This window comes from Benincasa hispida, chromosome 10 (assembly GCF_027475165.1).
Source record: "Benincasa hispida cultivar pf3 chromosome 10, pf3_genome.v1.1, whole genome shotgun sequence".
Lineage (NCBI taxonomy): Eukaryota > Viridiplantae > Streptophyta > Magnoliopsida > Cucurbitales > Cucurbitaceae > Benincasa > Benincasa hispida.
The window spans coordinates 51,604,194-51,665,141 of NC_143487.1; the positions used below are offsets into that span (position 1 = coordinate 51,604,194).

At 34.0% G+C, this 60,948-nt stretch overlaps 4 protein-coding genes across 7 annotated transcripts; 3 read left to right on the top strand and 1 right to left on the bottom strand.

The window, feature by feature from the left end:
• Window positions 1-32,291: 32,291 nt before the first annotated feature.
• Window positions 32,292-33,420, top strand: LOC120089242 (BURP domain-containing protein BNM2A-like). Its single transcript, XM_039046665.2, has 2 exons — window positions 32,292-32,431; window positions 32,531-33,420. The coding sequence occupies exons 1-2, from the start codon at window positions 32,372-32,374 to the stop codon at window positions 33,266-33,268; spliced, it is 798 nt and encodes a 265-aa protein (XP_038902593.1). The 5' UTR covers window positions 32,292-32,371; the 3' UTR covers window positions 33,269-33,420.
• A 3,234-nt stretch (window positions 33,421-36,654) lies between these two features.
• Window positions 36,655-40,912, bottom strand: CLPP6 (CLP protease proteolytic subunit 6). 2 transcript variants are annotated; one of them, XM_039046908.2, is made up of 9 exons: window positions 40,704-40,912; window positions 40,550-40,611; window positions 40,247-40,316; window positions 39,747-39,948; window positions 39,574-39,639; window positions 39,059-39,199; window positions 38,610-38,663; window positions 37,632-37,724; window positions 36,655-37,099 (listed from the first exon to the last, which is right to left on the bottom strand). In XM_039046908.2, exons 1-9 carry the CDS (start codon window positions 40,790-40,792, stop codon window positions 37,052-37,054), a joined length of 825 nt encoding a protein of 274 aa, XP_038902836.1. In that variant the 5' UTR covers window positions 40,793-40,912; the 3' UTR covers window positions 36,655-37,051. The 2 variants fall into 2 exon arrangements, with proteins under 2 accessions (XP_038902836.1, XP_038902837.1); XM_039046909.2 differs by having other exon boundaries at window positions 36,655-37,177; window positions 40,704-40,886.
• A 6,823-nt stretch (window positions 40,913-47,735) lies between these two features.
• Window positions 47,736-51,074, top strand: MED32 (mediator of RNA polymerase II transcription subunit-like protein). Of its 3 annotated transcripts, XM_039046886.2 has the most exons (3): window positions 47,736-47,981; window positions 48,248-48,355; window positions 50,256-51,074. In XM_039046886.2, the coding sequence occupies exon 3, from the start codon at window positions 50,265-50,267 to the stop codon at window positions 50,703-50,705; it is 441 nt and encodes a 146-aa protein (XP_038902814.1). In that variant the 5' UTR covers window positions 47,736-47,981; window positions 48,248-48,355; window positions 50,256-50,264; the 3' UTR covers window positions 50,706-51,074. The 3 variants fall into 3 exon arrangements, with proteins under 3 accessions (XP_038902814.1, XP_038902813.1, XP_090162579.1); XM_039046885.2 differs by lacking the exon at window positions 48,248-48,355 and having other exon boundaries at window positions 47,745-47,981; XM_090306453.1 differs by lacking the exon at window positions 47,736-47,981 and having other exon boundaries at window positions 48,218-48,355.
• Window positions 51,075-55,943: 4,869 nt separating this feature from the next.
• On the top strand, window positions 55,944-56,660 carry LOC120089133 (uncharacterized). The gene is made up of 2 exons (XM_039046550.2): window positions 55,944-56,441; window positions 56,586-56,660. The coding sequence occupies exons 1-2, from the start codon at window positions 55,944-55,946 to the stop codon at window positions 56,658-56,660; spliced, it is 573 nt and encodes a 190-aa protein (XP_038902478.2).
• Window positions 56,661-60,948: the final 4,288 nt, after the last annotated feature.

A 60,948-nucleotide genomic window follows, 5' to 3' on the forward strand; every position in this document is an offset into this window, starting at 1 on the left:
AGTTTGTATAAGACCGAACCATGAGATGATTCGTCTCATTATATAACGTCGTTGATACTTGAGACTTACATCTCACCTAAACGACCATAGGTGACACGACCTCAATCCTGAGTGTTTTGGGAACTCCTGCCTTTGAGGGTGGTCCTTTGATTAGTATGGTGAGAGTGGCCAGATTGTCAACTCAACATGCCTATCTTTTTGGGGATTTGTCTGATCTGGGAGCTAGGAACTCAATACACAAGATGGAATTCACTCCTTTCCCGAAGCAGGGATAAATAGAGAGATTGCTCCCTCAAGGACTGGTTCCGGAGCTTGAACATAGTGGCCACAACTTCTCTTTGGAAGAGAGAACTCAATCATAGTAGGACTATGACTTATGTTCATTAGAGGGATCAATGGTACTTAAGGAGTTAGATGTAACTACAGAAGCACATCAGTTATTGGTCGAGTTGTACTTACGAGCAATCTGTGAAGGATTGTCACGCTGCTGATTGATTAAGATGGACACATAATATATCAGTGGTAAGAAGAGTTCAACTATTGGTATTTAGTGGAGTGTCTAGCAGTTAATAGATGGTGGATCCCGTGACTAAAGAGTTTAATCAGTTATTCACATACCATTGGAGCTTCAAGCTACAGGTCTATAAGGTCTCCTTGGTAACTCAATGGATTCAGTTGAGGATCAGTTCTTGGTGTTGATTTGAAATATTCAAATTGACAAAAGGTAATTCGATTATACATAATATGATCAGTATGGCATATGAGATACATCTAGTGGAGGATTAATGTAAATGAGATTTACATTAAGTAACATGGAATAGAAAAAAAAAACTATGGTTTATATGTATCATAAGATGAAATATTAAAACTATAGGTTATAAATATAGTATGATAAGTTGGTTATCATTTATATTTATAATAATATTAATTATTGAATAATTAATTCTTTTTCTCTAATAACTAATTGAGTGAGGGGTTATTGGTGGTTTCATGAAAATTGTTTTCCTAATTTTAGTAATGTTGAAAAGTGATTTTAAGATTTTTTTTCTCACAGGAAATAATCTCACGAAAGTTGTCAAGTAAATAGAATTTACTAAGCGACAACTTAGAGCGAGCTAAACGATCGTGTAGTGTTTGTAGGCGACAAACATGCAACTAAGTGATGAGCTAAACGATCGCTTAGCTTTTGCTAGACGATCGTTTAACTTTTGCTAAATGATTGGGCATTGACCTATACAATAGGTTCAGTCTTCTCCTACTTGCTCAATTGTTTACACGATTATTGTTTCTTCCGTCTTTTGCCTCAAACCAAGTCCACACAAAGTCCACCCTCTGGATTCTCACACCGAGAATACCAAGGTAGCCTTCTTGGTAGTGTCATACTCAACTCGACACCGTTGAGGTTCTGTGGAGGTCGTCCATGCTATTGAGGTGCTCATGACCAAGGCGATCACTAAGTTTGAGTGTGTCGTGCTCGTACAGTGTAGCGGTAGTGTTAGAGGAGCGTTCGAGGTTGCTATGTTCAAGCATTCGTGATCAAGGAGCGTGGAGATGAGTCTACAAATGTGTGTAGATTTCTCCTAGATTATTTGTTGTGTCATGCTGTAATTTCTGTAATGAATGCATAACCGTATGTTTTTGTTTATGACTGTAATTGTAAAGTTCATATATGATTGTAATTTGGAATAATCTTTCCACTGCTCATGGAAATCCTCGTGCACGATTTTCTTCAATTACATCGAATAAGGCAGACGAGAATATTTTCTCCAACTTACAAAGTATGACTATAATGTCTACTTGTAGTTGGTTCAAATCACTTAACGTACTATTTTTTCACATAAGTCGTGAAAGAGTGCACAAAATTCAACAATAGCAGTGGACACGTTCTTTAGTAAGTATGCTTGAATACTAATAGGGAGTAGTCTATGAAGCAAAACATGGCATCGTGTGTTTTCAGCCCCAATATTTTTCTGTCTTTATCATTCACACATAATAATATATTAAACACGAATTCATCAGAAAATTTCACTAATTTATAATACTTATAAAATGAAATCCGTTCACTATTAATTAATGTGTACATTGCATATAGCTTTACAAATCTATTATCAACCTGTATCAAGTATAAATCTTTTCTTATCTTCAAATCTTGTAGGTCTAACCAAGCATTTGTTGTATCCTTCATTTTTCCTTCAATATTTAACAATGTGCCTACCAAGTTGTCACATATATTTTTTCAATACGCATTACATACAATTTATTTCGTAACAATAGTCTGGACCAATATGGAAGTTGGAAAAAAATACTTTTCTTAGTTCAGTTTAGAATTTATTTTCTTTTTTTATCTTTCTTCGATGGATGTTTGCTAAGCACAGGAAAATTCAACATATTTATTTGTTGTAAGATCTCTTCTCCATTCATTACGACTGGAGAAGGCCTACATTCAACTTTTTCGTCATGTTGCATGCTTCTACGTCAACTATGATTCTATGAAAGATAACGTCGATGTCCTATGAGTTATATTTTTTCTCTCACCCCGAAAGACGATTTATCTTCTTTGCATATGGGACATGCTTGATAATCTTTTGTACTCCACCCAGATAAGTTATCGTACGCAACCAAGTCATTAATAGTCCACAATAAGGTTGCATATAGTAAAAAAAATGACCGATAACAAAATCATAAGTTCGTACACCAATAGTCTATAATTCTTTCAAATCTTCAATCAACGGTTGCAAGTAAATATCAATTTTCTTTCCAAGAGATTTTGGACCAGTTATGAGCAAAGACATGAAGAAGTTTGTCTCCTTCATGCATTTACAAGGTGGAAAATTATAAGGGATTATCACCACAAGCCACAAACTCATATTTCCAAACAGATTAAACCCATCTGAAGCTAATCCCAAACGAACATTTCAAGGAGCTAAAGCGAAATGAGAAAATTCACGATCACAATGTTTTCACCCATCTGCATCAGCTGGATGTTGTAACACATCCTCCATTTTAACTCATGTATCTTTATGCCATTTCATGTCAGAAGCACCTTCTTTCTATGCAAACAATCACTTTAATCTTAGTATTAATGGGAAATGACATTGTACCTTATGTGGGATTTTTTACTCTTGTCATCATTAACTTTGTACCGATGCTCACCACAAACTGGACATTACTATAAATCTGCAAATTCTTTCCAATACAATACATAATCGTATTTGCATGCATGAATAGATTCATAACCTAGGCCTAAGTCACACATGTTTCGCTTAACTTCATAAAAGGAAGTAGGTATAACGATGTCGGCTAGAACCGCTGCTTTTAACGTTCTAACAACATGTCAAACGATTTTTTACACCAACCATTTAGAAATTTGATATGCATCAACTTCATTAAAAAGTTCAATGACGAAAATTGTGAACCAGAGTGTAGTTCATTACGTGTTTCAGCCATTAAATCCTCAAATAAGTTTGTTGTATCTCTTTCTCGACCATTAGAGAACAATTCATTCTCGATTCTTTCTTCATTTGCATCTTCGTTTTCCATTGGAACTTGTAAATCATTTATAAGATTCAACATATCATTTTCTTCAATATCATTACGATTTATGTTAGTTTCTTCATCATAATGTAACGAATAAGTTTTATGACTTTCAAAACCTCTAGATAAGTTGATTGGCTCTCCATGATATACCCATTCATAGTATTAGGGGGATATTTCATATGTTAATAGATGTCAATCCACGCACTCTAATGACTCCCACATTGAATTCATACAATTATTATATGAGCAACTTGTTCATCCAGAATCATTAACATGAAACTTCGCCACATCTAAAAATTGGGATACTCTTTCTCTGTACCCGATCAACAACTTATTTCTAAGTTTTATCCATTTTTTATTCATCCTTAAAAATAAATATTTTCTAACCAAATTTATAATCCAAAACAAATTATAACCTGTGTTTGATCCAAAAATTAAGAATTTGATCAACAAAAAACTAAACACGAAAACATTATCAAATGAGGTCAAAATAGTTACCAAACGAAATCTAGATTAATTATTAACTATATGAATACTATGTTATTTTCATCAATAAAACTTATCTAATTGATAAAGAGAAAATGACACTATAAAAAGTTGATTATGTTTTATTAGTTTTAATAATGGTGAATAACACTCGAAGATTCAAGAACAGATTCAAAATAGAGAGAAAGTAGCATTCTTCAATTTTTGTATCTTTTTTCTTTTCTTTAGAGTACTACAATTCATGCCATAGCGTATGAAAATTTAAAAAGATTGCTAATATATTAATTAATTTTGATTGTTGTAATTGAAGGAACTCTTATACAAGAGTACATATAAGCGGAAGTGGATCTTTCCAATTCATGTGATAGAATTTCCACATATACATTCACACATACAGATATGCATTAAATAACACTAAATTACTGGCATTCTTAAAGAATAAAATACAAGAGACCGAGAGAACATACCAGTTGAAGACTTTCTTCGCTTGAACTCTTGCTCTCTCCGCGAACGAACTCCTCTCGCTAGAACGTCAGGCAATCGTACAGCAACTCTTCTATCGTCTACCACAAACGGCTTCACACGAACACTAGGAAACGGAGATGACACCACCACTCGGAGCCCTCAGTATTCTCGGAGTGAGAATCCAAAGGGTGGGCTTTGTTCAGATTTGGTAGAGGTGAGGAGGAAAGGCAATCGTGTACTAAAGATCAAGCAAGTGGGAGAATGGAAAGACTATCATATAGTCGGGTGCTTGATCGTTTAGGCGAGATACACGATCGTGTAGGAAAAACTGGGCAATCGTCTATACGATCGTTTAGTTAGGCTCGAGCGTTAAGCGATCGTTTAGGAAATGGTAAGCAATCATTTAGTGAATGCATGTGCGGGTGAATTCGGTCGTTTAGTAAACTTGCTCTATCGTATATGCTCCGCAAATACTAAGCGATGGATGCAAATCACCGTAAGCTAAAACATGCGTCTCTCTTAGATATTTTACAAAATGAAAACAATTTTCATTTTATTCTTCAGTTATAACTGAATTAAACTCCCACTAACGCATGATTTTGGAGAAAACTTCGGGCAATCATCTCATAACTGTCTAATTAATAAAATAATAAATATAATTATATTATATTCATAATCTATAGTTTGATTGATATCTTATATCGACCATAGTATTTTCTCCTCTACTTGATATAAACCATATTTATATATATAATCGAACTCCCTTTTGTCAATTTGAACATTTCAAACTGACAAAAAACTTATTCTCAACTTGTATCCAAGCTACCAAAGGGACCTTATGAACCTATGGCTCGAAGCTCTAACAGTACGTGAATAGCTTACTAAACTCTTTAGCCACAAGATCCACCATTTGTTAACTACCAGGCATTCCACTAAAGACCGATAGCTGAACTCTTCTTACCACAAATATATTTCTGTGTCCATCAGATATAACCAATCATGAGTACGATAACCCTTCACAAATGCTCGTAAGTACAGTTGGGCCAATTTACTGTTTTTCCCCTGTAGTTACATCTCACTCCTTAAGTACCATTGATCCCTCTAATGAATAATACAACATAGTCCTACTATGTGTGAACACCTCTCGGGCCAAGAGAATGTGTGTGGCACCACATCATTCAAGCCCCGAGATGAGCCCTTAAGGGAGTTATCTATCTACTTACCCCTACTTCGGAAAAGAAGTGAATTCCATCTTATGTAGCTGCATTCCCAACTCCCAAATCAGACGAATCCTCAAAGTGGTAGGTTTGAGTCGGCGACCTGGTCACTCGCACCCATGCAAATCAAAGGACCACCCTCAATGGCAGGAGTTACCAACTCACTAAGGATTGAGGTCATGTTACCTATGGTCATCCTAGTAAAGTGAAGTCTCTGTCATGAACGACGTTATATAATGAGATGTTAACACTACATGGTCAGGTCTTATGCAAACTCTTTGTATAGGACGCCCCCACTCGTATGTCCCCTACATGAATGATCAGGATCAGATCATCTGTGATAAGTCACAACATTTGTAACTATTCCACAAAGTGGGCCGCATCCGTAACCTTACCAGGATAAGGTTTCCCTCCTATATCCATATACTACAAACCATTTTGGTTATCACTTAACACACGATCCACTTTTATGTCACCACATACATGCTTATGTAACCAGAGATTTTAGTTTATTAGTTTGTGGTAAAGCAAATAAAATATCCAATATGAGCAAAATCAAGAAGTGAAGTAAATATCATATATTATACACCACAAGCGTTCGTACAAACTGTTTACAAACTACAGGGCACGAGACTTTAGGGCATCATCCCCAATAGTAATAAACTCAGGAGCAAAGATTAGTTATGGACATAAATTTCCATTTGCAAAAGCTCAAGGAAATTATCCTAAACAGAATCCATCAAAAACATCCATGAAAAGAACAAACAAACCATGATTTCACCATAAAAAACCTAAACAAACCCTCATTTCACCATCAAAAACCATAAAGAAACCCTAATTTCATCATCAAAATAACTTAAACATAACCATGAAAAAGAGAGATTACCTGTGTTGATCGACTGCAGCGCGTGTTCGACGACGTTCGACGATACTGATCGACGACGACTTCCAAGACAACGTTCGACGACCCCAACGCTTAAGATTAGCAAATGTTAGATCTAGTAATAACATTGCATACGTAAGGCTGCCAATAATGCATAGAGAATTCGTCTCATTTCCTCAACCTCTCAAGGAGTCTTAGGACACTATTCCTTATACAAGACAAATCCATGCCTGAAAGACGATAAACCCTTCTTGGAATTATGCGTTGAATGTCTGACGAGCATCTTGTCAATATACGATACCTAAGACAAAGTCAATGTTTTATTCTTACAATCTCTGATAATTTGGATCATTAGAACAAACTGTACCTAGCCCAAATCTTTCATTTGGAACTAGGCAGCTAGTTATTTATTTACATATGTCAGTAAACCTACATAATTCCCAATGAGTAGGATATCATCCACATACAATACAGGGAAAGCTACTGAACTATTGATAGTTTTTCTTATAAACACATGGTTCATCAACATTCTGATCAAAGGCATAAGATTTCATCCCAGTATCAAATATTATATTCCAAGCTCGAGATGCTTATTACAATCCATATATGGATTGATTAAGCTTGAAATTTTTTCTCTTAACCTTTCTCAATGAATCCCTCTGGTTGATTTATGTAGATGGTCTTTTCAAGATTACCATTAAAAGAGCAATCTTAAAGTCCATTTTTCGTACCTCATAGTCATAATATGTGGCAATAGACAAGAGAATCTGAATAGACTTTAGCATGATAACATGTGAGAAAGTTTCTTCATAGTCCACTCCCTCAACTTGGGTATAACCTTTTACCACTAGACAACCTAAAGGTCTGTGCCTTTCCATCTACACCTATTTTTCTCTTGTGGGTCCATTTGCAACCTATAGGTTTTACTCCATCAGGTTAATCTACAAGCTCCCAGACATAATTGAAGTACATAGGCTTCATTTCTTGATTCATGGCTTTAATTCATCATCCTCTTCCATTGCTTGTTTGTAAAACAACCGATCCTCAACCTCATCATCAAATATGATGTCTTGGGCTTCTATTAAACCCATGTAGTGAACAGGTGGGTTCATAACCCTCCCATTAGTTGAGACAAACTCAACCCTTGAGATTGATGTGCTTGACTAGATGAACTGACATCAACAACTCTTATTGATGAACTAGCCTCTTCAACAACCCTTGTTGAAGTCTCAGTAGTTTCATTGGAAATTTCATTTAATACTATTTTCCTTCTTGGTTTGTGGTCCCTCATGTTGTCTTCTTCCAAAAAAGTAGCATTTTTCAATACAAACACTTTATTCTTTTTAGGATCAAAGAAGTACCCACCTTTCATTTCCCTGGGTACCCTACAGATAGGCATACTCTTTAAAGCAACTTTTAGGATTGGTCATTAACCTATGTGCCTGACATCCCCAAATTCTGAAGTGGCATAAACTATCTTTACAATCTCTCCAAAGCTTAAAAGGTGTTTCAGAAACACTTTTTGATGGAACGTTGTTCAAAATATAAACTGCAGTCTTTACTACATATCCCCATAACGAGCCAGAAAGTATACCATAGTTCATCATAGACCAAACCATGTTCAACAAGGTTCTATTTCTTATTTTTGATACAGCATTCTGCTGAGGTATACCAGGGGCTAAGAGTTGGGACATTCTTCTCTGTTCTACCATATAGTTTTGGAACCTTAGGTCCATATACTTTCCACCACGATCAAATCGAAGTGTTTTTATCATTTTACTAAACAAGTTTTCAACCTCAATCTTATACTCCTTGAATTTTTTAAGAGCTTCACACTTATGCTGCATTAGGTAAAGATACCCATATCTTGAATAATCTATGAAACAGATGAAATATTAAATACACTTTCTTGCTTTTATATTCATCGGACCGCAAAGATCTGAATGTTGAATGTATAAACTCCAAGGTCTATGGCTCTACAATCTTTTCCAGTAAAAGGTTGTTTTGTCATTTTGCCTTCTAGGCATGACTCATATACAGGTAAAGAGTTTTCTTCTAAACTATTTAGAAACCCATTTTTAACCAAACTCTCAATCCTATTGAGATTAATGTGATCTAACCTTAGATGCCAAAGTAGACATTTTCTTTAGGAGAAATTCTGCGTCTCTTAGTTTTTACTGTTCTGAACATTTTAGTATTTAGGACAATCTTTCTAACTAACAGCTTTAGTACATACAAGTTACTTTCTTATTAAAGCATAGCCTATCTCCATTCCATTCTTAAAAATAAGCACTTTTTTAATAGAAGGAAAGAGAATACCAATCAAACACGAAATGGGAATTAAATTCCTTTTGCTATTAGGAACAAAATATATACATCATTTGTTCAAAATTAACTTGAGTCTGCCTACGACAACAATTGAAACGATCGCTACAATACCAACTCCAAAAGTCATTTCTCCAGCTTCTAATTATCTCTAGGAATTAATTCCCTGAGAGAAAGAACATTCATGGTTAGTGGCCCTTCAATCAATTATCCAAACAAAATCATTATTTTCCACTAAACACGTTTTTAAGACAAGCAAATCAGATTTGCTGTCATTTGATCTCTTCCTTTTATGGAGTGCAATGGGATTAACTTCAAATCTATTACCATAAACCCCAAGTTTTATCTCAGAGGTCGGACCACTTTGATGAACTTCAATAGAGTTGGCAACGTTTGCCTCCTCTAAGTCCCTTGACATTCAATATGGACTAGAATTCATTTAGAGAGCTGACATTACTCGTTTTGTCAAAACCAAACCCATCTTGCTTAAGTTGTGAGAATCTCGCTCAAACTATTCCTACAATGATTTCATGATCTGAAGTGCAGTGACCATGCACTTATATCTTTTGGCTAAGACATCAGGTATGCTCTCCAAAATGTAAACTTAGACCTTAGTATTAGCCTCTGTCTTTCATATGCATCACGAACATTTCGTATTGCATTAGGGGTTGGGACTAAAGAACATTCCTCAGTTAAGACAAAATTTAGTTTTTCAACCACGAAAATTGTTTCAAGATAAATTTTTCCATGTTGAATAATTAGCTGTGGTCAAATTTATAGAGGCTAACATTGAAAAACTGTACTTGACATATTGCTGAAATGAAATAAATTGATCTACATTAGATTTTAGTATAACTTTTATAAATCCAATCAAGTTTAGCAAATTTTTAATGAACCTCATTTACATTTTGCAATGATGCTTCAATAATTTAGGATAAAAGCCATCGAAGGGTGGTTAGTCACCCGTTCATTAAACTGAGACACTGTCAACCAATCATGACACCAGAATAACTCTTATTTCAATAATAATTAGTCAACATTGATTTGGTCAAGAAATTATTAACTTGCTTAACAATTTCCTGTAAGTGTGACCCTCCATTTTAGACCCTAATGTTCCACTCCAATGAGCCAACAAAGAGAAAAACCGATTGGGAAAAAAACTAAAGCAATTTTTTCCATGTTTAGAGTTCGCCCTAGTATTGACCTAATGCACAAACTATCCAAAAGGGGACGCTCTCAGGACGCCTCGAGGTCGTGCAAGAAAATCTCATGATGCAAACCACCGTAGGACATGTTGACACACATCCTTTTCCCATTTACTATAAATAATTTTTCCATTCACCTTGATATAACCCATGCAAACATCATCCGAAGAGGGATACTCCCAAGGCGCCTCAAGGCCAAGCATGAGATTCACTCTGTGAATATTAAGGGAGAACGTGAATGAAAAAGTGACATATCATATACCTCTTTTTCCTCCCACTAAGTATTTACCCAATATAACACTTATATTGGATAGTTTAACAATATATGATTATTGTTTATTAAACCCAATCATATATTGCATGCTTATAAAATATTTGTCTAATTCACCTTCTAGGTTGGTTTTCAAGTAGGGTTGTTCCGTTTCCATCAGCTTAAATACCTCAGCCTGGACAAAACCTACCTTAGGCAAAGGTCCCTTATAGGCAATTATTTTACAAAGTCGATCTTTTATTATTTTCATTTTAATCCTATTAAAAAAATAAAAGATTAACCAATTTCTAATTACATTAGAAATATTTCAACATAGATCTAAATGAAATCAATTTTAAACCATTTAACATTAATTTTAACCTAGTTTGGATGCAACTCTTGATTATAGATTTTAATTCTAATTTCATTATACTTATAATTCCTATAAAAGATAATGAAATGATTAAAACCTATAAACATGTATCGAATGACATACATGAAATATAACAATTATAATTTCTATATAGTGTCATGCTTCATGCATTGCCATTTTTATTATATAACATAACTCTATATAATGTCATGCTTCATGCTTTATGCAGTAATGAAAATAAACATATAACCATCATCAAATCTATAATATAACAACAATAATATGGTATGATGCATGGACATGTTATTAATGCATGTAACCATATAATACAACATTTATATTTAATATGATGCATGAGCATGCTTAATTAATCATGCAACCATATAATATAACACTTATATTAAAAAATGATACATGATCATATGTTTATCCTATGGTGGAATTTTAAACTATGTGACATACATTATGTAATATATTGAAATTAAATCGTACATCATATGTATAATATAATAAATAACAACTTTGGACCAAAAATTGGCATCCTAAGTAATTAATTAAATTAATATAACTCTTATAATAATTTAATTAATTAAAAAATAATAAAATTACATAATAATTGAAATTACATAAAAAAAAAATGCTTAAGGAAACTGCCCAAGCTTCAAACCCACGACCTATTGGTCGTTTGCGTGCACGAGAAAGCCACTCAAAGCATAACAACGATCAGAAGGAACGTAGTTACACTAGTCTAGAGCTTTCCACAGTGTAACACTACACTCCACACTACGTAACTATGCTCCATCTCAGTGTCACAACGCTGAGGCTAAGCGTAGCTACACTGGCCATTCTGCCTTACAACATAATGTGCAGTCTAATTACGTTGCGCCTTACGCTTCAAGGAAGAATGCAACCTCTACTTTAACCCTTTGTCCATTTTGCTTCGTTCTTGCTCCAAATTGAAGCTTGATTCTTGGTAAATTCTTCATACGAGTGACATGGACTTATAGACTTTATAGCAAGGAAATAAATGCCCAAAAAACATCGGTTCCTTACAAATCGAATTGAACTACATCAGTAATCTACATGCCAATTTTTTAGAACATCCAAGTGCAAACCATATATTCACAATGCATAATTAAAACCCACCAAATCTCTGAAATTAAGTTACAAACCCTAGCCTAGACAAATAATATTTATAATTCTCTGAACCACTACTTATAGTACTAGGTAGCACAAATGGCAAGTACGGGATTGAACCACAAGGAGCACAAAAATTAAATCTCTCCTAAGCAAAATTTGACAACGGAAACCAGTAAAAAGGGAGGTTTTGGATTTGGTTGACAGGAAAAACTAAATGAATTTAAAATGCAAAGGGTAAATATAATCTAAGATAGGAGTCTATCTAATGTTTAGAGTAAGAGAGAGAATTCCATACAAATTTCTTTCTTGGAGTCCATCAATTAAATAAACATTCCATTCTATGCATGCCCAACTACTAAATCAATTTGATTTAACTAGTCTCTACAAAGGCCGAGAACTAATTAGAACAAAATCAATCAAGCGTCCTAAGTATTAATTAAGGTTGGAAAGTCATTCGCTAATTAAACTATATCTTTTTAATTCTATTGGGTTCGATAGTGACCACGGAGAAATAAAATTCATACATGAAGATAAAGGATTCAATTGTGTTAACTAATTGTTTAGATAGCCTTATTCAATTAAACAAAGTGTCCTTTGAACCTAGGTTGAACATGTGTTACTAAGATTCTAAATTAGATCGAGATTCAAAGAAAGCATAGAATTGAAGAATATTAAATATAATTAAAGAAATCTCAAGAAATTGAACATAGAAACTCTTACTCAAAGAAATTAGATAGGAATTACTTTAAAGATGCATTGACAAATCCATGAAGGAACTACAATCTATTGAATTACAACCCCAAAAGAAAACAAAAATCTAACTTATTGATGCTGAAAAGATAAAGGAAAAGGAAGAAAACTAAGCCTCTCCTCGACCTCCATAAAAATTTGCATCCCCTCAACCATAAAATCGAAGAGATTATTTACAATTAAAGTGGCAGCGTCGCGACGCTAGCTGGAGCATTGCAATGTCGTTATGCAATTCAAACCTCTAGCGTAATGGTAGAGACGCGACATTGCTGCTATGCTAGCTTGCATGAGGCGCATGTGCACGTTAACGTTCTGTCAATGTACGTAGCGTTGCATCGCTGGTGTGTAGCATCGCAATGCTACCCTGTATACGAGCATACTATCTTCTAGAGTTGCGTTGCAGTGTTGAGTGAAGGTTGCAATGCCGCAATGATATCTAATTCTGCCTTAGAGCATTGATTATGCTTTATATAGGGTTGCAACGCTCAGGATAAGGGCATTTTGATCATTTCTCCTCATTTGAAGCTTGGATGCTCAAATCACCTCCAAATTGCTTCGAATTAACCCCAATTGACATCTTAAGCTTGAATCTACCTCTTTGGTGCTCAATGTCTACAAAATAGCATAATTAACATGTAAAATCCATTAACGAGCCTCAATTAAGCCTAGGAAAATAGTACTTTTATAGCTCTAACAAATACCCCTAACTTAATTTTTGCTCATCCCAAGCAAGGTAGGAATATACATTCAAGCAAAAATATTCATTCTTAAAAAATATATATGCTTGCTCAAATTGCAAAGGTTGTTACTCTAGTCTCAACAGTTAATTGGGATGAAATTTGCAATCAAGAATGAGATTGGATTATAATCAATCAATGAAAAGCATTACTAAAAAATGATTCTAAATTTATTCATGCTTGAGTGAGCCCAGAGTCTTTCTAGTTAAGCTTGCACAACTCGGAAACGTTTTATAAGGTTCTCAATCCATTTTCCCTCGACTCTGGCTCGGTTATTGACACCAAACTTGCAAAACAGAGAGCAACACTAAAATAAGGGTGCCTAACTCATGCACACAAAACGTAAAGGGATTTGTTGTACCTAGAGGGCTAGCTTTCACATTCAACCTTAGGGAATCTATCCACTCTTTTCCCACGGGGCCCTAACCAGACACGGCGAAGGTAACTGTTTTCACCTCTATCCATGCACAACATACACGCTTCTTTTCTCTACTATGTTGGGATTGGTGTCTTAATTCTCCCGAAGTCTCATAGTTTGTAAACTGTACACATTGTTATGAATAAAAAAAAAAGTTATTTTATTTTGCTTTTACTCATATCCTAAACAAAGCTCCATGGTTATTGTATGTAAACTTAAGCATGTATATGAGATATACAAATGGATCATGCTTTAAGTGATAACTTGAAAAGGTCTATAGTATAAGGATTAAGGAGGGATACCTAATCCTTGTGACACTACGGATACGGCCCGTTTTATAGAGATTTACAAGTATTGTGAACTACTAAAGATGGTAGATCCTGACCATTCATGTGGAGACATGCAAGCGGAAGTATCCTATACAAAGAGTTTGTATAAGACCGGACCACGAGATGACTAGTCTCTTTATATAATGTCGTTAATACATGAGACTTACATCTCATCTAAACAACCATAGGTGACATGACCTTAATCGTGAGTGTTTTAGGAACTCCTGCCTTTGAAGGTGGTCCTTTGATTAGTATAGGTGAAAGTGGCCAGATTACCAGCTCAACATGCCTACCTTTTTGGGGATTTGTCTGATTTGGCAGCTGGGAACTCAGTTATACAAGATGAAATTCTCTCATTCCCCAGAGCAGGGGTAAGTAGATAGATTGCTCCCTTAAGGGCTAATTTCGGGTCTTGAACATAGTGGCCACAACTTCTCTTTGGAAGAAAGAACTCGATCATAGTAGGACTGTGACTTATATTCATTAGAGGGATCGGTGATACTTAAGGAGTTAGATGTCACTACAGGGGTAAAACGGTAAGTTGACCTATCTATACTTACAAGCGATCTGTGAAGGGTTATCGCACTGTAGATTGGTTGATAAAAAAATATATTTGTAATGAGCAGAGTGCAGCTGTCGATCTTTAGTGGAGTACCCGACAGTTAACGAATGGTGGATCTCATGACTAAAGATTTTAGTCAGCTATTCGCATACCGTTAGAGCTTCAAACTACAGGTCCATAAGGTCTCCTTGGTAGCTCAATGGATTCAAGTTGAGAATCAGTTCTTGGGGTTGATTTGAAATGTTCAAATTGACAAGAGGAAATTCGATTTTATATGATATAATAGGTGTGATGTATGAGATACATCAAGTGAAGGATTAATGTAAATGTAATTTTGTCACACCCCGCTCCAGACCACCCTCCGAGCCTGGGAGAGGGCGTAATTGACAGCAGTTATCAACCCTTTGGTTGACACTTACTGCCTAATAACTCTTGCAGAAATAACTCTGATACCAATGTACAAATTTAACAACAAACTAATTAAGTAGGCCCATTTTATGTTACAACAATGTTACGTTTATACAACTGAAAGACTTAACAACAAAGTTACAACAACAACTGTAAAACCCTTCGGAATTGTAACTATGGCATGTGGCAGGCCTTGACCATAGCAGCATCCTGGAACTCTTCACCTTTTCGCTATCTAGGGGGGATATAAGAAAATATTTTGAAGAGTGTGAGCTACTAAGCCCAGTGAGTGGTTCTTTTAAGACAGAAATCACTTTGCAAATCATCGTTTTTGGGAAATCAATCTCATGATAATACTCACAGTACAACTTATGCATGGTTGTAGATATAGTCATGCAATTAGTAACCTTTATTCCCATGCTACACGTGGCATTCATATAACATCATCATCAATCATCACAATCACCTATAGAAACCTCCTATGACCCATTTCCCGCCAGTGTGCACACCGACTATTTCTTTATCCCGCTAGTCATGCTTAGGTACTTAACTATATTTTCCGCCGGTCGTCACCGACTATTATTTCCTGCCGACCGAAGCCGACTATTATTTCCCGCCGACTGAGGCCGACTATATTTTTCTGCCAAGCACCTTTTGTTAAGCATGCTAACTATATCCCGGGTAAAATTCTAGTTTCCATAGTCATTACACAAATAATATCATGTAGATCATCATATCATCAAAAGCATGTATTTTGCATTTACATATGCATATATTCATATATCAAAGCATAAAGCTAAGTAAATACTCATATCAAAGCTATAAATACTCACAATATGCATCTATTATCAAAGCTATATAAACACTCATCATATGCTTTAATTATCAAAGCTATATAACACTCACAATATGCTTTAATTATCAAAGCTATATAACACTCACAGTTTGTAAGTTCTCCTATCGTAATTTACTTAATGTCTCCCTGTCATTTTTATTGTTTCAAGGAAAATTCCCAATTAATATCATTTCATAAATATATTTGAAAACACTTTTTAAAGAAACTACCGGCTTACCCTACTCCAACACAAATCGAATGTGAAGCTGTGCAGCACCTCCTTCGAATTCCTTGCCTCCACCACCAACGGCAGCTTTCCCACTAAATGTTCACTCTCTACTTAGGATGTTTACTACTAAAATTGTTTGGAATGAGTTTAACCTTCATGTCGAGGCCTCCTATTTATAGTCGTTCCCAGCCTCTTTCCTCACGACAACTCACCATACAAATGGTTCTTTCTTAGGCTACCACGCTAACTCTGGCTAGCCGAGCTTTGAGTTGTCTAATTCTGGGTTTGCCAACAAAAATTATCTTAATTTGCATGTAATCTCAATCGTACACTACCTACTTAAGTTGATAAAAATCTTCCTACATGTAATCTCCTTTTGCCACTTCATCTGCTTAATTTCTGATTTATTTATCCCAATTACTAATGACCGCATCCAATTCTCTTCAAATTCGTCCATCTATCCCAATCTCGCTGGTTTCGATCTCGTGGCTCTCGCTCTCTCCAACTTTCTCGCTGGTTTTGCTCTCGTGGCTCTCGCTCTCTCCTACGTTCTCGCTCAAACTCTCGCTCTCTCCACTCTCACTCTCTCTCATTCTCTCGCTCTCTCCCATTCTCTCGCTTTCTCCACTCTCGCTCTCTCTCATTCCCTCGCTCTTCTCCAATCTCGCTCTCAACGATCTCGCTAATCTCGCTCTTAGCTATTGCGAGCATCGTTTACCTCCGTGAAATGACTACACGATCGCCCACCTCATCGTGTCGCGCTGCTCATCTACTAGACAATTGTCTACCCACTGCCTTGCACACAACATTTCGCTTTCTCTGCTCTTGCTCACGCATACCCAATGCATGAGCAAATCTTGGCAATGCCTTTTGCCAACACTTCGGCCAATCATGCGTTCATCCCTACGAACACAGGTCGCCTTTCTTCTCATCTTATGCGTTAATGTCTCTTAACGCATGGTTCATTTTTTACTTTACACTTAGGCAAATTTCACTACAATTTCTCCAATTAAAGCTCACCTTAAATTACTCGAGGAAAATCTACTAAACACTTAGAAATTTCCTTCCCTGTAATATAGTATTTAACTTTCACTTAGTTAATTCCTTTTAACACCTACTTAAGTAGGAAAAATGAAAATTCGGGTTTCACAGATTTACATTAAATACCATAAAATAGAAAAAAGAGCTATGATTTATATGTTTCATGAGATGAAATATTAAAATTATACGTTATAAATATAATAAGGTAAGTTGGTTATCATATTTATTTATAATAATATTAATTATTGGATAATTATCTCTTTATCTCTAATAACCAATTGAGTGGGAGGTTATTGGTGGTTTTATGGTAACCGTGAGATAAAAGCAAAAATGTTTTCTTATATTTAGAAGAGTTACTTGATTCGGAAAGAAACTCACGGAATGTTATCAAGTGAACGTGTTTCACTAAACGATGGCTCATAGAGAGAGTAAACGATCGTGGAGTGTCACTATACGATAGTTCGCTCAGCTTGTCATAGCTAAACGATCGCATGGCATTGTCTATACGATAGGCTACCATCTTCTACATGATTGAGCATTCGTCTATACGATAGACACTTATCATCTCCCACTGGCTCAATCGCCTACACGATTATTGTTCCTCCAGTCTCTTCCTCTATTCAAGTCCATACAGAACCCACACTCTTGGATTCTCACACCGAGAATACCAAGGTAACCATTTTGGTGGTGTCCCCACTCAACTCGATTGAGTTCGAGGTTTTGGAGGCCGTTCGTTGTGGTGTTCGTTGCATTCGTGTTCATTGTTGATCGTGCTGTATTGCGGTCATTTTGTTCGAGCGTTTGTGTATTGCAGTCTTGAAGACTGAACGAGCATCCGTGATCGAGGGAGTTTAAAGAATGAGTCTTCAAAGGTATAATACTTTATTCCTTGATCTTATCTTAAAGCATGTTATAATTTCGTATGTTGCATGACCTGTTAGTTTTTGTTTTGTGATTGTAATTGTTTATGTTCAATTTCGAATGGAATTTGGAATGATCATTCCCCTGCTCGGAAATACTTATGTATGATTTCCTTCAATTGGTATCAGAGACATGTTGTTCTAATATTCCAAATTTCACTTCTATTTTGAACTTCTTTTACAGTCATGGTGAGTTTTCTGCATTATGTTTAAATGTTAAATGCGTTTGTGGATGGATGTTGATGAATGTTTATGGGAGAATTGCCTCTGTTTAAAGCTTTCTTTCAATTACAAAGTGTTAATTTGTAAGGCCCTCTGCCTTTTTTGGCATAATTAACATGCAATCGAGTCTGTAATTCAAATTGTTTGAGCTAGTTAAGTCGTTTGTGATGAAGTTTTGAAGCATGGAGATGCGGTTCTCAGGGAAGAAGAAAACCAAGAGTTGGTTATATCGTGTAGCCTCAAGTAAACGATCGTTGGGATTTGGCTGAACGATCGTGTACATTTTTCTACGTGATCGTGTAGTATTTACTAAATGATCGTTTAGCTAATGCTAAATGATGGGTAAAGTGTTTGCTTTATCACTAATGTTGGTTGCCTGATCGCATGGACGTTAGAGGTAGACGATCGAGTAGGAGCATTTGATGCGCATCATTTAATAAAATATGCGAGCACTAAACGATCGTGTAGTTAGTATGCCACATCGCATAGTCACTGACTACACGATCACATGATATACGATATTTTGGTGTTCGCTCAGCAATCGTTTAGACGATTGTGCTTCACCGCGTCATTGTCATTTAGTCAATCGCTTGAGGTTTGGGTTGTACATTGTGTGTTGTATGATCGTGTGCCTCATGCTTCATCGCATAGTAAAGGTACATGATCGTTGCTAAACGATTGTTTAACTCAGGAAGCATTGGTAAACGATTGAGTAAAATGTTTACTCTTTCGTGTAGGCAATCACAAGGATTTTGGTACATGATCAAGGAGACGCGAACTTCGGCCGGACAGTTCAAGACCCGATTCACCTATTTGAACCAGAGACTATTTGCTATTTGTAATAGTTTGCTTTAGTTTTTTGGATTTGAGGCTAATTGTCCCGATTCATCAACTTTTGTTTAATATACATGAGATGTATGTGATTTATATGGCATAGTGTATGAAATATAGATTTGAAACCCACCTTAGGTTGTGCAATTATTCATGCATCATGTATTATAAGTGTTACAATATGGCATGATGAAATTACAAGAAAGCATGCTCATGCATCATGAAATATAAGAGTTATATTTATGTATGCAGTAAGCATATTCATGCATCATCTTTATATTATAAGTGTTATAGTATAAGGGTGAATGGAAATATATTTCCTTGGTTCGTTGATGTGTTATATAAGTATTATATAAAAGTAGCAACAAATGAACAATGCATGGAGCATGACACTTAGGCTATTTGTAATTGTTATGAATGCCTTATATGTGTTTGCTTAGCGTTGTGGATGGTTTTGGTTGTTTCTATTATAAGCGTTATAATGGAAATTAGAACTAAAATCAATTAGAAAGAGTTGCACGCGAACTTAGACAAATTCATGTTTAAAAAGGGTTTTAAAATTGGATTGAGATAGACCTAAATTCAAACTTCTAGTGGGACTAACAACCTAGTTTAATCTTTTTAAATCAGTTTAATAGAATTAAATTGATTGGTATAAAAGATTAAAATTGTATTAAATCTATCTATGAGGGACATTTTGTCTAAGGCGGGTTTTGTCTAAGCTGGGGTACTTAAGCTGACGAAAATGAAACATCCCTACCAAGAAAGGTGAATTAGATAGATTTTCTACAAGCATGCGACAGTTGATCAAAGACTCCGTTAAAGAGTTTAATGGATGATGATCAAAAGTTGTTCAACTTTCCAAGGTAAAAGTTACTCTTCGACAAACCTAAAAAGTCATTTATTTAAAATATTTAGCCATATTTTTCTAAATAAACTAAACCCTAGGATATAAAATACTCAGTGGGAGGAAGAGATGTATATGATATGTCAATGCTTCCACTCACGTTTCTCCTTGAATGATCACGTCGTGAGATTCATGCTTGGCCTCGGGTGCCCTGGGAGCATCCCCCTTTAGGTGGTGTTTGTATGAGTCAATATCAAGTGGACAGAGACAGTGTTTATAGTAAGTGGGTGAAGGGTGCGTGTCAACATGTCCTGCGGTCTCCTTCATTGGTTCACACCGTGAGATCATTATTACACTCCCTATGGCGCCTTGGGAGCGTCCCCCTTCGGATGGGTTTTGTGTGGTTGGTCAATATCAAGGTCAACTCCAGAAATGGATAGGGTCAATTTAGATTTTGCCCCAATCGAATTTTTTACCTTCGGATTGGGTGCTTGGGGCGGAACTCTAGGGCCTAAAATGATGGGTCACATTTACGGAAAATTGCTAAGTAAGTTAATAATTTCTTGACCAAATCAATGATGGCTAGTCGTCATAGAAGCAAGAGTTGTTCTAGTATTAACGACTGGTTGAGAATGTCTCAATTCAGAGTAAGGATAAATTGACCACCCTTCCATAGCTTTTGTCCTAAATATTTGAAGCGTCATTGAGAAACTAGATGTCACACGGGGTTCATGTTAGTTTTGCTAAACCATATTAGATGTTGTATGTTTTTTCAATGAGTATTTGCCTAAAACCTAACGTAGGTCAATGTGTTTTTGTTTTCAGCAATATGTTTGATTTTCTGTTAAATACCTCTGGTTTGACCGATTTCATACAGTGGAAAGAGTCCGTTAAAACATATTTTGTGGTAAACGCCTTGAGTTTTTCATGATTGAGGAGTGTCCTCAAGTCCTAACCCTTGACGCATTGCAAAGTGTTCATAATGCATATGAGGTGTGGATGAAGGCTAATTCATTCGCTCGACTTCACATATTGGCTAGCAAACTTGATGCTTTGGCCAAAAGGGTTGAGAACATGGTCATTGCACGTGAGATCATGGACTCGTTGCAAGATTTATTTGAACATCAGTTCTTACTTTTCGAGCACAAAGGGATGGATGACAAAGACAACAGTAGTGTCAATTCCCAAGTTAACCTCTAGGAAGAGAAAGCAAGTGTTGCTGACTCTGTTAAATTCATCGATGAGAAGTATTCTCTGAAATAGAACTTGGAGCTTATTTAGATTCTGATGTTGATCTCACTACTCTCCAAAAGAGGAGAAAGTCTAAAGACAATAAATATGATTTATTGGTCTTGGAGACGTGTTTGGTAGAGAATGATGATTCTGCCTGGATCCTTGATTCGGGTGCTACTAATCACGTCACTTCCTCTTACCAAGGATTTAGTTCCTGGAAAACGTTGCCACAGGGAGAGATGACCCTTTGAGTCGATACTCGTGAGGTTGTTTCAGTTGTTGCTGTAAGCAAGTTGAAGTTATTTTTGGACAAGAAATGTTATCGGTTACTAGATAATGTTTTTATAGTTCCTCATATTAAAAGGAACTTAATCTCGGTTTCTTGTCTCATTGAACAAGACTATACCGTCTCCTTTTCTGAGAGTAAAGTGTTTATTTTCAAGAATGGTATGGAGATTTGGTTCAATGGAAAGTAATTTATATGTACTAAGGTCGTTAGTCATAAAATCCTTGATTAATACTGAAATGTTCAGTACGGCGACAACAACTAAAAAACCAAAAGTTTCTCCTAAGGAAAATGTCCATCTTTGACATCTAAGGTTAGGTCACATCAACCTCAATAGGATTGAGCAGTTTATGAAATGTGGACTTCTAAAGAATTTAGAAGAAAACTCCTTGTCGGTACGTGAATCATGCCTCGAAGGCAAGATAACCAAACGACCTTTTATTAGAAAAGGTTTTAGAGCTAAGGAAGCCTTGAAGCTTGTACATTCAGATCCTCTATGGTTCGATGAGTGTTAGAGCTCGAGGTGGGTATTAATATTTTATCTTTTTCATAGATGATTATTCAAGGTATGGGTATCTCTACCTAATACAATATAAGTTTGAAGCCCTTAACAAGTTTGAGGAGTATAAGGCTGAAGTTGAAAACTTGTTAGGTAAAAAGATAAAAACACTATGATCTGATCGTGGTGGAAAGTATATGGATCTCCAATTCCAGAACTATATGATAAAACATGGAATTACGTCCCAACTCTCGGTCCTAGGTACACCTCAGCAGAATGGTGAATCAGAAAGGAGAAATAGAACTTTGTTGGATATGGTTCGGTCTATAATGAATTATGCTCATCTTCTAGACTCGTTTTGGGGTTTTACAGTGGAGACTGCATTTTATATTTTGAACAATATTCCCATGAAAAGTGTTTCTGAAACACCTTTTGAGTTGTAGAGAGGCCGTAAAGATAGTTTATGCCACTTTAAGATTTGGGCGATGTCTGAACCACGTGCTTGTGACTAACCCGAAGAAGTTGGAACCACGTTCGAAAGTTTGCCTCTTTTTAGGATACCCTGGAGAAACAAAGGGTGGATACTTCTATGATCCGAGTGAGAACAAAGTGTTTGTTTCTACAAATGTTATCTTCTTGGAAGAAGACCACATCAGGGATCATAAGCCATGAAGTAAGCTTGTTTTACATGAGACTTCTAATGAGACTACTAAGGGTTCAACAAGAGTTGTAGAACAGACTAACAGATCAATAAGAGTTGTTGAGGTCGGTTCATCTAGTCAACCATCTCAAGAGTTGAGACTTTCTCGTCGTATTGGGAGGGTTATGAACCCATCAAAACACTACGTGGGTTTGACTGAAGCTCAGAACATCATTTCTGATGATGGGATCGAGGATCCATTGTCTTTTAAGCAAACGATGGGGGATGTTGACAAAGATGAGTGGATTAAAGCCATGAACCAGGAAATGGAGTCTATGTACTTCAATAATGTCTGGGAACTTGTGGATCAGCCTGATAGGGTAAAACCTATAGGGTGTAAGTGGATCTTCAAGCGAAAACGAGGTGTACATGGAAAGGTGTTAACCTTTAAAGCGAGACTCATGGCAAAGTGTTATACCAAGGTCAAGGGAGTGGACTATGAGGAAACTTTCTCACTTGTTGTCATGCTCAAGTCTATCAGGAAACTCCTGTCCATAGCCACATTTTATGATTATGAGATATGAAAAATGGACGTCAAGACTGCGTTTCTTAATAGTAATCTTGAGGAAACCATATACATGGCTCAATCAGAGGGGTTCATTATTCTAGATCAAGAGCAAATAGTTTACAAGATTAATCGGTCTATTTATGGGCTAAAATAAGCATCTAGATCATGGAACATTAGATTTGACAGTGCGGTCAAATTGTTTGGCTTTGATCAGAATGTTGATGAGCCTTGTGTTTACAAGAAGATCATCAACAGCTCAGTAGCTTTCCTGGTATTGTATGTAGATGATATTCTACTCATTAGAAATGATGTAGGGTTTAAGACAGACATTAAAAAGTGGCTTGCCTCCCAGTTCTAAATGAAAGATTTTGAGAGACACAGTATGTTCTAAGGATCTAGATTATTTGGGATCGTAAGAACAAGAAGTTAGCCTTGTCTCAAGCATCGTACATCGATCATATGTTGATCAGGTACAAGATGCAGGATTCCAAGAGGGATTTGTTACCCTTCAGGCATGGAATCATTTTGTCTAAGGATCAATGTCCTAAGACACCTCAAGAGGTTGAGAAGATGAGACGGATTCCCTATGCTTCAGTTGTTGGAAGCTCAATGTATGCATTGTTGTGTACCAGACCAGACATTTGCTATGTAGTAGGGATTGTCAGTCATTATCAGTCCAATCCAGGATTAGATCACTGGACGGTGGTCAAAACGATCCTTAAGTATCTTTAGAGAACGAGGGACTACATGCTCGTGTATGGAGATAAGGATTTGATCCTTACAGGATTCACAGACTCTGACTTTCAGACTGATCGATCACGTAAATCGACATCAGGGTCAGTGTTCACTCTGAATGGAGGGGTTGTAATGTGGCGAAGCATAGCGCAAGGATGCATTGCAGACTCCACTATGGAAGCCGAATATGTAGCCACTTGTGAAGCTGTTAAGAAGGCTGTTTGGCTGAGGAAATTTCTTATAGATTTGGAAGTTGTTCCAAATATGGATATGGATCACTTTTTATTGTGATAACAGGGGGCTGTGGTAGATTCAAAGGAACCTCGGAGTCATCGTAAAGGCAAGCATACCAAACGAAAATATCACTTGATCAGGGAGATTGTGCATCGCGGTGATGTGGTAGTCACGAAGATCGCGTCGGAGCACAACGATGCTAATCCATTTACAAAGGCTCTCACAGCTAAAGTGTTCGAGGGTAATCTGGAGAGTCTGGGTCTACGGGACATGCTGCTTCTTGTCTAGGGCAAGTGGGAGATGGTACTGGGGTATAGTGTATGTCGTAGTTTATTGTATATTGTACTTGTATTTTTTTCATGTATTGTATATTAGTCTCCTAAGGCATTAAGACAAGAGGAAATTCAGGGATTCAAGTTGAGAATCAGTTATTATGGTTGATTTGAAATGTTCAAACTGATAAGAGAAAATTCGATTATATATGAGATAATCAATGTGATGTATGAGATACATCAAATGGAGGATTAATGTAAATGTGATTTATATTAAGTACCATAAAATAGAAAAAGAATTATGGTTTATATGTTTCATGAGATGAAATATTAAAACTATAGGTTATAAATATAATATGGTAAGTTGGTTATCATATTTATTTATAATAATATTAATTATTGTATAATTATCTCTTTTTCTCTAATAACCAATTGAGTGGGAGGTTATTTGTGGTTTTATGGTAACCATGAGATAAAAGGAAAAATGTTTTCTTAATTTAGAAGAGTTACTTGATTCGGAAAAAAATCATGGAATGCTATCAAGTGAAAGTGTTTCACTAAACGATAGCTCATAGAGAGACTAAACGATTGTGGAGTGTCACTATACGATAGTTCACTCAGATGGTCGTAGCTAAACGATTGCAGTGCATTGTCTATACGATAGGCTGTCATCTTCTACACGATTGAGCATTCGTCTATACGATAAATATTTCTCATCTCCCACTTGCTCAATCGTCTACACGATTGTTGTTCCTCCATTCTCTTCCTCTAACCAAGTCCATAGAGCCCACCCTCCTGAATTCTCATACGAAGAATATCAAGGTAACCATTGTAGTAGTGTCCTCACTTAAATCGACTGAGTTCGAAGTTTTGGAGATCGTTCGTTGTGATGTTCATTGAGTTCGTGTTCATTGTTGATCGTGCTGTGTTGCAATCATTTTGTTTGAGCGTTCATGTATTACTGTCTTGGAGATTGAACAAGAGTTCATGATCGAGGGAGTTTTAAGAATGAGTCTTCAAAGATATGATACTCTATTCCTTGATCTTATTTTAAAGCATGTTGTAATTTCGTATGTTGTATGACCTGTTAGTTCCCGTTTTGTGATTGTAATTGTTTGTGTTCAATTTCGAATGGAATTTGGAATGATTATTCCACTGCTCATGGAAATACTTATGTATGATTTCCTTCATGCTAGCTAGCAATGCTTTTTTTTCACTCTTTTTTCCCCCTTTAACTTACCCTTTTTTCAGCAACTATTTTTTTAATCACACACATTAGGCTTTTTTTATCTACATTTTCTAGTTTTGCTCTAAGACAAGTATGTTACTCTTAAGTCAAAGTTGGGCCTTTCAAGGTGACAACAGAAATCCAAACCAAATAATAGAACTCTAAGTTCGCAAGAATAATGACTTAAAGTGCATGTGATATAAGAAAACTTTTAAAATTGGGCTAAAATTCATGATCATGCTCTCCAACATTATCTCATACAAATTTAATCACAAAAAGAATATGTCATCAACTATTCATCATAACAAATAAGCAACAAAGCAAGCAAACATGTAAGTACACAAACATAGTCCGAGCACATTGCTTAAGGACCCCAAGCTATAAAAAATTACCTAGCATGCACCCCACCCCCAACTTAAATTGATACATCGTCACCAATGTATCTCTACTCTAAGCTCTATGAAATAAAAAGATTCAAGGGAACAGGAAAAACTCCCCAAAAAATGTTCTTGAACATGGGATGGTGGTAAGAGGGCGCGATTTCATTTGATTCTTCTTTTTTTTTTTCCTCTCTCTCTCTTCTTTTTTTTAGGAGCAAGAAGAGGCAACTACAAAAGAAAAACAAAAACTAACTAAGAAAAAAACAATACAAGATTGCAATAAATTTGTTCACCTAACTCCCTCTAAGAATGGCAAATTTTTAACGCCAGTTGCACAACGTGACCTTTCCCCTATCATAGTACAAAGAAATTCTCATATTTCTCTAGTTCTTTCTTAGATAAGTTGATATAGTCCGGCAAGGCTATAAGGCTTCTCATCATTTAAAAGGCACCAGATAGGTCTTTTTGGTTTTTTAGATTTATAAAAGAAATAGGAAATAAAACAAAAGACTGAAGGATTGACTCTGCAAAAAATAAAGACACTGACTTGCAAGGAAAAGATGAGCAATATTAAAAAATGTATGAGATGCCAAAATGAAGAACAGAACGAGGCTTGGTGGCCTCTAATTCTATCACATGAGGCTCCTCGAGATAAAGCGCGAGCATTTATTTAACCTCACTGACTTTTTCTTGACATGAAAGTGGATATGCATCTTCATCATCACTCATGAAAGGATAGAACTTCTCAACGAACTCGACCTCAGTAATATAGACGATGTGTAACTCTAGTCGGCTCTCTAGTGAAGGCATGGAATTTGCAAGCTGAGAAATAGGATCCATCTCAACTAGCACACGGGCCTGGGTCTCCAGGTGAGACTCAATAGACTCTTGTTCACATTCAGAAGAATTATTAGCAAGTTCATACATTAAAGAGCTCAACGTCATACTTTGGCTTGAAGTTCGAGGACTTAGCTACTCAACATAAGGATCGATGCCTGTTACTCCACTACTCAGGTCAGTAAAATCAAAAGATGGTGGCAACAAGGACACTTCAAGCGTCCCAACTGATTCAGTAATCTGAGCAACAATATAAGCAGAAGAGTTGATATTATTATTATTCTTGGCATTTGTGCCAGTACATTTAGTTTGAACATGTCATCACTTAGATAGTTTTTTCCCACAACATACCCCCTTTTGTCAGAATAAATTTATCTAACTCAAATACAAGCTTGAACCCATTTTTATTAAATAGAATTCCTGAAACCAGATTCTTTCGAATCTATGACATATGTCATACATCATTAAAGGTAAGTATCTTTCCAGAAGTCCATTTCAGTAGGATCTTTCCCTTGCCTTCCACAGAGGCAATTGAAGCATTTTCCTTGTACAATTTATCACTCCCATTTTGCTTCTCATATGTAACGAACAATGACTTGTCTTTACAAATGTGCCTAGTAGTACCTATATCAATCCACCAACCTTTAGTATCTTAAGCCATATTTAACTCAAAGATGACGGCAACCAGATCGTCATTCTCCACAACGTTGGTCTGATTGTTGGAACTTTATTCCTTTTTGTATTTGCACATAGTAGCAGTATGGTCACTCTTACCACAAACCCAACAATTTCCTCAAATGCTCTTACTAGCATCATTCATTGACCCATGATTCATATTTTTCTTCTTAAACTCTGCTTCTTGGGTTTATGCTTTGAAGTTTCAGCAATATGAGCTTTGGTTTCAACTTCCAATGGAGTTTTATCTTATTTTCTATTATCATCTTCTATACGGAGTTTCACCGCAAGGTTCTCCATGGATAACCCCTTTCGTTTATGCTTGAGATAACATTTGACGTCCTTACAGAAAAGATGCAACTTCTCGATCACAACAGCAACTTAGAATAGTTCACTGACATCCAATACTTCACTTTGCAATTCTTCCATCTGATTATAGATTTGATATCAATCATCTTGTAATCTAAGAATTTTTCCACGAGGAATTTCTTAGTAATAGCATCTTTTAGCTTGTACTTCTTGTCTAATGCCTCCCACAATAGTTTTGATATATTGTAGGCATTGCAATAGACATTATACAAATTGTGTTCAAGACCGCCAAGTATGTAATTATAGCACAAGAAGTTTAAATGCATCCATGCTTGATTTGCAGCTTCCGTTTCAAGAGTTACAGCTTCTAGTGGATAATTGGCCAATCTTCCTTCAAAATATGAGCAAGATTCGGTATAATGAGATAGAAGATCATCTTCTGTTACCATCTTTTGAAGTTGTCTCCCTTGAACTTCTCTATTTTTTAAGCATGCGGTTTGACAATAGGCAATCCCATCATGGCAGAAGTGGAAACATTGGTGGAGGATTTGCAGCCATCAGTTCAGATATGTAATTGTTTTCAGATTGATGGGAGAAAATAGTATATATAAAACTGAATACTCTAGGAAACTGATTACACCTCAACAATATACTCAATGTATAATATTCAAATTCAAACGAAAATCAAATGTAATAAGGCTTATATATGAAAATAACTAAAGACTTGAAAGAATCTCAAAACCTTTAAAAACTCAAAATGTAGTCGAGACACGGTTCTAATAAGCATTGTCTTGAAGATAATTATTCGCTCTACACGAGCAGCAAGCAGACTACAACGATCATTTCAACATGATACAATAACTAAGTCTGGTAGAACTACAACCTCGGACTACTCGAATCTGGCAGAACTCTTGGATTTTTGTTCTCACCTCAACTCAAGAACAAAAGAGAGGGAAAAAAAATGAGAGAACTCTTCAATTTGGAATGAGATTATATAAATGAATAAACAAGTTGCTATTTATAGGCTACTAACTTAGTAACTCTCCAAAATATAAAATAAACTTAAAAAAAATTGAAACATTTGTCAAATTTAACTCGATTTAGTTGTTACTTGACAAAAATCAAATATAATTTGTTCAAATTGAAGAAACTATAAATTTAACTTTCATACATATGAAATTTGTACATGAAACATCATTTTAATTTGATGTTTCAATCCAATTTGAAAGTTTCTAACTTTGAATTTAATTATTTTAATCTACATAATTAAATTCATTTGTTTATGTTTTAATATTCAAATGTTTCACTTTCTTTCACTACAAAAATTTAACAATATTATATAAAAATCTTAAGTTTGTACTTGTTCTAAATACATTTAACTCACCGTGGGATGCAAAATGAATTGAGATTCTTAGCATAAACGGTAGGAAGCTAATTAGGGAAATACATCAAATTAGAAATAAATAAAATAAGAAATCATTAAATTTGAACTCATAATTAATTATAATATGTAGGAATTAATGATTATTCAAAAAATAAAATCTCTAAATAATCAATACTAAATATGGTTCAATTTTTTTTAATATTTTAATTATAAAATACTACAAAATTGAATATGAGAGAGAATATATCACAAGATTAAAAATGTCAAAAAAATACACAAAAATATAGTTATGATGTATAATTAAAGATTAGGATATTTGTGAAGCAAGTCATTTCTCTAAATCTTTCTATAGAAAAGTCTGTTTTATTTTAAAAAACACTTATTCCATAAACCATCCTTAATACACTTTATTAAAATGATTGGATGTACTCTCTCATTTCTACCACTTTTAGTTAGGAGCGTTTGCGCCTCAAGTTGAGTTGGGTGAGTGGACTATTATGTGAATCTCCTATTATTATAGTTAAAGATTACAATTATTTTAATCCACGATTAGCTTTAGCGAAGACTATTTATTTGGAAACTCTTTTTAGCTATATTTAATATTATTTTGGAGATCATCTTTAATTACAGTGAACACATAATGTATTTTAATTTTTTTCCATAATGGTCGCTTAAATAATTTTTATATGTTCAAGTGCGTAGATATATGTTGACATAATCTTGAGTAGTTTTTCTATTTTCACTTAGATATAAAATAATATAAAACCATCAAATTATAAATAATGTTTTCTTAAATTAAAGTATAAAAAATTTAATTACAAATATATATATATATATATATATATTGAACAAGTTTCAAATCTGACATTCTTTGTAGTTTTAGTATAAAATTCCTGTCTTAAATTAAAGTATAAAAAATGTAATGAAAAAATTTGAAAAAAAAATCAAATTTGACTTTTTTCTTTTTTTAAGTTTTAGTATAGTTATTTAAAAAATGGAGCATAAAAATGTAATGAAATTCCTTTTTAAAATTAAGGTATAAAAATGTAAATACAAAAAAAATGAAAAAAGTTTCGACTTTGACTCTTTTTTCTTTTTCATTTTAATATAGCTTCAAAATTAAAGCAAAAAAAATATAATCAAAATTATTTCTTAAATTAAAGTATAAAAATGTAATTACAAAAGAAATTTGAAAAAGTTTCAACTTTGATTTTTTTTTTTTTTTTTTTAAAGCTTAGTATAGTTATAAAAAATGAAGTATAAAAATGTGTAACTAAATTCCTTTCTCAAATTAAATTATAAAAAAAATGTAATTACAAAAAAAAAAAAAGAAAAAGTTTCAACTTTAACTATTTTTCGGTTTTAGTGTAATTTTAAACAGGTGAAAAAAATTGTAATTGAATTCATTTCTTAAATTAAGTTATAAAAAACATAATTACAAAAAATATATATAATTAAAAATTAAAATGTTCCAACTTTGACCTTTTTTAAATTTAATATAATTATAGAAAATGAAGCAGAAAAATTTTAATCAATTTTCTATCTTAAATTAGTATTAAAAAAATCTATTTCAAATTTAACGTTGTTTTAGTTTCAGTATCGTTATAAAAAATAATAATAATAAAATAAATTTTCATTCTTCAAAATTAAAGCAAAAAGAAAATAAAACAAATAGTAAAAGAATACTTAAATATGGACTAAAATAACTTGCACTCTTTTAAGAATAATAATCAAGTACATAACAACATTTTTAAAGAATTATAAATATAGCAAAATCTATTAGTGATAAACTTTTATTAATAATATGGTCTATCACGGATAGCTTTTGAGAATTAACCTAAATTTTGTTATATTTATAAATTCTTTTACGTTATATTATATTTACTAATATTTTGAGTTTAATGGCTATATTTGCATCTCATTCACGTGATTGACTCATTTCTCTCCATTTTTTTTCTTTTTGAAACAAAATGGACTCACTTAGCCATTTTGAAACAAAATTATGGGGAGAGTTGACAAGCCATAATGGCAACCACTAAATGAAACACAGAGTCCAATCTAATTTGATGCCTCCCATTTTTTTTTATTATTATTAAAGTGGACCAATTAGCTTGCATCATACATCCACGTGTACGTACCTCATTATTGGCTAATTATTATTGTTTTATATATATATATATATAGCGTTTACTTTAATTAGTTCTACTATTTTGTATAAAAAAATTTGAAGAATTTCTTTGGCCTCAATCATTTCGTAGCTTGTAGATAAGATTTATAAATCCTCATCTTTCTTTTCAATTCACTTTTATTTGAAATGCATAACTTCTGATATATATTTTTCAATGTGCTATAAAATTTAAGAAAAACAAAGAAGAGCTTAATGTCAAGGCCTAAAGTAACAAAGTGTGCAAAACCGAAGATAAAACTAAGTTCAAAACTCTAACCTACATAAAACACGAATGATCATGAAAGTACACAACAAGATTTTTATGGTACATATGTCTTAATAAAGGGTCCTTATAGCACGAAGTTCACACAGTGATCTTCTTAAAAAAAATTTCCTATATTACAGTCACATGGACAATTTTTCCATACTACCTACACTAATTGTGTTTCACATCAACGTGTTTTTAAAAATAACGTGGGATCCATAATTTTTATGAAGGCACATCTATAATGTGAACAAGGAAAGTATGGTACTTCCGTAGTACTAGGAGAACTTCCTCTATAACCATCAAACTTAGAGACAACCAAAAGAAACAATATCTTACCAGAGACCGAGACTAGTACATGAGATGAAGGAGCAGGAAAAGACGTATCATTGTGCCCAAAAACCCCTCCACAATTAGAGCATCCCAAGCATAGCCAATTGGGATCTCAGAATCAACCCCACGCACACTCATTTTAACCAAACTGCGCAATGAATCCTCAACACCCAAACAAAAGAACACTTTTTTTATCACTTGTACATTGAGTTTCCAAATATAAATATATTGGTTATCTTCTTGAGAAAACACCCCAACAAAGCTAAAAGCCAGAGAGAGAGATATCTTGACATTCAAGAAGAAACTAAGAGGAAAAATGCAAGAGGGTACTTTTTGTAATTTGACTTTCATTTTCTACTTCCTTCTTGTTCTTGGGGTAAGCTTCCAAACCCATAAAATTGAGCCTCCCCATTTGATTTCATATCTGAAAGAACAAAATTCTTTAACTTTAGTTTGCTTGTTTCTTGCTCTGCAGTCCAGCTATGCCAGGATGTTACAATCAGAAGTTGATGATAAAAAGATGATTGAAACAAACAAAGATCCTTCACTCAATGTTTTCTTCACTCCAAATGATCTACAACTTGGAAAAAGGATGCCAATCTTCTTCCCAATCAAAAACATTTCAGAAATACCAAAACCTCTTCCCAAAAAAATGGCTGACAAAATCCCTTTTTCAGTAACAAATCTCTCTTATCTTCTTCACTTCTTCTCCATCTCTAAAGATTCTCCTCAAGCCAAGGCTATGGAATACACTCTCACACAGTGTGAGCTTGAGCCTATGGAAGGAGAGACCAAGTTTTGTGCTACCTCTTTCGAATCCTTGTACCGTTCGACACGTGGATTTTTCGGGTCCGGCTCGGTGAAGGCTGAGGCTACTGTGTATCCAAAGAACTTCAAAACAGAATTGCAAAACTACACAATCTTGGAAGAACCCATCAAAATTTGGGCTCCAAGAATACTGTCTTGCCATTTGATGCCATATCCTTATTTGGTTTTGTATTGTCACAGCCAAGTGAGTGATAACATATTGTATAAGGTGATTCTTGAAGGTGAAAATGGAGATAGAGTTAAAAGTGTGGCTATTTGTCATATTGATACTTCTGAGTGGGATAGTGACCATGTGGTTTTTAGAGTGTTGAATGTTGAGCCTGGTGCTTCCTCTGTTTGCCATTTCTACCCTCGAGATAACATTGTTTTTGTTTCTGATGTTTGAGTATTAGGATAGAACATGTATGAATTGTAGGTCTCAAGTGTTTTGTGTTTTCAAAATGATGTAAACTCTTCGTTTGTTCATGTAAAATATCTTTGACTTTCATTGAATTACTTCACGAAATGAGTTGAATTTATATCTATGACTTGTGATCGATTTAGAAATGGTTAGAACATAAATGGCTTGAATCCACTGAACTATGATGGATCATCTCTATCCACAAGCAGCAATATAACAATCACAACGATTGGTCTGCGCGATTGCAAACGATCACAACGATTGGTCAGCAACAGTCGCCAACCAATGATAAGAGGTTGGAGATGATGAGAGAATTTTTACAAATTCGTGACATTTTAAAACTATTCTCTTTATTAATCCTCTAGAGTTCCTTTAATACACGTCTCCTATCGTGCTACATCACCCATTGCAATGGATCAATCAATTTGATACTATACTATACTAGAACACGACATATGAAAAAAGATATTACTCAATTGTGACCTTAAATTAATGGATAGGTGATTTAGTTCAAATAGAATAGTTTATACGAATATGTTTGTTAATGGTATAATCTCATATGATTGGACACTTTATCTCAATGATAAATTGTGTCTAGAATTGCTTTTGAAAGCGTTAAAAGTGATGACTTAAAAAATTTAGCCACCTCTAACTGTTTCGTAAGATTGATTTGTGAATAAATTTGTCAAAATCATTTTTTTAACCACACGTTTATTCTCACCGTTTTTAAAAATAAATTCTTATAGAATTAACAGCCACTTCCCAACAAAATTTCAATTTTCAATTTTATTTTTAATAAATTAAAATTTATTTTGTATATTTAATATATTCCTCATATAATCCATTTCTATATCCTAAATTTTCAAATTGATAGTTCAATGCCACTAATTTTTTCTTTATACAATATTATTTTTAAAAAAACAAAATATATATTCAAATGGAAAGCATATATAATATAATATCTTAAATAATTATTTATAAATATTGTTAAAATATATATTTGTGCAAGCGTTGGTAGCAAGTCTATTTAGTAATGATTATTAATCACAAAAATTTCACTTTTTTTTTAATATCGATTTACTTCATTTTACAGCTGATTTTTCTAAAATTACAATTACCGAAAACTATTTTCAAAGTTATAGAAACTCCAAACTAAGTCAGAGCGGGTGAAATCTCATTTAATATCTATAAATCTATAAAAGATACAATTGAGTCATTTTTGTAGATGTCCTCCCTTGCAAGCAACAGGTACTTCTTTATGCAGATTACATGTCAATTTTCAGTTACATATTTCCAATCCATATTTTCAAAGAAAACTTGTAGTTCATCATTATGCTAAGAATTTTTTAATTAAAAAAAAAAAAAAAAAAAAAAAAAAAAAAGTTAAAAATCACTTTTAGGCCCTAAACTTTTATAGACGTAACAATTTAGTCTTTGAATTTTTGTTTGTAACTATTTAATCCATGTACTTATAATTTTATAATAATTTAGTCCTTAAACTTTAATATGTAACAATTTAATCCTCGTGGTTTTGTAACAATTTAGTCCATATGATAGAAATTAGTGTTAAGATTTAATGAGATCTCTCACATAAATAAAGTGATAAATTAAACCGATAAATTAATTAGAGACTCAATATTTTGTTAAAATACAAAGTCCTCATAATAAAATAATAAAAATTGACATCTAATTATGTTGAATTTTTTACTTTAAGGATCAAATTGTTATAAATTTGAAAGTTTAAAATTAAATTGTTACAGATTAATGTTCAGAGACTAAATTATTACAAAATTGAAAATACGGGGACTAAATCATCAAAAACTAAAATTCATGGACTAAACTGTTACTTTCATAAAAGTTTAAGAACCAAAACGTTGTTTAACAAGATGAAAAATAAATAATAACCCTTATAACTTTCACCCCCTTCAAATGGTTTTGATTTCTCATTTAGTCAGATTTACATGAAAACATACACCTTTGTACCTTATAAAGTTCATTATCGAAGACTTCAAATGTTTGGAATATATCTCAAAATGGTGTCAAACGATGAGTTTACTTGAAACAAACTCCTTAATTTTTATTTATAAAAAAACATTAGTTAAAAATCACTTTTAGTCTTTACAAATATTGACAGATGTAATAATTTAGTCCATGTACTTTTATTTGTACTAATTTGATCTTTGTACTCTCAATTTTGTAATAATTTAATCCATGAATTTTACTATATAATAATTTAATCAATAAATTTTACTATATAACAATTTAATCCTTGTACTTTAGAATTTGCAACGGTTTAAACCCTATTGTAAAAATTAGTGTAAAGATTTAATGAAATCTTTGCATAAATAAATCGATAAACTAATTAGAGATTCAATATTTTTATAAAATACAAAAGCTTCCCTTGGGATTGCTTTAACTTTTAAAATAATTGCTAATTGTGTTTTCAGAAAAATATAATTGCTAATTGTGTTTTCAGAAAAATGAGCTGTGAAATGAAGTAAAATAATGTTCAATAAATTTTAATTTAAAAAAAATAGTTACGATGTCTGATAAACTAATACTAAATTGATGTAATTTAGTTATATAAACCAAACTAAGCTTATTGTTTCAATTATTCTCACCTAGATAATTAATTTATAATTTATTTAAAATGGTATATGATTTAACTTTTAACTAATTTTATTTAATATAAATTATTTGATAATTCAAAAAAAATTGTTAAAAAATGAATAAATTAGAATTTGAAAATGTACCTAAAAATTTTATTAATTTGAAATAATATTATTAAAATATATTCATTTAAAAAGCAAAGAAGTAGCAAATTTTTAAAAAGCCAAATCTAAAAGCTAGTATCTATTAACTTTTACAAAAATTAAGAAGTGATTTTGATAGATTATTAAATAATTCATTTTACAAAACAAGGATGGTAGTTAAGATTTTCCTATAATAGCTTTATACAATTTCAAACACAATCCCAAACAAAGTCAAAGTCTACATCATAAAATAATAAAAATTAACATCTAGTTTTAATAAATTTTTTCGCATTGTGAACTATATTTTTACAAATTTGAAAGTACAAGAACTAAGTTGTTACATACTAAAGTTCAATGACTAAATTGTTACAAAACTGAAAATACACGACCTAAATCGTTACAAACAAAAATTCAATGACTAAATTATTACTTTCATGAAAGTTAAGGGACTAAAAGTGTTTTTTTAACCCAAAAAACATACAAAAGAAGTTATTGTGCAGTTCAATTAATTTTAAAAAGTTTCTTAGACATAAATTCAAATTATATTAAATAGTTCAATTAAATTTAAAAGTTGCAAATTTGTGAAGAACATGTTAGAAAATTAAAAGTTCTTAAAAGTTAAGGGACCAAACCAGCTTTCGGTGTATTCTATTTTTCAAGATTGCTATCAAGATCCATTCTTAATGTTCAAGCCCTGGACAAGGTGAGAGTTCAAGGATACAGTTTGTTCAAGAAAAAGAATTTTGACATGAATGAGATAAATATCTACTTGGCTGCAAATAATAGGAATCATATCATCGTGTTCTCGATTGCTAGCTCATAAGCATTGATCCAGAGAATTTGGGAGTTTACCAATGAAACGATGCACGGCGCTGGAAATTTTGATGTTCTGTACCAAAGCTTGGAGAAGACGATTCCGTAGACTGAAATAAAATTTCCCCATTCAGAAGTCAAATTCTGCATAATCAGATCACATATGGCTGATGAACATTTGATCTTTTCCCCAACTACAACCTCAGTATTCTGTTTCCAGCACACCGTCAATGAGTCCAAACTCTAAAGCCTGCAAGAGAGGAGAGTTTTTTTTTTTGGAGTTTCAATCATCTGTATCCCAAGGCTCCCTCTACTAACCATCTGGTTTCTGGATTATGAAAATTAAGTTTATAAATACCTATTTCATCGCTAAATTTCTTGTTTTATTATCTACTTACTACTAATATTTTCAAAAAACTAAGGTAAATTTTGAAAACTAAAAAAAGTAGTTTCAAAAAACTTGTTTTTGTTTTTGAAATTTAGCTAAGAATTCAACTCTTTTATGTAAGGAAGATATTGTAAGAAATTAAGAGAAAATATGCTTACCTTTCAAAAATCAAATAGTTACCAAACGAGACCTAATTAGTTCACAAGAGTTCCAGTCAAGTAGCCGACATTACAACATTGTGGAAAAGATTTTACCATAAAGTAAGAAACTAGAAAAATTTGTCTACTTGACTCTACTTCCTCCGTCTTTATCCCTTTTTTTCTATTTTGGACAAAGATGGACTGCAAGTTTTTTTTTAATGTCAAAACATGCACTACACATTGCACGATGTTACCTCGGAAACAGACAAAAATCGATCCCTCTCCGTGTACTGTTGTACTTTCTCTATAGGTTGGCCAGTAAATGCAGCATACATCTTGTCAATTTTCTGCAACGATAAATCCAGATAACAATTAAAGTGATCAGATGATTAATAATGGAACCAAATACCGGAACAAATTTGACTGCAAAGTGCAAAGATAACAATGGGAGGAAACTCAAAAACACAGCAATGCAGTGGTTCAAATGATAAGAACGTATGCTGTATGCGTGGACTGCAGTGTTTTTCCCTTTTCTTCACATCTATGAGAGTCTAAACCCACTTATGTAAACCTTGAATAATGTCGAGAGACAACCATCAAAACCTACAATTTTTGGTTTCAAAACAACGCGAAAAATCTTAGGACATATCTTAATTACGTGGCCACCATAAAATTTAAACTCATTCTCCCAAGATCTCTCTTCTTCTGGGTCAGCCAAAGAATGCAACTTTCCAATCAACTTCTGTAGGCAAGGAGGATTTAATACTTCCAATTTGCTTAATATAAATCAAATAGTCCCTCCTAATTTCATGAATTATATTTCCATCTACAATGGTTTCAGCTTTCTAAAGACGATGAAGATAACTACATTTCTAATGGCGACATCCTTCCCAAAAACCATGCCAGATATACCTATATATTGCATCTGTAAATTTTATGACATATAGCAATTAGATACCAATCATGACAATCTATACTCGTTCACCACCTACTTGCACAATAGTGGTTCAGGTCAGAATGTCACCTGATAGAAATCTTCTGCTTATGGTCAGTTAAAAGCTATATACATGGTAAAACTATTTCTCATTAGCTCTAATATTTAATAATTTTTTGTTTTGGTTTTTGGTTGCAAATGGCATGAACATATTGAACAAAAGGCACAAACACATTATCCAAAGCATTGACAAAATTATGGTAAGTGCTTATTTCCGAATTAAGAAAGAGATACTGACATGGCGTGATTGAACTGCTTCATTGACTTGACGTCTGACATCCTCCACGTGACCCTGCACTCAACAAAAACATCACATTATCGCAGAATGTTGGTAGCATCATTTTCTGCTACTTCTTACTTGTCACAATTTCAAAATTAGGGCATCCTATATATTGGACCATTTCAAAACTAAACAAAAAGCATAATATTTGCTTAAACTTGAAGATGGTAAAGCACTTCGTATGGAGAATGTTATATATAACACAATAGTTCAAGCAGTCTTAAAGTATTGGTTATTAGAGCAAAAGAACAAAGGTAGCATAAGGAAGAGCTTAAATCAAGACTCACAACAGAACTAAATATTACTTTTGCAATTTAATACAAAGGCTACATATATTCTTCTCCATCCCTTTTCCTCTCAATCATAATCATGTTCTTTAAATAGATGAGCTAAGATCGTTGGCATACCCCACATCCACTTTGTGGCTGATGTATCATAATTCGAGAATTGGGCATAGCATAACGCATTCCCTTTTCTCCACCTGCAAGGAGAAGAGCCCCTTGGCTTGCAGCAACTCCAAAGCACACTGTTCCAACCTTAGGCTTTATCTGAGGGCACGAGTCAATTATCTCATATAAGAAAAGTATCTCTTCCTTTCATATTCGAAATAGGGATAGATTAATAGAAGGTGATGGCTGGATGCTCTAAACAGAAAACCAAAACATAACAAGGCATCATACATTTGAATTATATGTTATATGTAGCTAATGATTGTTACTATTATCTTGTGCAAGAATAAAGAATGTAGCATAATAGATATTGCTTCCCATAACAGTTCATTGATTTTGAACCTTAGAAGTGTCGGAAAAACCATTGAAATCAAAATAAATAACTGAAAAAGTGGATGCGGAAGTAATATAAAAGAATAATAGGGCATAAAAGACAGGGAGGGAGATAGAGAGAGAGAGGTTTGCAACCTTACCCAAGACATACAATCATAAATTGCTAATACCGAGTATGTACTTCCACCAGGGCAATTCAAATATACCTGATAAGGTCAAAAGCTATGCTTACAAACAAATTAAAAATAAAGAATCACAATCTAGTTAACAGAATGAGGATAAGAAAAAAGAGCTAATTTTCTCTATTTCACACCAGGATATCTGCATCCTCATCAATTGTTGCTAGAGTCACAAGCTGTGATATGACTCGCTGTGCCACGATTGAGTTGACAGGTTGACCAATAAATATTATACGATTCCTAAATAACACAGAAGAGAGATCCAAAGGCCCTCCTGGTGTCATCACTGCAGGCATAATGGGTGGATTACCTTTCCTAGCCTCTATCGGCCCATAACTACAGAAGAGAGAAAATGCCCATCAGATTAATTGTTTCATCATGTTAAAGACATAAACTTAGAGGGGAGCATATCATGTAACGGGAAAAGAAAGCTAAAATATAAAGGAATACTACACAAAAAAATGTTGTCGCATAGAAACAATTTCCAATATTTAAATTTCATCCCAATTTTAAAGAATGCAATTTATCCCAGTCAAGTCAATTTTTATGCCGATAAATCAACATTCAGTAAATGCTAAATTAGAACAACAAAAGATATTATAAACCAAAAATGCCAATGGGGAACAGTGCAAACCTTGTACTGGTGTGAAGAAAGTCTTTATCGTCAACGTGTAGAGGTTCCCCCATTGTTTTACTCGATAATCCTTCAAAAAAAGGGGTGAAAATCCAGTCATTCACATATATATAGCTGCCATTTCGATCATGAAATATCAATAAATGCAACATGAACAAAAGATAGTAGTTTTATGAAATTATCAGAGAATTGACACCGAGACGTAAACGCTATGCAAAGATGAAGTCCTCTGCTACAAAATTAGGGCATTTATAACATCATATACAAAAATTAAAAAACACCCAATTGCACAGAACAAATTACCAATTGTCGAGGAGTCGCCGTACGGCCTCGGCAAGGCAGACACAATGGACCTGTGTGAATTTCTACAGAAAAGACCCGGAGAAGACAAAGGAAGAAGAATTTAGAGTTTCGTGGTAGGGGATTAGGCAAATAGTTGAGGAAAACAAAAGATTACCTTCGAGAAAGTTGAGAAATGGATGACGTTCGATTGTGCGAAGAGACAGAGAAACTGAGAGATGCAGTAAAGGCTGAAGCTACTGCCATTTTGAGCGAAGCTTGTGGAAATGGCGTTGTGTTCTCGAGCTTCACTATGAAACCAAATGAAAGAGACTATGGAAATTACAACAATATTGATGAGGTTTCAAAAGTAGCCCCCAATTTGTACTACTCTTACATATTTGCCTAAGGCCCAACGGGCCGGCCCACCTCCCTCGGCCCATGTTTCATATAATTGTTTCTGATTTTTTAATGGTGTTAAAAAAACTCGGGATATGAAAAACCAATCAACCCAACTCAACCCATACCATTTGGGTTGGATTCAAATAAATAAAAATTTTATGGGTGAGTTGGTTCACGGTTTCACCAAAATAACTCAAACCAACTCAAACTTATTATTAACTTTAAAATATTTTTTTAACTTGTGATACAATTATGTATACATATATTTATTTTAGTTATATTTAATTCCATTATTTTTAGATAATTTATTTTCCAATAGTTACTAAAAATAGTTTTTTAATACTTTATAAACAAAAATTCCATTATATAAACTGAAATTAAGTTGTTATCTTAATTTAATATATAAAAATAATTAAATCAAATCTTTACATATTAACATTTTACTTCTTTTTAAAATAAAATTTTGAATATATGACTCGAATAACCCGAACCAATCTAACTAAATATTTCATGGGTGGATCGGGTTGGGTTCTTTTTTTAACGAGGGTCATTTGGGTTGAAGAAACTTACAACTTGAAAACTGGATTGGGTCTAAAATGTTCTTCAACCCAACCTAACTCTATCCATGAAAATGCTAGCTTTTTTAGTACTATTTAAAGGGTTGTTTGAAGGGCTGGAATGTAGTTATGATTATTAAGAATATGAGGAGTGTTGGAATGGGTGCATGATCGAAGGTGGAACGAAAATGAGATTGTGAAAAGTGAAAATAGTGGAAAATAGGGTTGGATTGAAAACTGTGGAACGAAATTAGTTTAGCATTCACAATCTGGGCCCAAAACGCTCAATTCAAACATGAATTTTGGATTACATTATACTACATTTCAATTTCATCATGGTCCAACAAACGGCCCCTAATGGTTATTTGTTGTGTGAGTCTATCACGTACACGCACGCAGACACATATATATAAAAGCATATTTGAAAGTAATTTTAAAATAGTTAAAATCATTTTTGTCATTTTTAATCACTTTGAAAATGCTTTTAATCATTAAAAATCAATTTTAATAGTACAAAAAATGTCTAAGAGTATACAATTATATGTCAAAATAATTTTAAATGATTAAAGGTGTATTTCAAAGTAATATGAACATTGAACAAATAATTTTAGTCATTTCAAAATCACTCTCAAACATATATTAAGTCTATCACGTCTACTTATTACGTATAAACGTATTCATGGTTTATTAACAACAGAAACAAAAACATAAAATTTTTCTATTAGTGATAATGGTCAAGAGGCATATATTAAACTTTTTAGACAAGCCCTTAAAAAGAACAAGAAATTGTCATATTTACAAATTATTTAGTTAGGTCACATGTTTACAGATATGACTACGAATTTTTCCACTCAGTATAATTGTCTCACATTTAATTTTGAAAAGTCAATTTTAAGAAAAATATTCCATTTTAGCTTACACTGGTTGAGGAATATTAATTTTTACTCTTAAATTTTCAATTTTAACAAAGTTTACCTTCAACTTTGAAAATGGTTTTAATAATTACCTTCAATTTGGATAAATGTTGTAAATTTCACCCTCAATGGACTTTCATTTAAATATTTGTTAATTATTATAAATATATAAATCTAGATATAATATAAATGCCCATAATTAGTGTCCTAAAAGACTATGTGTAATTCTTTCTATCACTACCATGTATCATTCTATATGAAGTCAAAGTGCTCTATGAATACACATTCTTAGTGTGCAATTCATTTCACTTTCTATTTGCCAAATTGTGTATGAATAGTGGCATTTGGTAGATATTGGAATTGCACATTGGTGAAAAATCTAAAAAGAACTGCGTAGAAAAATCAATTTCATTACCATGGTGCATCGTTTTGCGTCTCAAATTTACAACACGTTATCAACACGAGTTCCTATCATTTCCTCCCTAAAGGTAGTCATTTCTTCTTTTCGTTGATTAATAAATTAAATATAATTTTATATGTTAAATTTCTAATATAAATAAAATATTTTGTAATAGTGATACCATGACAAATCTTACAAAACTAGAATTTGCAACTATTGACATTAATGATAACAATTATTTGTCGTGGTATTTGATGCTGAAATACACATGGATGCTATGAACCTTGGAGAAATAATTAAATAAGGGAATTCGACATCCCGTCAGGAAAAGGCTAAAGCTATGGTTTTCCTTAGTGATTATCTTCACGAGGGATTCAAGATGGAATATCTAAGAGTAAAAGATCCCTGCATCTTGTGAAAGAATTTGAGAGAGAAGTATGATCGCCATAAAACGATTATTCTTCCCAATGATTGTTATGAATGGATGCATTTGAGGCTCAAGAATTTAAATTAGTAAGTGATTACTACTCCGCATTATTTAAAATTAGTTCAAAATTGTTATTGTGCGGAGAGAAAATTACTGATACATATATATTTGATAAGACATTTTTTTACATATATTTCACATCTCGAATATGCTCATGTCGCAACAATATTGAGATAAAGGGTTTAAACAATATTTTGAATTAATTTTATGTCTTCTCGTGGTTGAACAAACTAACGAGTTATAGATGAAAAATCATGAATCTGGACCAACTGGAACAATACCATTTACTGAAATGAATGTTGTGAATCTTAACAATAATCGTGGTTCTGGTCGAGGTCGTGACCATGGAACAGGAAGAAATAATTATTGTGGTGGCCGTTATAATCTTCCAAATTTCAAAAGATCGAGCCGCATGAAATAATGATCATAAAAAAAATCCACAAGATACAAGTTTAAGAAATATTGAACAAAAATGCTTATGATGCGGTATTACTGGGCATTGGACACGTATATGTCATACATCAAAATATTTAGTGGATCTTTATCAAGCTTCCTTGAAGAAAAAGGAAAAAAAACGTAGAAGCAAATTTTGCTTACCATGATAATGATATATTTGATCCATTTAGTATAACAAATTTGGATGTAACACTTATTTAAATCTCTTGAAGAGAAAATTGGCATAACAAGTGGTTCTTTTGATTTTGCGAATATTCAGAATTAATATTGTTTTTTTTGTTTACCTATCTTTCATGTTTTTTCTTTTTAAAGTTAAACTTTTTTATTTTAAATTGTGTCTCTCTTGTTGTAATTATCTTGTTTAATAAAGAAGCATGAACAATTTTCATAGATTGAGTGACTAAAAAATGAGGAATAAGATCTATGTTTGACAGACTGTGCAACTAAGCATACAATACTTACAAGTAGAAAATATTTTTCCAATACAATGTTGGAAGCAAAAGTATATTATACTCATATACGAGTAATTGAAACATAGTCAATAAAATATTATTTTTTCTAGAGAAACAAAATTTACAACTGACAATACATTATTTTCTAGTCAATCCAAGAGAAATTTACTAAGTTTTAAAGATATATGTTGCAGTGGTTATCATATTGAGACTCATATAAAGAATGAGATAGAGTATCTTAATATCATATCTACTGTCTCACATGAAAAATGTATACTATAAAAGTTATATGCTTTATCTTTTGGATTATATTATACTCATATACGAGTAATTGAAACATATGCAACAATTAACATGATTCCAGATATATTTCCTATTTAGCATGACAAATTGGGTCATCTAGGATCTATGATGATGAGAATAATTATTGAGAATTCAAATAGATACCTATTGAAGAGTTAGAAGATTCTTCAATCTAATGCATTATTATGTAATGCTTGCTCTCAAGGTAAATTAATAAATAGACCATCACCAACTAAAGTGGGAACTGAATCACTTGTATTTTTTTGAACGAATTTAAGGTTATATATGTGGACCTATTACCCACTAAATAGATCATTTAAATGTTATATGGTATTAATAAAGGCATCAAGTAGATGGTCACACGTGTACTTTTTATCAAATCGAAATTTTGTTACTTGCTCGAATAATTAAATTATTATACAATTAAGATCATTTGCCTTGATAATGTTGGTGAATTTACATCTCATACTTTTGATAATTATTGTATGTCAATTAGGATAAGTGTCGAACATCATGGTTTAGCAGAATCATTTATAAAACATTTGTAATTAATTATTAGATCATTGCTTATGAGAGCTAAGCTTCCTAATATGTATGAGATCATGCTATTTTACATGTTGTGTCCCTTGCATGTGTTAGCCTGGTAGTTTATCATAAGAACTCGCCATTACAATTAGCTTATGGCCATTAGTCAAATATTTTCTATTTGAGAATTTTTTAACGTGTAGTATATGTTCCAATTGCTCCACACAACGTACTAAGATGAATCCTAAAATGAGGTTAGAAATATATGTTGGATATGATTCCCCATCAATTATTAAATATTCTGAACCCTTGACGGATGATGTATTTACTGCACGATTTGTTGACTGTCGTTTTAATGAGACAAAATTTTCAACATTAGGAGGAGGAATTAAGAAATTGGAAAAATAAATTACATGGGATGCATCGTTATTGTCTCATTTAGATCCCCGTACAGATCAATGTGAACTTAAAGTTCAAAAAATAATCTATTTGTAAAATATAAGAAATCAATTACCATATGCATTTATAGATGCAAAGAAAGTAAGTCACATATATCAGCTGAAAATGTTCCATAAAAATTGATATCCCAACACAACAAGGTCTTACTAATGAGTCTGGGATACAAGCATGGTAGACCAATAGGTTCCAAAGATAAAAATCTTCGAAAAAGAAAAATAAGTCAAAAAGACTTGATTGAGGATGTAAATATCCATGAAGAAACTCTGGACATGACTGATAGTAGAATTAGTAGAAAAAGTGAAATATTTAAAGATGATAATGAGGTTTGAATAAACTATGTTATGACAGGAAGAAGATAGAATCAAACTAATGTAGTTATTGACAACATTTGTGCATATAATGTTGCTCTTGATTTTATATATGAAAAAGAGGATCACGAACCAAAATCTGTTGAAGAATGTCAACATAGAAAAGATTGGCTTAAGTGGAAAGAAGCTATCAAGGTAGAATTAAACTCACTTTCAAAACATTAAGTTTTTAGACCATTAGTCCAAACACCAGAAGGTGTCAAACTTGTGGGATACAAATGGATATTTATGAGAAAAGGAAATGAAAATGATGAGGTCATAGATATAAAGCAAAACTATTTGCACAAGGTTTTTCACAAACACCTAGTATCGATTATGAAGAGATATATTCTTCAATGGTGGAAGCAATTACACTAAGATTTTTAATTAGTCTGATTGTATATGAAATCTTGACATGCATCTTATGGATGTAGTAGTAGTATTTTTATATGAATTTCTTAATAAATATTTATATGAAAATTCTAGAAGAATTTAAGATATCAAAGCATATGAATCAAGTTCTCGAGAAATGTATTCAATAAAAGTTACAGAGATCACTATATGAATTGCAACAATCAGAACGGATGTGGTATAATCGCTTGAGTGGATATTTGTTGAAAGAAGAATATCAAAATAATCCAATATGTACATGTATTTTTTCATAAAGAAATCACAGTTAGGATTTGTTATTATAACTTTATATGTTGATGATTTAAATATAATTGGAACTCTTGAATAACTTCTAAAGACAATAAAATATCTAAAGAAATAATTTTAGAGGAAGGATCTCGAAAAAAATGAAATTTTGCCTTGACTTGCAAATTTAGCATTTAACAGATATGATATTTGTACATTAGTCAAATTATATAGGAAAAATCTTGAGAATGTTTTATATGGTCAAAGCACATCCATTGAACATTTTAGTGGAAGCTAGTTCACTAATGGGAAGAAAGATATATTTCGACATGGATATGATAACGAAGAACTTTTTTATCTTGAAGTACCATATTTTAGTGCAAATGGTGCACTTATATATCTTGCTAATAATACAATATTGAATATTCCATTTTTAGTAAATTTATTAGTTAGATACAGTTATTCTCCAACGAAAATTGAAAAAATTTAAAAACTGTAGTGACGATCGTCGCCTCCCTTTGATCGTCACTATAGTTGCATGCCGATCCTCTTTCATTTCTTTTTTTCTCTCTCTAAGATCATTTTTCTACATAATTGTATAAAATTTAAGATTGAATGCGATGGAAATTGAAAAAATTACACCGTTGACTCATTTTGGACCTCCAAAATGACAAATGCCCCACTTTTTAAAAACTACTACTGACATCATGCATATGCGAAATTTACTTGTCATTCAAATTCTTTTCTTTTCTTCTTTTCCCTCCTCTTCTTCTATGACTTTTTTCTTTTTTCCTTCTCCCCTTCTTCCTCTTCTTCTCCACAAGCAACATCTTTTTTTTTTTCTCTCTCCTACTTCTTATTCTTATCTAGCAAGCAACTTTGGCAAAATTGTTCCTTTCTTCCCCTCTTTCCTTCTTCTTTTTATATGACATGGCTAAATTTAATGAAAAATCACACGTCAACTCCAACAGTGAAAGAGGAGAGTAATATATGAGTGAGGAAAAAAAGAGAAAGACCAAGAGCTGAGAGCAAGATTGATTTGTGAGCAAGGAAAAGAGGATAGAGCGAGAGCGAAATGACTTTTCTTGGTACATGAGTTTATTTTAGTAATTTCATCCAATCCACGATCAACAAAAGATCATTTATTATATTTTTTTTTTAAAAAAATAGATCATTTACCAGACCCAAATTTTAGATTATATGCAAATTTCCCATGAAAATTGAATTGAAAGAATTTGGAGCTATAAATTTGATTTTTCACCTTACTTTTAAAATTTAAATTTGGTTTCAACTTTCTCCCAAAAGAGTAAACTGCTGACGCTGTTGATCTCTCCCAATTCTCCTCCTCGCTTGATAACCCCTCTCTTTCAGTTTCACGCTTGCCTTCGCTTCGAGCAAGTGACAAGGAGATCGATCGCAGGTTTGCAGTTTGCTGAGACCGTCACTCTCCATTGCTCTCTCCACAGCACCCGACAGGAGAAGATTTGCGGTTTGCTATTCGTCCCACATTCCGTTTCGGTATTGTAATCGTTTCTTTTAAAGATTGAACCGAACCCAAAAGGGAGGAACCTGATATGCTTTTCAAATTTGTTTTTCTTAACTTTGGTGGGTTGAATTCAGAGGATTCGATGGGTTTCACTGCCAATCTTCTTCCTCCTCCGCTGAGATCTTTTCAATTTCCGCCTCGCTTTTCCATTTTCGTAGATTATTGTCTTCTTTGTTGATTCTGGTTTTGTTTTTCTCTTTTTCTGGCTCCGTTTTATCCTCTTCCTCTGCCCCAGCAGTACGAGTTTCTCTTTTCCCCCAATTTGCTACTTCTCCATTCTCTTAAAGAGAGAGACAGATGGCTTGAATAACCCTCTGTGTACAGTACCTTTCTGGAGCTTGAACAGGTTTCTCCTCTCATTAACAGAAGAGTTTCTTCTCTCAGAGTGCCATCACTGTTGTATAGCTGATCTTTCACTTTTTGGGTTCAAACCTTTTAACTCATGAACAAATTATTGATGATCTGCATTGTTTAATTTATTTTCCATTTTTATTTCCTTGAATCTTTGCATATTTTGCTGCTAGAAATCATCTTAAAAAGCATCAGTCCTGTGAGTTTTCCCCCATTGCTGCTCCTTTTTTTTTTTTTCCTTTTAGAAGAGAGACAATTTCATTTCAATGACATGAAGGGAGGACACCCTGAAACATCTGTAGGTGAATTACACGAACGTTCTTCAATGAGAAATTAACGAAGATAGGCTATATGTATTTAAAGGGTGTTTACATTTACACCACTACATAGCATGAAAAAGAATTAAATTCATAATGTTATCAAAGGAAGAGACAATATCCCTGAAAATTCTTTTAAGAGCCAACCATAAAGTCTTCTTCACACCATGGAAAGGGTGACCCGTCAAAATTGAAGTCAGAAAATCAAAGATGGTGTTAGGCTAAGGTATGGAACAATCGAAAGTAGTGAGAATAATATCCCAGTACCTTGAAGTAAAAGGACAGTGAGCAAATAGGTGATCAGGAATCTCTGAAGCTGCATAATACATAACGCACAAAGATGGAGAAAGGTGCAAGGGAACTAATAGGGTTTTATGAGTAGGAGCAAGGGTTATTAGGGTAGTTAGTCGGCGAGTTGGTTAGGGTATTTGGTTATAAATAGAGGGAGGGGGATTGAGAGAAGGAAGCACTTGTTGAGTGATTTAGCACTTGAGTTAGCATACTCAAGAGGGGAGGTTCCAAGTTCCTAATACTTGGTTTATCTTGTTTTTCTTGATCCTTTATATTTCAATATATTTCAGTTCTTGATTCTTGTTAGGCGGTACCCTAACAAAAGGTTGATAAATAGCATTCTCCATTGTAGACAATCTGTTGTGTTAACAACAACTCCAAGACTAAGTTCCTAATGAAAGATTTTAATCTTCTTAAGCATCTTGCCAAATCACTGTCCCTTCCCTTTGTTTTTCTGTCTTGGTATGTATACGGGCAATGATTTTCTGGGAACTAGTTCTTTTTCCTATCATCTTCATAATTGATGATTTATGTTCCCTTTTTGAAATATCATCTTAATCTAAAAGTTGTCATCCTCTACTACATGGGTTCCTTTTGTTTATAACTTTCTACTCTTCTGGACACTTTTATGTTTTGTAGGTTTAATTCGTATTAAAGATTCTTAAACTTTCTTATTTTTTTTTTTCCTTTTGGACCCTGCACCTCCAAATTCCTTATGGTTCAAAGCTACTTTACTACTCATTGTTCATTTTCTATAACCATTTATCTGAAAATTTGAATTTGTTTTGAACTTACCACCCAATTTATTACTAACTGACTTCAAACATGGCTATTATGGATATCATCTATTTTTATAAATGAATTCAAGTCGTGCATATTTTAGTTTTTGTTGTTAGGAAGCAAACATAGTCCCACTTTGGCTAGGGAAAGAAAAGATCCCTGGTATATAAATGGAGAGATTTATCTCCATTCGTATGATGCTTTTTAGGTGAAGTCAAAAGCAAACCATGAGAACTTATGTTCAAAAAAGTATCTTACCATCATATAAGTATTTGGAGGGTCCAAATTGTCCTTTACATTTGCTAAATAATTTATCGAATAAGATAAAACTGGTATAGGTTCTTTTACACAGTTTGTAGGCTAAAGTGGAATATGAAAGTTTCGGAACTAAAAATGCAATTGATATGAAAGTTTAAGATCTTGCTTGTTTTCTCGTGCATTTTAGCATTTCCCAAGAGACGATTCTAGATACTTAGATACTTACTTTTTTGGTTATCATATATTTAGGTATCTGATATGGACAGCCTAGTGGACTCTTTAAATAACGCATATCAGGAGTTTGTTGCTGGAGCAGCTAATGTCCTTGAAGCAAACGAAGCCTCTGGGGCTCAGAAGACAGCAGCAACAGATGCCGCTCTTGAGAATTTTAAACAAAAATGGGAGCTATTCAGGGTTGCTTGTGATCAAGCAGAGGAGTTTGTGGAGTCTGTGAAGCAAAGGATAGGATCAGAGTGCCTTGTTGATGAAGCCACTGGTTCACTAGCTGGCAAGTCTGGGCAGGCCGCCACCACTGGCATTCCTCCGATCAGTGCTGTTCGGTTGGAACAGATGAGCAAAGCTGTGAGATGGCTCGTGATTGAGTTGCAGCATGGCTCAGGTGCTGCTGCTTCTGCTTCAGCACACTCTCATCAGTCTGCTCCTTTTGATGCTAGATTTACTGAGGATGCAACCCAATAGGTACCCTATCATATGAGGCCATACTTAACAAGTATTTTGTGTTTTGCTTGAAATGACTCTTTGAGGGGGCGGGGCATTTACTGTGTAAGATAATCTTCTTGAACTTCGACTGAACATGAAAAAGTGGATCCATTTCTTCTGTATCTACCGTTAACTAATATAGTTTCATGTTCTTTGTACTTTGTTTTTCGTGGAGGTTGGGTGGGGAGAAACTGTTTCTAGTATGTATACGTAATTTTTATGTGGATGTGGGGACTCGAAAACTCTTAACTTAGTCGAGAACGTGTCTTAATCACTGAGCTATGCTCAGGTTGACGAGTTTGGATTCATCATGATGAAAGTTGTCTCAAGTTTGTGGATTTGGTTTCATTAATGTTATTAAAATGCATGGGAAAATCTTTCTATTTAACATTTACACTATGGGTTGAGAACAGAGAAATAATATTCAAAACCACTCGTGATTGTTGAAAATACTCTCCATAATTAGCATTCAACGTTAACGCCGTTTGAGTTTCAAGTTTCATTACGTTTATTCTAGTCACTTTGATCCGTGGTTCAAATTCATTTGAATATGAAATATGATTTTTTTTTTTAATTACTACTGACATTTTTAGGCATAAACTTCAATTTTCCCGTTTAGAAAATTTGAGGCAAGGGTGGAGCATCTCTTTTTTGAATATAGGGCAAGTAGTTTTGATCATCTATATCTTTTTCACATAGTATGGACTTGTACTATTAATTTCGAGGTATGAGGTTCGAAGCGTACCTAACATATAGTTAAAAAAAAGCAATTACAAATTAGGAAGGAAATGTAATGAGATATACTTCACTAAAGCTCGTATTTTTAACGTGTTGAGTAAGAATATGCATTGTCTTGTAATCTTTAATTTTAAAAATGACATGAAAAGAAGTCACTTTTTTGTGTCTAATGAGTTGGATTTCATTCTTGTAAATATATTTTTTCATGAATTAAATTCCAAAGGGGTGACTACAAATCTCGCATTTATCAAATTCATTTGTGGATAACTTAGGTATCATTTTCAGCCTAATCATGTTACTAAATAAATTCTTATTCATATGATAGAGTCTAGCATGCCAAACATTCATAGAACACAACATATACACAGAAGATTTTATTTTATTAAGGTCTAAATTTATTTTGATCATTCCCTCAGTTGCATTTGCATACCATTTTCCTACGAATAAATTATTTTTGGTAAGGGTATATAAGTCAGCACCTATAGATCTACCCCAGGTTGTAAGGCAATAAGGTGTAAATGGATCTTAAGGAAGAAACTTAGACTTGATGGATCTATTGACAAATTTAAAGCTAGGTTAGTGGCAAAGGGCTTTAGACAAAGAAAAAATGTAGAATTTTTTGACATTTTCTCCCTTGTCACTAGAATACCTCAATCCGTGTCCTGATTTCTCTTTTGTCCTTTATAACCTCGTAGTACATCAGATGGATGTAAAGGTCATCTTCCTAAACGGTGAACTTGAAGAAGAGATTTACATAGAACAACCTGAGCGTTTTGTAGTCCATGGTCAATAAAATAAGGTGTGCGAATTAGACAAATCTCTCTATGGACTAAAACAATCTCCTAAGTAATGGTATGAAAAATTTGATGACCTTATCCTATATAAAGGTTTCAAGGTTAATGAAAGTGACAAATGCATTTACTATGAGTTTGAAAATAATCATTGCACTATCCTGTGTCTATATGTAGATGACTTGTTGATCTTTGGGTGGAACTTGCACATCATAAATGATGTGAAATCAATATTGAGTGCAAATTTCGACATGAAAGACTTAGGAGAAGCTAGTGTAATCTTAGGCATAAAAGTGAATAGGTCTAAAAATGTAATTTCTTTGGATCAATCTCACTTTGTAGAAAATATTCTAAAGAAATAATTACTTTGAATATAAACCAGCTTGTACTCCTTATGACCTAGTGTTAAGTTGTTCAAGAACATTGGTGACAGTGTTAATCAATCTGAGTATACAAGCATCATAGGCAGTCTTAGATACATTCTTGATTGCACTAGGCCTGAAATAGTTTATGCTGTTGGATTCCTTTGCGGATTTACAAGCAGACTTAGTAAAGAGCATTGAAATGCTATAGAAAAGGTTATGAGGTATTTGAAGAAAACCCAAAATCTAGGATTACATTATTAGAAGTTTCCCGCTGTCCTGAAAAGGTTCAGCGATACTGACTGGAACTCTCTTTCGAATAATTCAAAGGCTATAAGTGGCTATATTTAATATAGTAGGCGAAGTTGTCTCTTAGAAGTCCAAGAAACATATTATTTTAGCCTAATCTACGATGGAATTATAAATGATAGCACTAGCGATAGCTGGTGAATAATCAGGTTGCCTTAGAAGTTTGCTATCAGAGATTCTCTTATGGGAAAAGTCGGTACCAGCCATATTGATCCATTGCGATAGTACTGTAGCAATCGCAAAAGTTTAGAACCGTTACTATAATGGAAAGAGACGACAAATATGTCGTAAGCACAGTACCATTATAGAGTTTCTCACTACTAGTGCAGTAGAGTGGATCATATACGGACTAATGAAAATTTGGTAGATCCTTTGATGAAAGGACAAGCTAGAGAGAAGGTTTTCAGAACCTCAAAAAAGATGGGACTCGTGCCTATAGAAAGATGAATCACTATGAGGAAAACCCAACCTGTAGACTGAAGATCCCAAGAAACAGGTTGAACGGTTAATAACTGATCACAAGTGATATATAGTGAATCATGCTAAACCAAACACAGAGTTTCATTCCTATGACTTAGAGTCTGAGTATGATATCCTGAAGAGTAAGAAAGGTTGAACTCAGTTCTTAATGAGATCCATACTCGATGACAAGTGGGATATCTAACTACAGGAGTACTCTTGATAGACTCACCTATGTGAACATGGAAGGGGGCGGGGGGGTGGAGGCACTTTCTATGGAGTTTTTTAGGCAAACTCTTTAGAGTGTTCACTAAACCGGGATACATGTGTTAGGCCTTAAAGTACGGGCTTTCGAACCACACCCTAATGACACTTTGCGTGAGATGCTGTTAGAGATAGAGTTCGAAACCAAGGGTTACTCTAGTATATTTTGAATCATCTACACTATGTAAAGGTTCAAGTCGTAAGACACCTTTGCTTATGCACAGTGTTGTATAGACTAAAACTGCTTAATGAAAAACTTTTCTCTCTTTTGTTTAAATTTTCAAGTGGAGGATTGTTGGGTGAAATTTTATGTTTTAAAATAAGAGGGAACCAACCTTTAGTTGGAGAATCCTACATTGGAGAAATTTGAAAATGAAGTCTCCCTTTTGTACTCCAACCTTAAGCTATAGGTATGCACCTCAAGGGGTATCCATGTTTTGGAGGGAGTGAGGAGATAGACCATGTGGGTTCAGTGGACGTCCCACATGCACGCCGCCGCCGTCCGTCCATCTGGTCGTGCGTGCAAGGCGAGCGAGCGTGTGCGTGTGATTATTTTTCTTTAATAAAAATATTGTTATTATTTTTTATTATTTTATCTATTTTTTAAATAATAATAATAATAAAAAACAGGATGGCTGCATGGTCTTTCGCGTGCGGGTCTTCTTGCCGCATTTTTTCGGCCCCCAGATACTGCTCGTTTCCCTCTCATGCGACACTCTGAAGGCCTATAAAAAGTGTGGCCTTCAGTAGTTCAAAAACACCTATTCACAATTTCTTACACTTCCTTCCATCGCTCTCCTCTACTTACTTTCTCTTCCGACTTTCATTTTTCAAGCATTCAGTCAGAAGGGTGTGTGTTTCGATCGACAATGGTGCATTTTTTTATCAGATTTTCTTTTTGGATTTTTTTATCCTAGGGACGATGTGACAGTATTCCTGACCTGCTTGCATACTTGAGCAATTTCACGAAACGTCTTAAAGAGAACAAGCTCTACGACTCAGCCTATAATGAGCTTTTGTTTTACAGGTTCCGTTCTTTGCTCAACCGCTGTGACTGATCGTTTTTTGTTGTCCTGTTCATTGTTTGAAGGTCTTGCCGTTGACAACATGAAGTCACAAAAATTTAGGCACTTTATGAATTTGTTTCATTTGCATAAAATTTTTAAAAGAAATCCTTCCATCTATTGATTTTTTCTCTCTCTTTAAGTGTGTTATTCTTATGCCGCAACACTTACTTCCCTCTCTCATCATGATGAAACCCTAAAAATCATGAAGATGAGAACTTACTTGCAAAAGTGTCATTGGTCATAATTTACTTAAATCCCTTAAGTTTAAAAACTCTTAAATGTTTCGTGGGAAATTTGTACGGTTAGGTTAAATTTTGAGGCTCACTCGAAATTTGGTCCATCTTTTAAAAAAACTCCAATTTTGGCCTTCTGATGACGTCGTTCGCGTGTGAAATGTCCATTTAGTCCCCAAAACGCTTGATATCACACATGCATCATAGATTCTCGTTCATACATCCCGTTTGGAATAATTTCTCTCATTCTTCATCGGACTGAAAGCAAACGTTTTATACTTTAAATTTCAGTTCGACTTCCTCATTCCTCTTGCTTCATCTTCTTTCCACTTCCTCAATACAACATTTTTCTTTCTCTTAGTACTGTTGAAATCGAACGCCAAAACTTGCATGTAATTCGAATTTTGTATCGTTGAAGGCCAAGAAATTTTTGACTGTCTTCTTCCACTAGTGAACTTTCTCATCTGCTCCTTTCTACACCTTCAAAAGTTAAGGTAACATTGGTACAAATTGTGATTTACGTTTTCTATTTCATGCGTGCGATTCGATTTCTGTACAAATTTATGTAATGAGAGAAATAATGAGAAAAGAATGAAAAAAGAACGAGAGAAAGGACGAGAAGAAGAACGAGGAAAAGAACGAGAGAAAAGCACCAGAAAAAGAATGAGAGGAAAGCACCAGAAAAAGAACGAGAAAAATGAGAGGAATGAGAGAAAGAACAAGAGGAAGAATGAGAGGAAGGAGTAAGATCTTGAAACGAGATTTTTCTAGAATGCTCGATAATGTGATTTTTGTTCCTTTTTTTTTTCTCCAATTATTTTTTTTATCTGCAGTTGTAATGGTTGATCTAAAGATTGCTACAAAGGATCGTTTTCCTAGACAGGCTACAAGCCTTTCATCTCACATTGGGATCGCAAATAAGATAATCAAAGGAAAACTTACATAGAGGCAACTTTAAATGTTTAGGAGAACTGTGTTTGAAAAATTCGTTGATATGGACATAGTCTTCAATAGCCTGCTAGTCCACCATATTTTATCAAGGGAGGTGGAAAGTAGTAGACCTGATTCTATGACTTTTGACTTGAATGGGACAATTGTTGAATTTTCGAAGGAGGATTTTCTATTGGTGACGGGATTGTGGTGGTCATCTATTAAACTGGTTCGTAGTGTTGAAGTGATGGAATCACTACAATTGAAGTATTTCAAGAATTTAATGACGATAGAAGTGCATCCCACCAAGTTTAAAGAATGTTATAAGATGTTAGAGTTTGAAAATGACTTGGATGTAGTGAAAATTAGTCTTGTGCATTATTATGTGTTGGGGTTGATAGGAAAAGGCAAGATAAAGAGTAGCATTAATAAATCGTTGTTAGATGATGTGAAGGACCTTGAATACTTCAACAGCTTAAATTGGGGATATATTTTATGGGAGAGAACCTTCAATGGTCTGAAGAAAGTGCTAAAGGACAAGGTCACCTCGTACAAGGAGAATGTGAAAACAAATAAAAGTTACGTGCTGAAGTACAATCTACTCGAATTTCCTTACGTGTTCCAGATATCAATTTTTACATTTTCTTTATCATAAAATGTGTAATGAATTGTCATTATTTTCTTATAAATTAAAATGGTTTTATAGGTTTGGGCAAATGAGATTATATCCTCTATTGCTGGGAGAACTGCAGTTCAACTTAACAATAACGTCGTGCCTTGATTTCTAAGGTGGTCATGCTCTCATTCATTGTCCAACAAGCTATTGCAGAAAGAAATCTTCAACTACTTTTCAGTGAGTAACAAGCAACTATTGGGGATGATGCCCTAAACTCTCGTTGGGTCCTGTAGTTTGTAAGCACAGTTTTGAATCTCGCTTGTGATGTAATAATATATGATATTTTTCTTCACCATTATCTATGGAACATTGGATGTTTTAATTGCTTTACCACAAACTAATAAACTAAGATCCCTGGTTGTGTTGTAACTAAAGCATGTATGTTGAGACATACAGGTGGATCATGCCTTAAGTGATAACCAAAATGGTCTGTAGTATATGGATATAGGAGGGAAACCTTATCCTAGTAACGTTACGGATGTGACCCTGTTTGTAGAATAGTTACAAGTATTGTGACTTACTACAGATGGTCTGATCTTGATCATTCATGTGGAGACATGTGAACGGAGGCATCCTATACAAAGGAGTTTGTATATGACCGGACCAATAAGTGTTATAGTCTCGTTATATAACGTTGTTCATGACAGAGACTTCATTTCACTAGGATGACTATAGGTAACATGACCTCAATCTTGAGTGAGTTAGGAACTCTTGCCTTTTAGGGCGGTCCTTTGATTTACATGGGTGCGAGTGACCAGATCGCCAACTCAAACCTACCACTTTGGGGATTCGTCTAATTTGGAAGCTGGGAATTCAACTACATAAGATGGAATTCACTCCTTCCCCAAAGCAGGGGTAAGTAGATAAATTGCTCCTTTAAGGATCGATTTCGAGGCTTGAATGATGTGGCACCACGCACCTTCTCATGGCCCGAGAGGTGTCAACGCATAGTAGAACTATGTTGTATTGTTCATTAGAGGGATCAGTGGTACTTAAGGAGTTAGATGTAACTACAAGGACAAAACGGTAAATTGGTCTAGCTGTACTTACGAGCATATGTGAAGGGTTATCGTACTGTTGATTGGTTATATCCGATGGACATAGAAATATATCCATGGTGAGAAGAATGTAGTTTTTTATCTTTAGTGAAATGCCTGGCAGTTAACGGATGGTGGATCTCATAGCTAAAGAGTTTAATAAGCTATTCACATACCATTGGAGCTTCGAGCCATAGGTCCATAAAGTCCCATTGGTAGCTTAATGGATTCAAGTTGAGAATCAATTTTTTGGGTCAGTTTGAAGTGTTCAAATTGAAAAGAGGGAGTTCGATTATATATGATATGATTGAACTGGTCAATTATATATGATATAGTAGACATAATGTACGAGATACATTAATTGGAGGAAAATGATATAAATATGATTTATATTTAGTGAAGGAGAAAATGAATATGGTTCATATGTTGCATATGATGTAATATTAAACCATAGGATATAAATATAATAAGATTTTATTTATTTTTTAATTTAACAATTATGGGATAATTGTGCCGACTTTTTCTCCATAACCGAATGAGTTAGTGGCAGGTTGCATTCAGTTTTCGTAACTGAAGGATAAAATGAAAATTGTTTCCATTTTGCAAAGGATCAGACATTCGCCCAACGATTATGTATATTGCCTATCGCATAGCAAACCGACTCAATTGTGACAATAGTGGTGCTGTGGCGAACTCCAAGGAGCCCAGGAGTTACAGGCGCGACAAACACATAGAGCGGAAGTATCATCTGATCCACGAGGTAGTGCATCAAGGAGACGTGATCATCACGAAAATCACCTCGGAGAAAAACATTGTTGATCCATTTACGAAGGCTCTCACGGCTACAGTGTTTGAGGGTCATCTTCAGAGCATGGGTCTACGGGACTGCCCGCAGCTAGATTAGAGCAAGTGGGAGATGTTGTTGCACTGGGTTTTTATGCCTTAGTTTATTTTTTTGTACCTGTTTGTTTGTACTCCCCATTTTTCTTTAGGACAAGTGGGAGATTGTTGGGGTTTTTATCCTAAAGTATCGTATCCTGTAGTTTGTAAACAACTTTGTAAGAACGCTTATGATGCATAAATATATATGATATTTACTTCACTTATTCACTTTGCACATTTAGTTGTTTTTATTTTACCACAAACCAATAAACTTAATATCCCTAGTTGTCTTTATGTAACTTAAGCATGTATGTAATGACATACAAGTGAATCATGTCTTAAGTGACAACCAAAATAGTCTGTAGTATATGGATATAGGAGAGAAACCTTATCCTGGTAATACTACGGACGCGACCCGCTTTGTGAAATTATTACAAGTGTTGTGATTTGTCACAGATGATCTGATCATGATCATTCATGTAGCGGACATGCAAGCGGGGGCGTCCTATACAAAGAGTTTGTATAAGACCTTACCTCAAAGTGTTAACGTCTCTTCATATAACTCCGTTCATGACTGAGACTTCACTTCACTAGGATGGCTATAGGTAACATGACCTCAATTCTAAGTGAGTTGGGAACTCCTACCATTGAGAACGGTCCTTTGATTTGCATGGGTGCGAGTGGCCAGAACGTCGACTTAAACCTACCACTTTGGGGAGTCATCTGATTTGGAAGCTAGGAACTTAGCTTTACAAGATAGAGTTCACTTTTTTCCTGAAGCAGAGGTAAGTAGATAGATTGCTCTCTTAAGGGCTAATCTGGAGACTTGAACGATGTGGCGCCACACAACTTTTCATGGCCCGAGGGGTGTTCACACATAGTAGGACTATGTTGTATCGTTAATTAGAGGGATTGGTAGTACTTAAGGAGTAAGATGTAACTACAAGGGCAAAACAGTAAATTGGCCTGCTGTAATTACAAGCATCTGTGAAGGGACATCGTACTGATGATTGGTTATATTCAATGGACATATAAATATATATATGGCAAGAAGATTTCAACTATCGGTCTTTAATGGAATGACTGACAGATGGTAGATATCGTGACTAAAGAGTTTAGTCAGCTATTCACGTACCGTTGGAGCTTCGAGCCATAGGTCCATAAGGTCCCCTTGGTAGCTTGGATACAAGTTGAGAGTTAGTTTTTAGGTCAGTTTAAAATGTTCAAATTGACAAAAGAGAGTTCAATTATATATGATATAATTGAACTAGTTAATTATATATGATATAATTAACTTTATGTATGAGATACATTAACTTGGAGGAAATTGGATATAAATATGATTTATATCTAGTGGAGGAAAAGTACTATGATTAATATATCATATTAATTTATAAGTTATGAATATGATGTGATCATATTCATTGTCTATTAATTGGATGGTTAAAAGGGTAATGGGACGATGTCTCTTCTGTTTTAATAACGGATGAGTAAGTTGAAAGATCACTTTGAGACGCATAAATAAATTACAGTATGTTAAGCATGGGTTGCGTGGATATTGTGTAGAAAGTGTGTCATCGCTTAGAAAATTTGTGCCTATATGATAGTGCCTGCACGATCGCTTACTTATACGATAGTGCTAAGCGATCGCTTAACGATTACACCTCGCACGCTATTTACTAAATGATTGTTTACCTTTTCCTAAGTGATCGTTTAGCTTCCGATATTTTTTAAATGATCGTATAGACGGTTGCTTAGTTTTTCTACATGATCGTATAGACGATTGCTTAGTTTTTCTATATGATCGTTTAGACGATCACTTACCTTTTCCTACACGATTGTTTAGACGATCGCTTACCTTTTTCCTACATGATCGTATAATTCACCTAAACGATCAAGCATTTTTTCTATACGATAGACGAGCCTATCTCCCACTTGCTTGATCGTTGTATACGATCTCTCTTCCTCCTTCCCTCTACCAAATCCGAACAAAGCCCACCCTTTAGATTCTTACTACAAGAATACTGAGGGCTCTGAGTGGTGTTGCCATCTCCATTTCCTTCTGTTCGTGTGGAGACTGTTCGAGGTAGACAATTGGGTTTTGCTAAGCAATAGCTTACCATCTCAGCAAAAATGAGATTTGCTGTGAAGAAGAAGTTTTCAACTGGTATGATCTCTCGATCTCTTATTTACTGTTCTTCTTAGCATGTCAATATTTTAGCATTATGAATGCATTTTAGTATGTTTAAATATATATGTGGAAATTATGTCACAATGAATTGGAAAGATCCGCTTCCACTCTAGGTAATCTCAAATAATAGTTCCTTCAAAGCATTCATGACAGCTCAATATTTCTAAACAATCGTATACACGCGTGCGGTTTACTAAACGATCACATAGTATTATCTAAACGATCGTGTGCCTGAGCATTTTACTAAACAATCATCTATATGATCTCGCCTTTTTTATTACAC

Excerpts from the sequence above, each read along its gene's own strand:
- LOC120089242 (XM_039046665.2), top strand. The coding sequence starts at position 32,372 with ATGCAAGAGGGTACTTTTTGTAATTTGACTTTCATTTTCTACTTCCTT. Across the intron at positions 32,432-32,530 it reads ACTTCCTTCTTGTTCTTGGG|TCCAGCTATGCCAGGATGTT; the intron begins GTAAGCTTCCAA and ends CTTGCTCTGCAG.
- CLPP6 (XM_039046908.2), bottom strand. The coding sequence starts at position 40,792 with ATGGCAGTAGCTTCAGCCTTTACTGCATCTCTCAGTTTCTCTGTCTCT. Across the intron at positions 39,200-39,573 it reads TTTATGATTGTATGTCTTGG|ATAAAGCCTAAGGTTGGAAC; the intron begins GTAAGGTTGCAA and ends TCGTGCCCTCAG. Across the intron at positions 37,725-38,609 it reads AAGCAGTTCAATCACGCCAT|AAAATTGACAAGATGTATGC; the intron begins GTCAGTATCTCT and ends TTATCGTTGCAG.
- MED32 (XM_039046886.2), top strand. The coding sequence starts at position 50,265 with ATGGACAGCCTAGTGGACTCTTTAAATAACGCATATCAGGAGTTTGTT.
- LOC120089133 (XM_039046550.2), top strand. The coding sequence starts at position 55,944 with ATGGACATAGTCTTCAATAGCCTGCTAGTCCACCATATTTTATCAAGG. Across the intron at positions 56,442-56,585 it reads TCACCTCGTACAAGGAGAAT|GTTTGGGCAAATGAGATTAT; the intron begins GTGAAAACAAAT and ends ATGGTTTTATAG.